Source organism: Rattus norvegicus, chromosome 15, assembly GCF_036323735.1.
Source record: "Rattus norvegicus strain BN/NHsdMcwi chromosome 15, GRCr8, whole genome shotgun sequence".
In the NCBI taxonomy this organism is placed as follows: domain Eukaryota; kingdom Metazoa; phylum Chordata; class Mammalia; order Rodentia; family Muridae; genus Rattus; species Rattus norvegicus.
The window spans coordinates 61,902,255-61,974,343 of record NC_086033.1 but is presented as its reverse complement, the minus strand read 5'-3'; the positions used below and the strand labels follow the sequence as shown (position 1 = coordinate 61,974,343).

The window sequence follows — 72,089 nt, the reverse complement described above, 5'->3', positions numbered from 1 at the left end:
CATGGATGCCACCTGCTGTTGTTCTTTTTCTGTCCCCATCATTAGCGCCTCTGGCTTCAAAACTAGGTCTGAAGAGCCCGTGGGCAAGTACAGCTGCTACCAGCTGTGCAGGCGGCTGTTCCCATCTCCGCACCACTCAGTTGGCGCCCTCTGGCACAAAGAAGGAATTTCTGTACTGAGTCCTTCACTGTCTAGACTTGCAGGTTTCACAGTTGATTTTTTTGTCCCTTTGCAACAATAACAACTCAGTAGGGCTGTAGTTAGGGGTTAATTGGGCATAAAGACAAAATGTGAAACGACCCAGCTGTTCCTCTCAGGGAGAATTCCAGAGAGTTATTATGATGAGAAGTACCTTTCAACAATGGCGCTCTGTCTGGCCATCACACCAAGACCCCAGATGTGACTCTAGTCATGGAGAGGAACGTAAGTAGGGGACACTAGAGAAAGGGGCTGTGAAAACGAGAAAGGATGGAAAAAAGCAATAACTACTAAGAAACATTGTTCAGATCTTTAGATATAAACAGAGTGGGGGATGTTTATTAAACAGAAGGTCATGAACAGTACACAAAACTGTAAGCTTTGGCTCAGGGTAATTCTCATTTTATAAATGAGAATCTATGGGCTCCAAAAAAAAATATGGTTGCATATTACTAGCCAACAAAACCCATAAACTTTGTTTTAAGCTCACATAACCCCCTGGGAAGCCTCTACTATCTCCTTCGGCTGCTCCCAGGAATCTTTCCCTAGAGTTCTGCTTCTTTGGACCAACTGTCTAGCAGAATGACTTTAAACAGGTCACTGAACTTCAGAATCCAGCTCTGCAAACAAGAGTATCTAACCCGAGCATGGTAACAGCTTCCTGCCTCAAAATTACCTGTCAAATGCATTTAAAATGTGAATTTCTGGATCTCTTCATAAATTTAATACATCAAAATCTCTGTGGTAGGATGCCCGAGGTTCAATTATTAATTTATCTTAATAAGGCTGAAGGGCTGATGGAACAGCTGATTTCCAAAGCATCTTTTAGATGTGAAATCCTGTGGCTCTGCCTGTAGATGTGGTACCCAAGGAAGTCTCGGTATACTCAAGATTGATTCCTTAAAACAACACTCAAAACAGTGCTATGTGGTGAAAATTATTTTTATTCACAAGAAGTAATTTTGATGACTTTACTTTATTTCCAAGATCCAGTTCCTTCTTGAAGGATAAAGATTGATTTCTAAACAGTCAGTGAATAAAAACTTCAAATTTAGGACTATTCAGAAAAATGCCCTAGGCCACACATCATTTTTGAAATCAGACCTCTATTGGACTGATTTTAAAGAAGCCCATACTTTTTGGGAAAAATGAGTGATTTTTTAGTTTCGTGCCTAGCTTTTAACAGCTGAACCATCTCTCCAGCCCATGAATAATTTAAAAACACAAAAACAAAAACAAAACTTGATCATCTTGATTATACCCTCGAATGGTTGAACCAGATGAAATTGCTTTTTTACTTGCAAAAACAGTAATTCCCTGCAGTTCACCCTAACTTGTATGTATGTGTGTTTATGTGTGTGCTTACACTGGTTGGGGTTAGTTCTTATGACTCCAACATTTAAATGAAAACTTTCTTGATCCTCATAATGCAAGACTCTGTGTGTGTGTGTGTGTGTGTGTGTGTGTGTGTGTGTGTGTGTGTGTTTGTGTGTTTGTGTGTGTGTGTGTTCTCCATAGATGTTAAGGCATGGTGTTGATGGTAAATGAATTTTCCCATTTAACTGCTTGGCCTATGTCTAAAATTCTTAGATCTTACTAATAAACTCTAGGAGACCAAGGAACACTGTTCCCTAGAACAAGCTACTGAAACCTGTTCCTCCAACATACAGGTGCCTGTGTATTTCCCCTGGTAACTATGTATATGGTTGAACCATGTCTTTTCAAAGTCAGTTTCATAGTCTAGCAGATTTTTGTCAGCTGCATTTTTTTTTAACTCTTCGGGCCGTTTTCTTCAAACTAAGCAATCAGTCATTGTCACTAAACACATGAATAGGAGAAAGAAATCTAAAAGTTAACAATTGGGCAAAATGGCATAGATTTACAGGGATTGAATGCTCAGAGAAGACAAAAACAATTACACTCACTCAGTCAAATGAAGTACTCTGAGCCTTTTTTCCACCCTCTGCCATCTTCCTAAGCATTGCCCAACTTAGGGGTGCCAGCGGGATTATTGGGCAACCTCGGTTCTAACTAAAGCCCCCCAGAAGCCCCCATTCAGCAGTGAAATTGTTGTCTTCCTCTGATCCATAGATTATGGAGATGAGGAGATGAGCGTACAGCACTAAGATTCCCTGCCGAGATAGCTTTTCACTCTCTTCGGTAGGAAAAAGATCAAAAGGAAACGGGCTAATTAGCATACCAAAGAAGACAAAAACCCCTGGAGCCTTATCGTTGTTGCAATCCAATAATAAACACCCGAGTACAAAAAAGATTATTTGATAATGACACACAGAATTGAAAGCCTTTGAAATAGCAGCTTCTAGAAAAAAAATATTTTTGGAAGTGAAAAATATCCATAATTATACAGAATAATGCTTATACATTGGGGAGAGGCGCTCGGTTCCTGCGAGGGCTTGCAGACCCACTTTCTCTACTAAGATCCATGTGGATAGCCTTCATCCGACCAACTCAAAAAGCCTACAAAAGGTTTCAAATCCCTGCCCAAGCAAACACTCGGCTCTTTCATACCTACCCCTCTGAAATTAAATACAGAATTCTTGCTTTAAAACAAGTGTCCCCTTTTCCCAGACTAGGACCAGTCAGAGGCTTCAGCTCCAAAACCAAAGAAATTTGCAACTCTTTGAGATTCATTATCCTTCTCTGTTGCTGTTTGGGGCTTTAGACATTCTGGTAGTCTCTGCAAATATGGACTTTTTTCCAGGGAGGAGAAGGAAGCAGCTGTTTAATTATAAACAGGTTACTCTGCCAGAGAGAGCACTGGCTCCCACCAGGGAAAGACCTGCTTAAAGGAAGTCAATCCCTCACTCTGCGTGTTAATCTCAGAATTGTGGCACTTGTCTCCAGACACGAGCAGACCTGTATATGGTCTTCAGAGGTGATGCTTAGTCTTGCTGGATTTGATTAAGCTGCAAGTTTACCCTTTCATACGAGGCATGCAAAGGTAATAGTGGCCAATATTGGTCCATAGGTCAACAATGGACCTTCCCAGGCTAACCTTCAGTATCTCTACGAGGACAAATACGACGCTCCTCTGAGTTTGGGAGCTAGGGGACAGGTAACTACAATTTTTTTTTCACATGGAGAAACAAGGGTTACCCTTAAGCGAAAGGCCAGTTCCTATTTAAAATACTGCGCACACACACACACTACACACTACACACACACACACACACACACACACACACACACACACACACAGGGGGCAGGGGGAGGGAAAGGGGAAAGGGGAGGGGAGGAAGAGGGAGAAGGGGAGGAGGAGGGGAAAGGGGAAGGGGAAGGAGAAGGGGAAAGAGAGGGGGAGGGAAAGAGGGAGGGAGAGGGGGAGGGAGAGGGAGAGGGGGAGGGAGAGGATATTTTGCATGGATTTAACACAGGTAGTTGTAGTGCACTTACCAGAAACTCCTAGCCCAAGGACTTGCCTCACTTTCATACTATTTTAACATTTCTAACCAAATAAATCAGTTTTTAAAAGAGTCTCTCCTTACAAACTAGAGTTTAAATGAATGATCCTTCTCCTATTTTATAGATTTATGTTTTTTTAAACAAAATTTGGATGAGAAATGTTATCTTTGACTCTCCATCCAATAAAATACATTTCTCCTGGGGCCCTCTAGGTTCTCTGCAACTGGATAAAACACTTAAGAAAATTATTTTGTTAGCTTCATCCACAATTCTTTTTGTTGTCATTCTATTTTAGAAATTGTCCATTGGCAATGAAGCAAGCTTCAAAATCAGAATTTTACTTAGAAAATGTGTCTACAGACGTTAAAGAAATGTCATTTACCTACCACTCCAAAGTATTAATTAGACTTAGCTGTTCGCCAGCTAAGTACCAGAGGAGCCCACGGTGATTAGCTGCACTAATTGGAATTTCAAGTGGGTCTGATAACCACACAAAGATAATAGGATTATACCTCCCTGCCCTGGAAAAAGAAGTAGCTTTGTCATAACTGTTTAGATGGTGGTTTTAAGTCGTTTCACACCTAACTACTCCCAAAGAAAAAGAATGCTTTGAGATTCTATTTTTATTCCTTCAAAGAAATTAAATTTTAAAAGGAAAAGAAAAGTCTTCTGGGTTAGCTGTAAAAACAAAGAGAACAGCCTTCTTTGTCTCTGGGTGCTAACTTGTCTGGAGAAAACACAGAAAGACCTTTCCTGACTACCAGTGAGAGTTCCTATATGTCAAATAAGTTAGACCTGCCCCTTCCAAAAGGAACACATTTTGTTTGGATGTAAAGAAATTCAGACACTTATGAACACTGCTACCCCCGGGATGGCCCAGAACTATAAAATAAATATTACTCATCTTGTGAAAGTGTTTTGCAGACATTATTAGCCGCATTTTGTGAGAAAAGAAGCTGTCATTCAAGATGGGGTGACGCCCATCCATAATTCTAGCATCAACAAGGCTGAAACAGGAGGATCACCAGTTTTGAAGCCAGCCTTGACTATATGAAAATTTTCATTCTAAGAAGTTAAATGTGCCCCTCCCACCATATTCTTCCTTATGAGAATTTTCCATTTAGGGAATGGAAAATTTTCTAGCCATGTGCCCTAAAAGGCTAAGGAAGAGAGTTTACAAGTTTAGGATTGCAATACATTACCTGAAACGTATAAAGCACAGCCCTAAGAACTATTGGAAAGGCACACATGAAAGCATTCCTTCTATAACACACGGTCATGGTTCTGTAGAGAATCACAAATGGTACAGATGACACATGCAGTTGCCATAGCAACTTAAGGACATATGAAAGGCCAACTCACCACTCCAGATTTTCATCACAAGCCAAGCAATAGCTTTAGACATTCATTAGACTGGGATATTGCATATACAAGCCAGCTGTGGCATGTATGCACGTGTGCTTTCTCCTTCAGGGTATGGGTGCTTGGCCCTTCAGATTGATACCAAAGACCAGGTTGTGGTGCACATATCTTTATTTATGGGGTGCACTTCCTTAATTCCAGCATCAAGGATGCTGAAACAGGGGATCACAAGTTTTGAAGCCAACCTTGACTATACGAAAATTGTCATTTGAAGAAGCTAAATGTGCCCTCCCCCATTATCCTCCCTTCTCTGTGAACTTTATTTGGGGTGAACAAAGGCTATATATGAACATCCAAGAGTGAGGGGCGGTTCTTCTTAGGGTGAAGTGTCACTAGCTGGAGTTTAAAGTACTGAGAAAGCAGTCTGCATGCATTCCTACATCACATTGCTGAATATGTAGGGGAAGTTGGGGAAAAGAAAGGCCATGGAAAATCCAAATTATTTTTAAAAAGTCAAAATATATGTATTGATTCAATATGAAGAAAAATGAAGAAGTTGTAGCTATATCCTGAGACCTTTTCTAGTGGAATTTAAAGGAAAAAAACAAAACAAAACCCAAAAAACAAATATGTCCTATGAAAACTTACCATGACATGCTTCATAGATATAACTTCCAAAAATGGGAGGAACCAGTGAACCAGAGACGGATTTTGCTCACTTTAAAAGTTTCCCTTGGGACTAAGCCACTACCCAAAGACTATACATGGACTGACCCTGGGCTCCAACCTCATAGGTAGCAATGAATAGCCTAGTAAGAGCACCAGTGGAAGAGGAAGCCCTTGGTCCGGCCAAGACTGAACTCCCAGTGAATGTGATTGTTGGGGGGAGGGTGGTGATGGGGGAAGGATGGGGAGGGGAACACCCATAGAGAAGGGGAGGGGGAGGGGGGATGTTGGCCTAGAAACCAGAAAAGGGAATAACAATAGAAATGTAAATAAGAAATACTCAAGTTAATAAAGATAAAAAAAAAGTTTCCCTTGGGCAAACAAATCACCTAAACAGACTGAAGTGAAAAATTTCTGGTTTCTTGGAAACTCAGTTGTGTCTCCAAACTAAACCACCAAGCAAACAGTACACATGGAGGGACCCATGGCTCTAGCAGCATATGTAGCAGAGGATGGCATTGTCTGGCAACAATAGAAGGAGAAGCCCTTGGTCTTATGAAGGCTTGTTTCCCCAGTGTAGGGGAATGCCAGGGTGGTGAGGTGGGAGTAGATGGGTGAGGGGGAAGCATCTTCATAGAAGCAGGGGGAGGGTATATGGGAGAGGGGGGAACCTGGAAAGGGGATAACATTTGAAATGTAAATACATAAAATGTTCAATTAAAAAATCTGAAAACTAAAAAATAAGAGAGAATGTTTTGCTGAAGCAGACACATGAGAGGATGGTTGACTGAGAAAAGACATGTGGTGTTTTTCTAGAAGCTGCCTGGAAAAGAGACATGTGACATTTTGTTGGAGCAGACACTATAGAGAACACATATGTTTGGGAAGGGTATACGTATAACCCAATAGACGTGGACAACACTCTGGAATTGGTTCAACTTGCCACTCTTTGCTAGTCTTTGTGGGGCTTTGTGAATGCTGGTCTTCACCGATGACACTGGTATTGGTTCACCTTGCCACTCTTTGCTGACCATCACTTGCCATGACTTTGTAGAGAGAAAAGCATCAAAGAACTTCTCATAAGATTTTAAAGGCTTCTCGCCACTTTCACAGACTCAGACCAATTGGCAGAGCCTCGGGGTTTGGTCTAGATTGAGTTACCACTGCTGATTCATGTGAATTGAACTGCTGATATCCTGACAACAGAGATGGGAATTGCCCTAAAGAACTTTTTCTAAACAGGTTTACATTCCCCTTTGCCCTATTAACTTTTCCTTTCTACTACCTCTGATGAATGGTTGGCTAGAAGGGAGGTTATAGCATTTAGGAACCCTCATTAAAATAGGTTTTGAAAAATCTAAATCTATAATAGACTTTATGGTTTGTTTGATGTTTAAGAAGAAAAAAAAAGTTCCATACTCTAATGTAAGCTTCGCACATTAAAAGATTTGATCTTTTATTTCTATACCCTAATGTTAAATAGTATATACCAGAATTAAAAGAAATGATTAGTAAATGTTTTAGGGAGGGAGGTAAAGAGGGAGGAAGGAAGCAAGGAAAAGAGGGAAGGGAAGGAAGGAATCTGATTTCAATTTTCAAATATCATGATCAAATCTTTGACAATTAAGAACGTATGGTAACTGCCAGTAAAGCTTTGTGAATGTTGATATGTTGCCAAGTTTCTTAGGCTGTGGGGCACAGCTATGTATTGGGTCACATAACTGAATACAAGCTAATGAAAAATTTGGCAAAAGCAAAAGGCTTATTTCTGCATGTGCAAAACCAAATTCAAAATTAAACATGACATGAACCTGAAGGGATCCTGGCAGTGTTCATCCATGTCACTTCCGACAGCTCCACCACAGCCTTGGCTCAGAACATTCGCCAGGAACACGTCCACTGTGCATGCTGTGACACCACGCAACGCCTTGCAGTGCAATGCACAAACCCTGCCTGAAACTCAACTCACACTCGAGACTTTTATGGTGCAAATTTTAGTGTAGGATAGATTAGGATAGAACTTCCAATAATTTCTGAAATTATCCTAAACATGCTTCTCTGTTTTGTATTACATATTTATGCAAAGGGGCATTCTTAGCACTGATGGCTACAAAATCAAAACATCAACATATTTCAATGTTCCACGGGATCACATAGCCAAAATGTAATCCTTTGTGTTAAAAAAAACAAGCACATTTATCTAATTAGTGGACAAGTATGCTTGAATCTTTAACATATTAGGAAATTATAGAAATACTAAACAATAAATTTTATGATGTATTGCCAGGAAATACTTGGTTTATGTCTATTTTATATGCCTAGATCCTAGGAGTGACATAACAATATCTCAGACAGAAAGAGTAACAAGTGGGAGAATTTTAAGAAAACTTGATATCAGATATGTAAGAGACTAAATGAAGAGTATGTGTACTGTTCTTTAGGTGTAACTTGAAAGAGATTTTATTTGAGCTTTGCTGCAAATAGGAGTGGGAGGACCTATTAGAAAGCGAAGAAAAGGGGGTCTAAGTTATATACTAGGAAAACAGGAAGTAAACATGTCACTTGAGGCAATGGGAAAATTAGAAATTAATACCTCAAAGCAGAGTCAGCTACAACAAGAACTTAAAACATGTAGAACTTGAAATTATACATGGGTAGAGACCTGATGAGCATCAATAAGACACTTAGTGGAAGGGAAAGTGGTAGTGAGGAGTTGGCTCCTGGACGCTGGAGAAATGACAACCTGTTATGTTTGAGCAGATTAATTTGCAAAACTATCACATGGAAAATAGAAAGTTACCCAATTAATTTGTGGGTTCTGCTCTAGAGATATTCATGCCGAATGTTTAAGGAAACACCTGGCATCCTTTAGTTGCCTAAGATATATTATGACAGTAAAATGAGCTAAAAATTAACTTTTGTTTTCCAGTACAAAAATTTTTAAAAGTGCAAAGAAAGCAGGCATGGTACAGGAGGAGCTGAGAGTTCTACATCTTCATCTGGAGACCTCTAGAAGAAAATGGATCTCACGTGGTTAGGACGAGGGTCTGAAAGCACACATCCACAGTGACACACCTCCTCCAGCAAGGTCACAACTCCAAGTAGTGCCACTCCCTAGGCCAAGCATATGCAAACTATCACACCGAGTAAGAATTTGCCTGAAGGAAAACAACAAATCCAGGACACTGCCATGTAAAACAGGACCTAAAAGCCAAATGCCAAAGTAAAAATACTGGTTTGGATACTTCAGAAAGAGTAATAGCATTGCCTTATAGCTCTCAGATAAGCAAAAGAACTGCTACTCTTCATGGCTTTCCTCATAGACTTTCAACATGGGTAGGGGTAGGGCACAAGAAGGGAAAAACGTTTCAAAAACATGAGTGGATTATTCATGGTGCCTGGCTATGGGTCTTCCTGTTCTTTGGATCATCGACCAACTCAATCCACAAGGTCAGAAGGAGCAGAGATGATGAGTTGGGGGAGTTCAGAAGCCTTGTGAATATGTAAAGTGGATGACCCACACCAGAACCAGCTACCAAAAGACAGATCAACTTTACATCAGGTGATTCAAGGCTTATAAAGTTTTGGGGGGTTGGGGGCAGGAACATCCAGGATGGGGCAAAGTTCATTGCCTGAGGGCTTAGGGTACCTGGAATGCCTTATTAGCATGGGGAACGATTTCAGGAACCTCAGGTGCTAGACGAACAGGTTTTATCAGGAGAAAAGAAAATAATCCTGTAATCTAATTGAGGCTGTGTGACATTCCTCAGGTAGAGAGGCATGTGTGAGCTCTCTGGTCCTTCGTGAATGGGAGCTGTCACTACCATCACTGTCCTACAGTTGTATGTTAGTAATGATGAAAAAGGGGACATACAACCTGTTGTTTCACATCACAAGTACTGAGGCTGAAGCTACCAGACTGAAAGAGCACCATTCTCACTTGTCCTAATAAAGATGACAACATTCTAAACTCCTGAGACCTGCTGCTATTGTAGAATCAATCTTTAAGGGGCTCTCAGTGAGAGCAGGGTGAATTGCCTGAGAAGGAGTAATGGAGACTGTTAGGGGCCATCCAATTGTAGTAATAAGAGGTTTTACTAGCTCCTAGTGAACCCCGACTCTCATCTTACTCCCAGGGGCGTTAGCCATGTGAGTAGCTTTGGTCTGTGGGATACCAGCACATAGGATGCAAGCAAAGAGCTCATAAGCACCCTATACTTTGGACCGATGTTTTGGGAATGTTCCTGAAACCCACCGGACTTACTGTGTGAAAGCTTAGCTAGGCATTTTCAGAGATTCATGGAAAGCTTCAACAATTCTAGTCATGTAGCGATATAGACAGCCCAATATTAGAAAAGACACCTTGGATATTCCAGTCAAATAAACGTGGGCCACAGATGAATTTCCCCACACAAAGCCATGCTCAAATCTCAGAATCAGTAGTGCATGTGTGCCGGTGGTGATTTAGTATAAATAATGAAGTAATGAAAATATCATGTGTGTTTCCATTTTAAATTATCTTATCTTTTGATATTATGATGTGTGAACTAATTTTCTCATGGCTTGACCTTAAAAGCCAAGATTGCATATTGTAAGGCTCCAAATTATTTAAATGTTCTGTTCAATTAATTTCTAGGTTATATCAAATAAAGAGTGATAATACTGCGTTTTTAATTACACGAGAAAGCAAGAGTGAGCACCAATTTTGCAATACAAAATTAAGATTCTTAGAACAATTGTCCCTGAGTCCACGAGGAAGCTATTCTTCACCGTTGTTCTTTCTTTATTGCATCAATTCTAGGCACAACTATCTCGTGTGTTTGATCACTGTAAATACTCTTGCCTCACATGTGGATCTAGTGTCTTACCTGTCTTTTCTGGCTAGGTCTGGGATCTGAAGGATTCTCTGACATACAAAAAATGCTCAGTAAGTGCTAAGACCAATGCATACTCTTAAGATTAAGGTACAAATTGCCTCAGATGGACATTTCTACATTTCCAGTAGCGTCACTAGTCCTCTTTCTCTTCCTGGAACATAGATGATGTTTCTTACCCTACTTTGCAGTTGAGGAGAGTATGTGAGTACTCTGGCCAACAGACAGGGAGCAGAGTAACTCCATCACATGACCCTTTCACTTAGGTAAAACACTGAAGACCCAGGGAAGTTGCTTCTTGCTCTTCTCCCTTACCAGGCAAAACCCCAACATCTAATCATAAGATTGAGTTGCCCAGGATCCTTTGCTCCCACATAGGGTACGACCACTTTAGGTAGCATCAAGACCTGCCAAATAACGATCCCTCACTGTATGAAGTCAGTTTGGAACTGTTTGACCTTGCATCACAGCCCTGCCTTTCTGTGATTGACATAATATAATAAGTAACAACAAGCCTTTTAAACTCTGTAACTGCAGAGACTGGATGGATTTCACATCTCCTATATACAACATTGTGTGCTAGGCCAAGAAATGGAGACAAAGATGGAGTAGTTACTATTTGCAAGCAATTTATAGCTTTATGAGTGATAAATTATGTATGTCAGATGCTGTAGTACAAGGAAAAATGTGTGTCATAGTATAGGTATAAGTAAGATGATGCATAAACCAACCTGAGATAGATATGATGATGACTTCTTAGCTAGAGCCTTAGTGGGACAAGTTATGCAAATGAAAACAGCTTAGCTTCCCAGTCACATGAGCCACAGTGCAAAATGCCCAGCAGTTAGGTCATCCCTCGATCTCATGTTTTGGTGCATTGAACTGTGTCTCACAAAATTTATGTTAAAGTGCTTGTCCTCAGGACCTCAAGATGTGACATTATTGAAAAAAATAGTACTTTACAGAAATCATCAAATTAAAATAATAGCGTTACAATGGACATTAATCCAATAGACTAGTGTCCAAATAAATGCAAAAATATTGGAAACACAGAGAGCAAGGAATGTGTTTTCAATTCAAGGAATACCAAAGATCTCCCACAAACCACCAGCAGTTATGGAGAAAATGAAACAAAGGCCTATAACCCTCAGAAACACCAACCTTCCTGGAACCTTGATCTTGAATGCTTGGCCTCTAGCATTAGGAAACAAGGTATTTATGTTAATTAAACCACCTGGGTGTGGGACACAGTGACAGAAGCCTCAGAAAACCAATGCAGTTATATTGACACAAGTTACAAAGAAAGGAAGGAAAGCCTGGCAGAAGGGAAATATACCTGGGGCTTGGAGAAATAAATCAATAACTGCATAGCTGGCTTTTTTAAAAATAAAGAAAAGGTTGAACTGGACACAATGTGGAGATCAATGGATCATGGGGAGCCTACACCCAGTGGATACATCTGCACCACAGTTCCTGCATCTATAGTTCAGGAACATTCCAAAAGAGAAGGGAGAAAGATTGTTATGGACAGAATACAGAGAGGTCTGCTGTGAAAGAGTCTCTCCTAGAAACAGCTGCATAAACATACAGGAACAATGGAAATATCAATACACATACTAATGTGGAAGGAGGGAAAATCTCACAAGTTTCCAACCATAGACAAAGAACTACAGACAACTAATGACTACTGAGTGAGGAAGAATTAGCCTCTCCAAGGGATAAGCCCCTGACAGCTAATCCAATACAAAGTGATCAGCCCTGAAAGCATATACACATAAACAACAAGAACAGCCTCAGCAGGTTTAATTTATATATTTGTGCATACATATACATATACCTGTGGCAACAATAATCAAACAAAAAGAGGTTATCAGTTTGAGAATGAGGGTGGTTATAGAAAAAGTTGGAAGGGGAAGACTTGGGAAAGGTTGAAGGGAAGAAACAGAAAGGGGGAAAGTTTTACACACACACACACACACACAGGGGAGAGGGGGAGAGGGGGAGAGGAAAGGGATACAGGGGGAGGGGAGGGGAGGAGGGGGGAGGGGGAGCAAGAGGAGGAGGGGGAGGGAGAGACAAACTGTAGACCACAGGCTTCAGGGAGTAGAGGCAGTTCTGTGTTGCAACTGCTCATTATCTAGTTCTCCCCCCTCCTCTTTGCTGGCAACAAATCATATTGATTAGAAAAAAGTGGAAAAGCAACAAATATTTCTGGCTCATGTTGCCTGTGGTGGGAAAGAGGAAGAAACAACTGATGGGGGTGGGTGGAGGTTGAATTTGTTTTCAGGGTTTGAATAGGCTCCCAAAACAAAGAGCAGAGAATAAAATGTGCATGCACTCTTATTTTTCCCATTTGCTTTTCATTCCTCCAGTGATTGTCTTTCAAATATATCGTTTACTTTTTCCAGATCAATACAATATATTAAAAATATATTGAAAAGGTTCCAAGACTGCCCAGTGTTTCCCAAGTGATATGGGTGTCATAGCATTAAACTGATTGTTCTTGTGTTATCATAAAAACACTCATTGGCTCTCTGAGCCTCACACAAACCAACACAAAAAGCTCTGTATAGATATCGCTCCCACTTTTTTCTTACACTCTTTCCTTTGTAAAGGATATGACATGAAGTAATGACACCAACTCTTAATATGGCCTGTTCAAGTACTTCTGAAAGCAATTTCAAGTGATGAGGACCAAAATATTTTGGATAATGTCAGGTAATATTTCTGGTACAATAGATTTTACAATTTCCCATAGAAGCCATTTTATAATGCTAATCTCTTTAGTTAGCTGATTGTTGTTGCTGTTGTTGCTGCTGCTGCTGTTCTCTTCCTCCTCCCTCCTCCTTCTCCTTCTACTTCCTTTTTATTTATTTTTTAAAGATTTATTTATTTATTTATTCATTTATTTATTTATTATATATAAGTATGCTGTAGTTGTCTCCAGACACACCAGAAGAGGGCATCAGATCCCATTACGGATGGTTGTGAGCCACCATGTTGTTGATGGGGTTTGAACTCAGGACCTCTGGAAGAGCAGTCAGTGCTCTTAACCACTGAGCCATCTCTCCAGCTCTCTTCATCCTTTTTAAAAAAATCTTAGAAATTTGGAGTCTTGCCAAGGATTTTAAACATGTTTTTTGTCTCCTAAAGGCAAGCCAACCCTTGCCAACATCCTTAGGAAGTTGTGCATTGTTTTTTTAGACACCTTACAGAATAAATAGATGGCACATCTCTCCCCTCTAGGGAGGATAAAAAGAAACTTGAAAGAGGTTATTTTCACAAACACACATTTATTAAGATTTTACTTTATTAAAATTTTTCATATAAAGAACAATAATTTCCCCCGAAGTTAAGATATTTTATCATTGCTATAACAGTAAAGAGAAAAGTAAAAAGGTCATAGGGCCAATAATAACAATTAACACTTATGCGGGCATCTCTATTTTCAAAGCGTTTTATGAAAGATTAACTTATTATTCTTCCCAATGTTCTTGTCACATTTTAAAGCATTAGAACATTTTGACATCCTTTCTGTGCAGTTCCATACAATCCGTGATCACCCATGTTGTGCTTTGCCTATAAATGCATACAACTGAAGTTCTGATCAGCCTGCTCATGAACAGATAAACCAACAAACTCACAGATTTTGATAGGAAAAACAAATGGGACTTAATCTCTCCTTGGTTCAAAGATTCACTCAAAATCAAAGGAGCTGCATAGACAGTGGGTTCTTACTGTAAACACCTAACCAAATTTTGTCAAAATGAGATCTTTGGGCATTTTTTGTTCATTTAAGTCATGTTTACTTGAAGAACAACAGCTGTGTTGTGAACTTGAACTTAGGCCAATTCACAGAGATACTTAAGAAATTTTTTGAAAATTAATACATGAAAGGTCATTGTTGATAAATTGCCATTAGGTTATGAACATTACAATATCTGACCTGTCCTCTAGAAAATCAGTGCAGAAGAAATCAGTGTTATATGCGGAAAGCAACTAGATATAAAAATATGAATTTCAACTGGATATGAAATACAAGCCCCAGCACGCTCATTGTTGAATGCTTGGTCCCAAGCTGGTGGTTGTATTATGGGAAGAGAAACTTCTGGAGAAAGTAGGCAATTGGGATAACCCTTGAGATCTGTATCTTGTCATGGAACCTTGGTCTCTTTTTCTCTTTGCTTCCTGTTTGTCATGATGTGAACAGCTTCTACCACATGCTCCCACCACCAGCAGGTTCTGTCTCATTATAGATTTGAGGAGCCATGGTCTCTGGGCTTAAACCATGAGAACAAAGTAAAGAATTATTTTTTTGAAAGTTGTTTGTCAGTTAATCTGTCACAGTGATGAAAATCTGACTGACATATGTGTGTGTGTGTGTGTGTGTGTGCGTGCAACACAGAAATGAGTCCTAAAGGAAGGTTTCTTTGTTTTTCATTTGTTTGTTTTCTGAATTTCCAGACTATTACCCATACTGTCTTCCTTTTCATTTCTATTTATCAATCAGCCTGCAATAGAATGGTACAACATATAAAATAACATGCTTCTTTTTATGTTTAACAGAAAACTCTATTTGGTTGGAAACTACATACATATAAAAACATTTCTCTCTGTGCAGAGCAACAATGATCAAAACCATACGCAGCATAAACTAAATGTTAACAATGGTCTTTCATTTCATTGAACTGTGCATGTGTGTGTGTGTGTGTGTGTGTGTGTGTGTGTGTGTGTGTGAGAGAGAGAGAGAGAGAGAGAGAGAGAGAGAGAGAGAGAGAGAGAGACTGTATCTTTTCTCAATTTCTTTCCCCTTTTGTTTTATGAAACAAGGTCTCTCAGCTCATCAGTTTGGCTCAGCTGACTGAATAAAGAGCTTCAAGACTCTGTCTCCATGCACACACTTTTCCCAAGAGCTAGGGTTGCAGGAACACAACATCACCCTTGGGTTTTTACTTGGGCTGGGGGCATTTGAACTCAGATCCTCTTACACATCAGACACTTTATCAACTGATCCCTATTTAAGTTTTTCTAAGCTTCAGCTCCAGGTTTTAGCTGCTTTTTAACATTTTTTTAAATTTGAGATTACTGAGGATTGAACCTAGGACCTCATATGTGGTAGACATCCACCTTCCATTGAGCCATATCCCTCACAATTTCTTACATTTTAATGGATGTGGAGAAAATTTCTTAATATCTATCTATCTATCTATCTATCTATCTATCTATCTATCTATCTATCTATTTATGTTTTTATTTTAATGCACAATTTCTCAGTGTAGCCCTGACTCTCTTGGAACTCACTATGTAGACTAGGTTGTCCTTGAACCGAGAGATCCTCCTGCTTCTGTCCAGCAAATTCTTTAAACATTTTTTTCTTAATGTAGAGTTTTGATTCTTTTTTTTTTCAGTATGTGCATTTTTCTAGAAATGTGTGGCCCAGGTACACAGTTTATGTACCTGGTTTTATCAAGGCCATTTTATTTTGTCAGGATATTCCATGGGCATCATGAACTCATATCAGTTTTCTAAGCAGAATGTGTCACTTCCTCCAAACACCAAGACTATCGTTTCTTTTAACTGTGATGAACACCAAATTTCCCAACAATCACCTTCTCTTCTTCCTTTTATACTCCTCAGCCATATTTCTCTGACTCCACTTCTTCCCCGAAGCTGAGTCCTTTCAGAACCATGGTCAGCGCACCGCTCTGAGATCGATCACTCCGATCGATCACTCCATCTCTATTTTTCCTTAGATGCCGCAGGTTTGCTTTGTTAATGAGAGATAGAAAGGAAGTGGATCTAGATGGGGGGAAAGGAACTGGGATGGGTAAAGAGGGGGTAAACCATAGTCAGAATATACTGTATAAAAAAAGTCTATTTTCAATACAAGAAAAAGTTTTTAAAAATAAAAAATGCAGTATAGAAAAAGAAGAAAGTTACCTTTCTCAAGCCAACCTTTTTTTTCCCCATTTGTACTAGCTACTAACTTCTTTCACTAAGTCTCACATATACAGTTTTTTTGTTTGTGATCCTGCAGCTCAATCAAAATGCAAGCATTGTGTGAGCAAGTACAATGTTAGACTCATCATTAAAGGGCACTGGAAAGAAAAATCAAAAGAGGGAAAGGCACTTTTGATTCCAGCACTTTCTCTCCTATTAAATGTTGAGTATCTTCAATGACGATAGGCAGCCCCCTTCTATTATTATACAGGATCCTCAGTGACACAACCCCTGCTGTGGCTTCACCCTAACAGGTGGCTTCCTGCTGAAGCCTGCATTGCTGCATTAAATTCTCTGCTGTCCATTGGTTGTGCCACAATGCAGGCATTGGCAGGGACTTAATAAGATTTGGTCCTTCTTTGTATATTCTACTTCAACCTTCTAACTAGTATCTGCTCCTGTATTTTTATACCTACTTAAGGGTCTCTTCATATTTCCAAGTGATAAATTCATAATGAAGTGATAAATACCACTTAATTAGTTCATAATTTTAAAATAGTATTATATTTTCACATGTTCAAATTACTCTTGTGTCTCTTGTTCCCCAATTCTTTATTGTTTCATTGCTTTTATTATTTCTAAACATCAATCAAACCACACCAATTAGCTACCCTATTGCTATTGGGGTAAAGAGGCTATGGTGGAGGACAGGGTTCTGAGATAACTAAGAAAGAGCTCATAACATCAGCTTCCTCGCAGAACCACATAGAACACAGTGGCTACAAAGATCAGTTTCTCCCTCCCAATCCTGACTCCTACCCCAACGTCAAGTGGAGTCTGAGAGAGCCAGAGGGATCTGAGAGCTTCACCTTTAACTCCACTCAGCTGTGCCCAGCAATTGACACAGTAATATTCCTTTAATTCTTTATTTTATACTATCTTCATTCTGGAACAAGTTTTGTGATGTTTTTGCTTTTGTTAGTATATTTCTGAGTCAAGTTTTAGGGTTACTGTGTGTTTCCTCATCCAGCCTAATAGAAAGAATTCTTTACTCTAGTGTCTGCCCATATTTCATCCACTCCTCCTCTCATTCTTGTCTTTCTCTCATCTTTGAACTCTCCACATTTTACTTCTTAATTATTACTTTCTATAGGTTTAATGATCTTTAAGTCTGTGGACTGTAATGTTCGCTCAACTTTGACCTCTGCATTACTTTACTCATTTATATATTTTCCTTTTCAAAGTGGATCTTATCCCTATCCTTACCCATCCTACTTATGATCCAACAGATCAATCATAATCTTAGTAACTAAAAGCTGAACCCACTTATACTATCTTTGTTTGTTTATTCAGTTATTGAACCAACAACAGTTATTGGAGTCAAGAGGAGATATTGTTATTAATCAGCTAGCACAAAATTTGCATAGTGGTAATATCCAACAACAGTGGTAGTTCTCAGTATTTTTCTCAAGGAATAATATAGAGCCCATACTATGCACCCTAAACTCATGTCCTGGGGAACTGTTACCTGAACCACATACCTAACTCTACTACATCCAAGTCCTACTTGAGCATTGCAAATACTTCAACTAAAATATATGGCATTTGAAAAGAATGCTTAGTAATAACTCCAAATGCATAGATCCCAATGCAGCGACATAAGAAACAAGAAAAAGCAGGCTACAGAACTGCTCTGGAAATTACTAATGCTGAAGTAACAACATCTAATGTTTCGATGAAAACATGAAGAGCTCAGAAGAATAATTCAATTCACTGAAAATAACTAAAAGAAAGTCCCCACTGAGAACTCAATCAACTAAATAAAGTAATAAGGGTGATATAAGATATGGAAGAATAATTCAAAAAAGACAAGTACTGAAGTACAACCAATCTGAAATGCTGGGTGTAAAAACTATAATAGGTCTAGTAAAAAAGCTATATGGAAAGTCTTTCCAACAGAGTATATCAAGGAGAGGCTAGAACATGAGAGCCTAAAGACAAAATGGGAGAACTGGAGTCAACAACAAGGATAGGATGAAATCAATAAAGTTCCATTGGGACTTCCAAGATATAAATGATATAAATGATAAATGAGATCAGATCTATGAGTTATAGGCACAGAAGAGTTGAAGTTTCATTCTTAAGTCACAGAAAACATTTTCAAAAGGATCACAATAGGAAAATTCCTCAGACTTAGGAAAAGAAATGCCAATCCAAATACAGGAGGCATTTAGAACGCTAAATAGACAAGACCAAGAATCATTCCTGTCACGTTATAATTAAAATAGCAGTGCTGGTGATATAGTTCAATTCGGAAGGGAGCTTACCACCAAACCTGGCAACCTTAATCCAGGGATCTACATGTTAGAAGACAAGAAGAGACTTCTACTTCCACACACACTATAGCACACATTCATGTGCACATGTGTTTGCACACATCATACCACATGTGCACACACATGCGTACATGCACATATCCACACTAAAAAAGCAAATTACTAACTATCTAGCTAACTAAATAAAAAAAAACAGATAAAGTTTACTGAAGTGGCAATAAACTCCAAATCACATATAAAGGTAAACCCATCAGAATAAGAGCAAATTATCCAACTGAAATCTCAAAAGCCATAAGCACTTGGAGTGATGTAGTTCAAGTTCTGAAACACAAACACAGAATATTATACCCAACAAAAATACTTGAAGTATGTAAGATATGAGAGAAAATTATAGTAAAGAATGATTTGTATCAGGATAAACACACAATCAAACTTGAAGGTAGTTGGAGGAATCATTCTGACTGGAGAGAAAAACAAACCCATCAACAAAGCCTTAGGGAAGAAGAACCACATGAGGATAGTAGTTAAGCAAGAAAGGAAGAGGAAAGAAACCCAAACACTACAAAGTGACAGGAATCAATACAGAACTTTCAGTAATAACTTCCAGTGTTAATAGTCTCAATTCCTCAGTCAAAATAGACAGAGTAGTGAGTTACATCAAACCCCAGAAAACGTCTATTTTATTTATCCTAGAAATGTCCCTCACCACAAAAGACAGATACAACTTTAGACAAACCGGGTAGGAGAAGGTGTTCCAGCAAACAGACTTAGAAAACAAGCAGGTGCCACTGTTTGAATATTTGGCAAAACAGACTTCAATGCAATCCCAGTGAGAAATAATAAAGATGGTCACTTCATGTGAATTCAGGAAACAATCCTTCAGGAGAACATTAGGAATCTAAATATATGCTTGCCAAACACAGGTGCACCCAACTTCACGAAACAAATTCTATTAGACAAAACAGCTCAGATTAACCCCAGCATGATTGCAGTGAGGGACTTCAATACCTTTCTCTGTCTAACTGACAGGTCTTCCTAACAGAAAATAAGCATATATATACATATTAACTAATGACAGTACAGATCATCTATAAAATGTCCCATCCAAATCCTGCAGAATGCATATCCTTTTCAATAGACCACAGAACCTTGCATAAAATAAACTATATATTAGGAAACAATGAAGGTCTCAACAAATACAGGAAAATTGAAATCATTCTTTTTTTTTTAATCTGATCACGTGGAATAAGACAGCCAATCAACAGCAGGAGAAAACCTGTAACATACAAATTCATGGAACCTAAGCAACATACTATTGAATGATGAATGAATCCTTGAAGACATACAGAAGGAAATTAAACAGTTTCTAGAACCAAATGAAAATGAAAACACAGCATACCAAAATCTTCGCGATATAATGAAAGCAATCTTAAGGTGGAGTTTATAGCTCCATATGTCTGCATTGAGAAATAGGAGTCACGGAAAGAGCTTTCAAGAAAAATCGAACATCCCTTCATGTTAAAAGTCCTGAAAGAACTCAGAACATAAGGAACAGATCTCAACAAAATAGAGGCTGTTTATGAAAGCCCCACAACCAGTATTATATTAAATGGAGCAAAGCTCAAAGTATCTCCTCTAAATTCAGGAACGAGCTGAGAGTTTCCACTTTCTCCACTCTTATACACTATAGTACTGCAAGACTTAGTGGAAGCAATTAGACAAGAACCTCTACTTGTAGATGATATACATCTATACACGAGACCCTAAAGACTCACCAGAAAACACTTAGAACCGATAAACATTTTCAGCAAAATGACAAGATGAGAAGTTAACACACAAGAACAGCAACCATTCTATACGCCGACGGCAAACACACTGAAAGAGAAATCAGGGAAATTACTTCATTCACAGTAGCCCCTAAAACTAAAGACATAGAGACAAGTATTATGGAAACCACAGCTTTTCACACTAATTAAAAAATGTAATTCTTTACAAAGAACAGAGGTGTGTGGGACTGTGAAAGGCAGCCTGGTTGGGTTGAGCTAAGGCTATAAACCCGGGGCCCCTGAAGAGACGGTAGGTGCCTGGCCGGTTCCCTGAGCACCAGGACCCTGTCACTAGCTGCAGTTCCCCATAGATTTGTAGCCATCAGTCACTTAAGGGCAATGTCCCAAGCCCCTCCATAGGTAGAAGATGTAACCTGTGCTCACATAGGCTCAAGACAGATCTCCATTTTAATGAGGTACCTAAAAGCCTAGAAGACTTAGCCAATAAACCCTCCTTCCCAGACACACCTTCCTGCAAAAGGTATTTAATCTCAGGCCCACCCTGAGAAGTGGGGTATGGTTTTACTCATCCACTTTCCGCCATGACAATAAATGCCTTAAAACCATGGACTGCCTCCTTTCATCAGGATCTGCTGTGGAGAGGCAAGAAGAAGGCCTTAGCCTACAGAGCCTCCATCTAATCTCCAGTAGAAGCCTCTCTGAGCTCCCAGCCACAGCCACCACCAAGCTAAGTGAAGCCCAAGCCCTTAAGCCTTCAAGCCAAGCATTCTCTCCCTGTTGCACCAGTCAGAACTTCCCCCACCCACTACCCCCACCAGCCCCAGGCTACATCCAGTCTGTCAGCCCCCTCCTCAGCTCTTCCATGGCTCCCAGCAGCACCTGGGTGTCCGAGAGCCTGAGAACCATACCTCCCCAGGCTCCTTTCAGGCCTGGGGATCCCGAGCCAGTCTCGACTGTCCCGAAGACCTCAGGCTAGGTACCCCATCCAGAGGTGTTCTGGGCTTCCCTAGAGCAGGACAGTCACCAGGCAACTGCGACTGTGTGGGGTAGGCGCAATCAACTCCTGCGTCCCTTCCCATAGTAGCCCTGCCCTATGGCGGAATGGACTTGGGGCCCCATAACCCTACACAGAGGTACATTCATTGGTAGATAAATGTTTTCCCCAGAAAACATGGATTATTAAACGAAAATCATGATGCCAGGCATCTCTCTACATGCTATTGGTCAGAGTCCCCAGAAGGCCCACGAAACAACAAGACTGTTGACCTGCTCTTGGTTGTCCATTATAGTGAAATGATAAGACCCTATCGCTGACAACAAAGCGTACTTTGATTTCAGGACAAAGAGAAACAGAGCTACAACCGATGTGGGAACATCCTCTTTGTGGCTAGCTTTCACAGCGCTGGACTGTACTATTCAGGCTGCTGAGGAAGAAAGGCCATCAGTGAACGTACCCAGCACTGGACTGTGTGCTACAATAACAACCTTCCAAGAAGGGTGTGCTTATTGATGCAATTGTGGCAAGATTATTACGGTGATAACCAATCACTTTATGATTGGACTTGCCCCTGGCTCTGTTGAAAGTAATTCTTGCTTCATGCTGTAAATTTGATCATAAGTCTAAGGAAGCTATAAGCCTGGGGAGGTCATAGGCCATAGAGAGAAACATTTTATTCTTTTACTAAATGGACAGACTATCCATTACCTTCCAAATATTTGTGTTTATTATGACAGACTACTGCTGCTAGATCTTTTGGTGTGTGTGTGTGTGTGTGTGTGTGTGTGTGTGTGTGTGTGTGTGTGTGTGTAATATGTATGAGTATCTTGCCTGCCTGTATGTCTGTGTACCACATGCAGGACATATGCCCACAGAGACCAGAAGAGGGTATTAAATCAGACTGTTGTAAGCTACCATTTGGGTACTGAGAATCAAACCTGGATCCACTCTTGAAGAGCAGCCAGTACCCTTAACAACTGACTCATCCTGAATGTGGGAGCTACTAAGAATATCCCTGGGTCCCAGACTGAATGAAACCGAGGAAAGGAACTAAATACCAGCATCCTTTTGTTTTTGCTTCCTGGTTTTGGATGCACTATGACTGTTGCTGCAAGCTCTTACCTCCATTCCTTCTCTTCCATGATGGACTGTGACCCCTAAACTGTGAGCCAATAAGCCCATCCTTCCTTAGGTTCCTTTTGTCAGTAATTTTGCTACAGCTAAAAGAAGAGTAGTTACTACAGTGGCCATGCTATTTGGCCACATGATTTCAAGGGTGACTCAGGACTGCCCTGCTCTGCCTATCTTACTTCCAAGGGCTTACATTGATGTGGCGAGGAATGTAGTTCCCGGATGTTCCTGCAAACACCACCAGGAGCTCAATTTGTCCCATTTCTAACAGCCGTCCTTAGAGTTATCTGTCAGGGCAAAGGATCCTGATTAAAAATGAAACAACCATTTCACTTGCTTGACAAGAAAAGACCTGGTCTGCCAAATTTCCATCCCTATCACCAGAGAACAGGACGTTAAGAAATAAATAATAAATGTGTTCTGACCTAGGGCCACCTAGCCTGGAATACTTATGGGGCTCTTATCTTAGTGGAACAATTATTCCAGTTAATGGGTTAAGGGATATATATATAAGATTACCAGTAATCCTTTCACACTGCTGTTCAGTGCTTCCTTGAGATGCAGGGCACATGTATTTCAGGATTAGCTCCGTCTCGACTTACTTATACCCTTAGAGAGATACCACTTCCTGCTATCTTCTCTCGTGGAATAGAAATGAAGAATGGTTACACTAGAGGAGTTATTACAATCAGGCTCTTTTATATCTTTAAGGCAATTACAGGCAAAGACAAGAGTGCCTAATGCACAGCATTTCCAGAATTTGTCATTTCGGCATCTCATCTTGCCAGGCAGTGATAACATCCAGATGTTGCCCTATTGAAAGGTGTTAAATAGGATAAACCTCCACCCAAGAGTATTTCCATGGAATATTTTGGGAACTTCCACAATGTAAAGGATTTTTTTCCTTTAATGTATCAGAAATTCGATGGCTTAAGAACTAGTCTGCATGTTGTCTTAGGATCTAATAAGACTAATACTGGCAGTATTATTTAGTGTCTTCATTTGGCAAGAACTTATGTAGTGTTGATTGTGTGCTTCTCAAATATTAACTCATTTAATCCCTTCTGATCATCCTGGTATAACAACCTTCACTGTAAAATTCTCTGAACTGATTGTTGGGTAATTCTGGTTGGGCAGTGTAAAATGTCACTTTACCGAGGTTGTTTGTTTCAAATCAAAGGGGAAATGACATTTATTGAAGACTTTGCTTTGCCAGGAGCTTAGAAAACTCTTAGGAAGAACCACACATAAGTTAACCTCCAAAATCAATACACCCCACTCACATTCTGTGTACATGTCACCCGGGAGACATTCAGAGGTGGCAAGTTTTTCCACAATAGACTACTACCCATGGGCAAAGGGGCTGCCTACTCTGTTCATTCAGCATTTCATTATTGAAAGTGTGTGAAGTCTCTGGGAGAGGTACCAGGGATATGCAGGACTTACCAGGGATATGCCCTAAACTTGCATTCCTCTCAGCTCTGATGCCTATGGTATAGCAGGCATGGACAGACATATTGACACCGAGTGTTTCTGTTTGCTATAAGACACAAAATCCAGCCTTTGAGCATTATAGGGTCTTTCTCAGGAAAGAAGGGGAGATCTGTACACAGCTCGTGATGTGAAAAAAAGCAGTAGAGCTAGCTTTGCCTAATAACCTTCTGTGATGGTTTTAATAGGGATGGCCCCAATAGGCTCATATATTTGAATGTTTGGTCATTAGGGAGTGACCCTTCATAAAGGGATTAGAAGGTGTAGCCTTGTTGGAGGAAGTACGCCTCTCCGTGTAGACTTTGGTGTTTCAAATGCTCAAGCCAGTCCGGGTATAGCTCTCTTCCCCACAAACCCTGCCTGTGGATTCAGCTGTAGAACCCTTGGCTCCTCCTTTAACACCACGTCTGCCTCTGTCCTGTCACGCAGATAATAGACTAAACTTGCGAAACTGTAAGCAAGCCCCAACTAAACGCTTTCTTTTCTGAGTGTTGCTGTGAACACGGTGTCTCTCCACAGCAATAGAATAATGACTAAGACACTCTCCCAAACCTGATTTGTTTTCTCTTTTCTTTTTCTTGTGTTGAGTGTCCAGGGATGGTGGGATTCCTTTAAAACTCCAATGTCTAAAATCAGAAATGAAAAGGGAGACATAACTACAGATTCAGAGGAAATTCAAAAAATCATCAGATCTTACTATAAAAACCTATATTCAACAAAACTTGAAAATCTTCAGGAAATGGACAATTTCCTAGACAGATACCAGGTATCGAAGTTAAATCAGGAACAGATAAACCAGTTAAAGAACCCCATAACTCCTAAGGAAATAGAAGCAGTCATTAAAGGTCTCCCAACCAAAAAGAGCCCAGGTCCAGACGGGTTTAGTGCAGAATTCTATCAAACCTTCATAGAAGACCTCATACCAATATTATCCAAACTATTCCACAAAATTGAAACAGATGGAGCCCTACCGAATTCCTTCTACGAAGCCACAATTACTCTTATACCTAAACCACACAAAGACCCAACAAAGAAAGAGAACTTCAGACCAATTTCCCTTATGAATATCGACGCAAAAATACTCAATAAAATTCTGGCAAACCGAATTCAAGAGCACATCAAAACAATCATCCACCATGACCAAGTAGGCTTCATCCCAGGCATGCAGGGATGGTTTAATATACGGAAAACCATTAACGTGATCCATTATATAAACAAACTGAAAGAACAAAACCACATGATCATTTCATTAGATGCTGAGAAAGCTTTTGACAAAATTCAACACCCCTTCATGATAAAAGTCCTGGAAAGAATAGGAATTCAAGGCCCGTACCTAAACATAGTAAAAGCCATATACAGCAAACCAGTTGCTAACATTAAACTAAATGGAGAGAAACTTGAAGCAATCCCACTAAAATCAGGGACTAGACAAGGCTGCCCACTCTCTCCCTACTTATTCAATATAGTTCTTGAAGTTCTAGCCAGAGCAATCAGACAACAAAAAGAGATCAAGGGGATACAGATCGGAAAAGAAGAGGTCAAAATATCACTATTTGCAGATGACATGATAGTATATTTAAGTGATCCCAAAAGTTCCACCAGAGAACTACTAAAGCTGATAAACAACTTCAGCAAAGTGGCTGGGTATAAAATTAACTCAAATAAATCAGTTGCCTTCCTCTATACAAAAGAGAAACAAGCCGAGAAAGAAATTAGGGAAATGACACCCTTCATAATAGACCCAAATAATATAAAGTACCTCGGTGTGACTTTAACCAAGCAAGTAAAAGATCTGTACAATAAGAACTTCAAGACACTGAGGAAAGAAATTGAAGAAGACCTCAGAAGATGGAAAGATCTCCCATGCTCATGGATTGGCAGGATTAATATAGTAAAAATGGCCATTTTACCAAAAGCAATCTACAGATTCAATGCAATCCCCATCAAAATACCAATCCAATTCTTCAAAGAGTTAGACAGAACAATTTGCAAATTCATCTGGAATAACAAAAAACCCAGGATAGCGAAAGCTATCCTCAACAATAAAAGGACTTCAGGGGGAATCACTATCCCTGAACTCAAGCAGTATTACAGAGGAATAGTGATAAAAAATGCATGGTATTGGTACAGAGACAGACAGAGAGACCAATGGAATAGAATTGAAGACCCAGAAATGAACCCACACACCTATGGTCACTTGATTTTTGACAAAGGAGCCAAAACCATCCAATGGAAAAAAGATAGCATTTTCAGCAAATGGTGCTGGTTCAACTGGAGGTCAACATGTAGAAGAATGCAGATCGATCCATCCTTATCACCCTGTACAAAGCTTAAGTCCAAGTGGATCAAGGACCTCCACATCAAACCAGACATACTCAAACTAATAGAAGAAAAACTAGGGAAGAATCTGGAACACATGGGCACTGGAAAAAATTTCCTGAACAAAACACCAATGGCTTATGCTCTAAGATCAAGAATCGACAAATGGGATCTCATAAAACTGCAAAGCTTCTGTAAGGCAAAGGACACTGTGGTTAGGACAAAATGGCAACCAACAGATTGGGAAAAGATCTTTACCAATCCTACAACAGATAGAGGCCTTATATCCAAAATATACAAAGAACTCAAGAAGTTAGACCGCAGGGAAACAAATAACCCTATTAAAAAATGGGGTTCAGAGCTAAACAAAGAATTCACAGCTGAGGAATGCCGAATGGCTGAGAAACACCTAAAGAAATGTTCAACATCTTTAGTCATAAGGGAAATGCAAATCAAAACAACCCTGAGATTTCACCTCACACCAGTGAGAATGGCTAAGATCAAAAACTCAGGTGAGAGCAGATGCTGGCGAGGATGTGGAGAAAGAGGAACACTCCTCCATTGTTGGTGGGATTGCAGACTGGTAAAACCATTCTGGAAATCAGTCTGGAGGTTCCTCAGAAAATTGGACATTGAACTGCCTGAGGATCCAGCTATACCTCTCTTGGGCATATACCCAAAAGATGCCTCAACATATAAAAGAGACACGTGCTCCACTATGTTCATAGCAGCCTTATTTATAATAGCCAGAACCTGGAAAGAACCCAGATGCCCTTCAACAGAGGAATGGATACAGAAAATGTGGTACATCTACACAATGGAATATTACTCAGCTATCAAAAACAACGAGTTTATGAAATTCGTAGGCAAATGGTTGGAACTGGAAAATATCATCCTGAGTGAGCTAACCCAATCACAGAAAGACATACATGGTATGCGCTCATTGATAAGTGGCTATTAGCCCAAATGCTTGAATTACCCTAGATCCCTAGAACAAACGAAACTCAAGACGGATGATCAAAATGTGAATGCTTCACTCCTTCTTTAAATGAGGAAAAAGAATACCCTTGGCAGGGAAGGGAGAGGCAAAGATTAAAACAGAGACTGAAGGAACACCCATTCAGAGCCTGCCCCACATGTGGCCCATACATATACAGCCACCCAATTAGACAAGATGGATGAAGCAAAGAAGTGCAGACCGACAGGAGCCGGATGTAGATCGCTCCTGAGAGACACAGCCAGAATACAGCAAATACAGAGGCGAATGCCAGCAGCAAACCACTGAACTGAGAATAGGTCCCCCGTTGAAGGAATCAGCGACAGAACTGGAAGAGCTTGAAGGGGCTTGAGACCCCATAGGTACAACAATGCCAAGCAACCAGAGCTTCCAGGGACTAAGCCACTACCTAAAGACTATACATGGACTGACCCTGGACTCTGACCCCATAGGTAGCAATGAATATCCTAGTAAGAGCACCAGTGGAAGGGGAAGCCCTGGCTCCTGCTAAGACTGAACCCCCAGTGAACTAGACTATGGGGGGAGGGCGGCAATGGGGGGAGGGTTGGGAGGGGAACACCCATAAGGAAGGGGAAGGGGGAGGGGGATGTTTGCCCGGAAACCGGGAAAGGGAATAACACTTGAAATGTATATAAGAAATACTCAAGTTAATAAATAAAAAAAAAAAAACTCCAATGTCTAATGCATCTCTTCATATCTGCGGAAGTACAGAGTGTTTTGCTTGTTTTGCTTTGTTTTTAGGGAGTAGGTGAGAATTCTCACTAGTGTCTTATCCCTGGCAAGTTCTTTATAGCATCTGCGAGCCCCCTGTGGGATCCAGCATGGAAACTTTCCGGTTGTCTTTTTAGCACTAAGCTGTAAATCATACCTGTTTCCCTGTTTATCTGGATGAATGTAGGGCTAACTATGTACTCTACACATGGGGCAGGGAGAGTGTAAGGAACAGGTCTGGGTGGAAATGCACCTCTTCCCCCACCTCCAACTGGAAGAGATGGAGTCCATTTAAACGGCAGCTCACCTTACTAGAATTGCACCCTTCCTTCTCTGGGGGTATAGCACAAGGTCAGACTATTGCATTCCATGGAGCAAAGAGGAGAGTACAAGATGAGATTCTAGTGGGAAAAACATGGGCTGCTCACAGCAGTCCCATCCTAAGAGCACCAGAATCAGGCCACTGCCTTTAAATCTAGTTAGGGAGAGTGCTAGGGAGCCTGTACAAACCTTAAGGAGTTTAAATGAGGGGAGGGGACAGATTTTTAGCAGAAAAGATAAAACTAACTAGCCAACCTGTCACAGAGAATTTGTATACAGTCTGCAGCATGAGCTCCAGCCCAGAGCTATAGTGAGACATTACCTTGAAAGACAGACAGAAAGAAAGACAGAAAGACAGAAAGAAAGACAGAAAGACAAAAAGATAGAAAGAAAGACAGAAGCCATAGATGAATGTCAATAACCCCACTGCCGGAGAGATAGAGTGACAAGGGGCCCTGGAACTGACTGGCTAGCCAGTCTAGGTGAATTCCTTAATGACTGAGGAACATATCAAGGTGTGGACCCTGCATATTCACATGCATTCTTACTCTCATGAATGTAGCAAAGGCATATAGGGATCACACACACACACACAGACACACACACATACAGACACACACAGACACCCAGACACACACACACAGACACACACACACAGATACACACACACATACAGACTCACACAGACACACACACAGAAACACAGACACACACACACAGACACACACACACAGACAAACACACACACACACACACACACACACATAAGGTAAATAAAAATTTTAGATGGCCTGCATTCCTGAGGGTCCTTAGGTGACTACATCCCAAGTCCCACCCACCCTGGTTACATGACCCTCTGCCCCCAGGATCACCTGTTGAAGAGAAGTTGCTGCTCCTGGCAGGTCTCTGGATGTTGAAGACACCAGGTGTTATTTCAGAGGAACAGGCACTAAAATGTTTGAGTGAAGTCAGAAAGTAGTCAAACTCTTCCTGTCGCAGCTGACAGGAAAAGAGAAAACTATTGCTCACTTTCTGCTGCAAAGAATTAGCATCAAAGACTTTTCAGAACAGACCATCTAGACCAGAAACATTCTTACTCATGGATGCGTCACGACTGCCAACACATCCTCACCGCTTTCTAAGCTTCTCTGATACACTGGGATCTGCACTTTATAAGGCCTCTGAGTAATCCTACATACAATATGACAGAAATGAGGGTTAAAAAGAAAAGTCCACTGACTTCTGGATATTTATGGGTGGTTGGTTCTAGCACCATCGGCATGGTTTTCAAAATCCAAGGATGCTCATTATAGAAAGCAGCAGTACTTGAACAAAGTGCAGTGTAAGTGCTGTACACATGCTCTACTCTGCTGTTTAGAGAACAATAACAGGAGATTCAGGCTATCTGTGCTCACGTAATTCTTCAAGTACCTTTAGCATGCAGGTGGTTGAATCCAATAGTGTTTCCTTTCTAGCAAAAGGAAAAAGAGTTATAGAATTTATTTTAACTCTAGAAAAGTTTTATGAGCGTGTATTATTGGGACAAAAACAAGAGGAAGAGTTTATAGAATTCAGCATAAAATACAAATGTATAAAAATAATTTAAAAATAACCCATGACCTGGTTTATTCTACAAACGTCTCTTGGTCACTGTTGTAAAATCCATGCAGAGTAAAGGGATACAAAGACAGCAATACTCCGCTGAGAATGTCAACACAGGGAGAGACTGAACTAGATTAGCTAGGAAAGGACTGTAATGAGCCTACCCACCCTGCCTACACAATCCTTGTATGGAGGGGAAGGTTGGAGTTGAAATGTGGAAAATAAGTTGGGGTGGGGGTTGGGCATACATTTAGCGCTTTTTTCCCCTAAGATCTCTGAGAGGTTCGTGGAAGTTATAAGCTGAGGCCATGTCCCACTCACCAGGGTCCCCAGCTTCTCAGCAGCAGCTAGGTTTATAATCTTTGTCTATAAAGCAAGATGTGTGTGGTTGCACAGGGAGGTTGGGAAGTCAGTCAGGAGGCAGTGCTGAGGTCCTTCCGGTTTGATGGACATTGCTCCTTGACATTCTCAAAGTGTTCATTAAAGAAACATAAAGGAGCCAAGTCCCTTACCTTGGTGTCATACTTTATCACTTCCTATCTTAGAAAGATTTGACTGCTCAGTTTCTTGAGTCTACATTGCCCCAAAACAGGTGTGTCTTAACCCATTAGCTCTTGATCAGAAAGCTATCCTTCTCCTCTGGAAAGCAGAAAGCTGCAAGCCGCTTCCTTCCAAAGTGGGGGAATTTAAAAGGAATACTTCTTTGAATCTCAGAACAACAAAGAAGGCTTAAGTCTTGTCACCAATATCTTCAGGCCTGTCTTGCTCACTGGCTCAGGCAGCTGCTGGGGCTGACTGCAGGCTACAGAGGGAGCAAAGGGCAACAGCAAAAGAAGCAACTTTTTAAGCATCACACCAATTCTGCTGTTGGCTTGGAAGCGCCTTTCTCCTCCAGCACTTGACTCCCCCACTGAATTTCCCAATGACAAAGACTATTTGAATGTGCTGCCCTAGTAACACTGGCTGACCCCCGGGGGAACTGCCTTTATTCATTAATAGCAGTTCCCGAGTCTTGCCAGTTAATATAAGACCCTCTCCAGAGATGTGCTCCATCACTCCTTATTTGGCTTCAAGGATCTTGATTGCAACTGAGAGACTTAGAATTTAGAGGACTAGTGAGTAGATGGAGGGCGGGGGTCTGGGGGGAGCTGGCAGAGGAAGGGGCTGGGGCTCAGGTAGTGGTTGGGAAGAGGAAATTGATGCACTGGCTGAGGAGGGATGTGGACACTCAGAAAATCACAGATGTGACGCATGACACAGGGAGACAGAACAACAAGGGGAAGGCATAATAGAGCAGGAGAGGAGGAAAGGCTGGCTGGAAAGGGGCCCTTTTCAAAGCAGAGCTCATTATCCCCTTTGCAGACATGCTAGTTATAAGGTCCTGATGCCCTGATGTGGCTTGCCTCATATTTTCAGAGCTGACAATGGTTATTTCCTGATAGCCCTGCTGGAGGGCCAGGCTAGCAAAGGAACTGGGGCGGGGGGGGGGGGACAAGAGCAGTATTGCAATTTGGGCGATGACTTCCAAGAAGGCTGTTACACAAAGAGAAAGATGTCCAGCCCTTCCTCAGCAAGGCAGCACACATTTAGAGCTGACTGCCAAGACAACGCCTTGTCTGACAAAAATGTTTGAAGAAAATAATTTGCAGGTAATGGAGAGAAAATAAAGGCTTTTATCCATATTATCATGCCTATGCTTGCTCATTAAGAACCCCTTCCTTCCATTTTCCTCATTCTTGTTTGTGCCTCTACTCTTCACATAGGGGGAAAACGAGGGCTCACCACATTTCTAGCAGAAGGGGTCGGGGAAGAGTGATTTCCATAATGTATTATTATTCAGGAAAATTTAAATTTAATGTTATGATTTTTTTTTTTAGGCTGTCAATTTGAAGAACAACGGTTTGGCTCTTCCTACTTTATCGAGCGTGAGTTTAATTAATCACAATGGAATCCTATTCGAACTATTTTCCAAACCAACAGGCAACTGTTTCCTATAGCATGCCATTTCCTTCTAACTAAGGATAGGACTAACTGGAGAAAACATTAAAACCCTGATGCGCATCGTAATGAACTCCCGTGCAAAGTACTTATATTAATGTAATGGAGTTGAGATCTTAATTGCACTCGTGTTTACATTTGCAACCTCCTTTTCTAAAGGCTTTTTATTTTACTAAATGATTTGAACAACGAGGTAGGAGAGGTTACATGGCCTGCTAAATAGAGATGGGTTTCTCACACTAAGGGAGGAAAAATGAATCTGGGAGGAAAGACTGGCTAATTTAATTTCGTAAAGTAGGTTTTATTCTCGGCAGATAATGGTGAAAATTGCTCTGTAAAGCAATCTTTGCAGAGCCCGAAAATGTTCCCTGGACGCTTACAAAGAAGCATGTCCAAGAGCCCTTTGTGTTCCTCCCTATGACAACCATTAGCTGCCTCTGAAAAACCTTCGGCTTGAGAGATGAACCTGGGCAAAGCAATTTAGGCAGCTATGTCCTCTGGCCTTTGGTGTGAAGGAGCTGATAGGCAGTGAGATCCTTTCCAGAGGAACTTAAAGATCGGAGCTATAGGTGATGGGTAGGACATCGCACATACAGTCTCATATGTTCCATTAGGGACTGTTACCTGATGTGTGAATGCATGAGTGAAGCTGCCACCACGTTGGGTCTGAGGATGGAGACTCCCCTTGCCATCAGACAATAGGCTGGGAGCCAATATCATGAGTCTATTTTCTAATTAAACTCTTTTAGGGAGACATTGGACAGAGATGACGGTCTTGCTCACAGGCAGCCAGGAATCACCCTGCTATGTGCTGGCTGTTATGAGAGAGGGGACAGTGGGGCTCCCCAGGTCACATAACATCCTTGTGAGATGCTTCCCTTGGCTCTTGGGGCTTAGTTACTGCCACTTCCAGGGGTGTGAGTTGGTTTGTTGTATGAATACAACAACAGCATGGACTGATCTTGTTCAGTGGAGGTGGGGGTTGGAGGAGGGCTTAGGAGCTCAGAGATACACTGTGGCCATTCTCTAGCATCTGCATTACCCAAGGCAAGTAGACTGTTCGCTCAGCCCACCCATGATATAATCCCGACCACCCTTTAAGAAAAAAAATGTTGATTATAATAATTATATATATTCATGAGACATAAGATTACTCTATATCTTATATAGAGAGAGGATATATAAGACCAAAACCCAAAATAGTTAGGAATTTTTTTTTCAGTCAAAAAGAACATTTACTCTTTGTGTAGCTTCCTCATGCTTTCTTGCCGGCTGCCTTTGGAGCGGGTGCCTTCTGGGCCGGGGTCTTCTGACCCTTCTGACCTTTAGCAGGGGTCGCTGCCTTCTGGCCTGCAGCCTTCTGTGCAGGAGTTTTCTGGCCTGCGGCCTTCTGGCCTGGTCCTGTCGCCTTCTTGGCTGGGACCTTGGCTTTAGCTGCTACTGCGGCCGCAATGGCAGCCTTAGCAACAGCGGCTTCTTTAGAAGCTTTCAGGAGAGCAGCTCTCTGGAGTTTCTTCACTTCAGTCTTGATTATTCTGTTCCTCGTTTTCTTTGCCTTCATGACTTTGAACTGATCAAAATTTGTCATCTTGCCTTTCCTTTCCCTGGCATCAATTTTCTTGGCCCATCGTGTGGCGGCCCATTTCGTATTGATGTCTGCCTTCTCCCAAGCCTTCTGTACATACTTCTGGCTTGCACTGTGTGGGAACTTGAGGATGAAGTCAGTGAGCTGCATGCATTTGAAAGGCATGGCCTGCCTCCTCACCCTAGTGCAGGGTCCATCCACTAAAGCCCTGTTTTGATCAATAACATCTACAATTGCGACCAGCTTTCCAGCATGGGGCCCAAAGGAGATGTAGGCCACTCGGTCAACCTCCATGAAACGCCTGAACACCACGTTGGCGGCGCTCAGCAAGAAGAATAGTTAGGAATTTTATCACCTTAAATATGTAACATTTCTTTGTGCTGCTTAACCTTGAATTCCTATGTATATTTTGGTCATTATTATCGTTGTATTAAGTTTGGTTTTTGCAGAGTTAGTGCCATGCCAGTGAACTACATCTCCAGTACGTGTGTGTGTGTATGTGTGTGTGTTAGTTATATCCTTACATAATATATGAATTATGTGTATGTATTACACACACACACACACACACACATTATTTGTTGATTATATCAGGAACTAGTCACTAAACAGAAAACTAATAGTCACCAACTCTGACTAAGGGAATTACTATCAATTCACCATGAACTTCACATTGCTGTAGATTATGAAAATAAGAAAAAATGTATGAGGTAAAAAGGTAAGAAAAGGCATCTAACCGAGAGAAACCACTGGCATGTGGAAATACAAAGGAGTGTTGTCTGAGACACAAAGAGAAATCATAACTAGTCAGGACTTTGGTATGCTTGGAGATAGGGGGAAAAGTTTGAAGAATGGGAGATAAGTCACAGATAGATTTAAGAAAGTCCAGAATTGAAACACATGGACTCCGGAGATTTATCTCAGGCAGGGAAGACAGCAGCAATTTCAAGGCAAGACAGTGATATGATGACCTTTAATTTTATTAAGAAGTCACTTTGGACTGAAATAAAAATAGATTGAAAAGAAATATCGGCTGACCATGCCGTGTTCCGTGAGAAATGTTAATGAGGCCAAGGATCATAAGGAAACAGATATAGGTGCATTTCAAGTTGGAATCTCAGAGTTTGTCAATCAATCTGGCAAAGAAGGGACACCCTCATTTGGATGATGGAGTGTGACTGATGTCAGTGACTAAAATCCAAAGTAGGAAAAGGGAGGAGGCACAAGGAAGGATGAGAGACAAAGCAAGAGTTATCTGTAGGACATCCAAGTGAATAGCAGGTAGCTAAAAATACAGATATGGAACTTGGGCAAGGCATCAAGACAAGGGAATTAGATTTGACATTTCCCAGTATATATTTAGCACATAAAGGGAGAGAAAGAAGAGGAGAATATGAACAAGAATAATGGAGGAAGAAGAAAATATGAAGCCTGAAGGTGTGGAATTCTTTTAATTCCACCAGGGGAATAACTCCACTTCTTTCTCTGGAAGTTAAATATAGGTTATGTGTCTCCCTTCATAGGGTAGACATTCCTTTAAGTAGAACTGTCAGCCAAGTGATCTGTTAAATGAGTTCAAATAGCTCTTGCCAGCCCGGCACTCAGATACTTAGAGAAACAGTTGGACATCTAGACTCCCTTTAGTCTTTGTTGAAAAAGCACAATACAGTAACCTTAGCAAAAGGGCATCTCTGAGTGCTTAGAAACAAGTATATGCTATCACCCAGGGGACCAGTCTTGTGCCTGGAAGGAGCAGTAGAGAGGGGGAACAAGGCTGTGTTCCCGTTCCAAATGGCATTTTAGGATCATTCAAAACACATTAGAGGCTATGAGACATATGAATCAGAAGCAGTAAGGAGCTATGTTAATGTCCCCAATATATATGAAGGAATGGAAAGTGAGTGCTCCATTCAGAAGTAGATGAGTGGCATTAGGGTCAGCATGCTGCACGTTTAAAAGATTATGAGAACAAAGGGAGAGGCACCAAAAATAGAGGGGGAGAGTAAAGTCACGGCAAGGCAACAGACAACACTTACAGGGAAGAAAGCACACAGTAGAAGTCCAAATTGCTGGTCTGAGGTGAAAGGAAGAGCCAAAGCCACTGAAGCAGCCAAAAAGAAATCTAGGGTGACCAGAGAACACTGAGAGAAAGAAGAGATCAAGGGCAGAGGAGTTTCCAGGGTCAAGGGTGGAGATGAAATAATAGAAGAGGAAATAAAAGCTATTGATGAATCAATACACTTTTGACCTGACAAACAGACTCTAAGTAAGAAGCTTTAAGTTAAATGCAACCCCCTTGCACGTCCTCTGTGAAGGAACGGGCAAGCTAACTCCTTAATGTGGTTACGTTTCTCTCTTGCAAACTGGGACCAAAACTGTGATTTCTAGGCTACTTGGAAGTTTGATAAAATCCCAAAGATAAAAGTACCACGCCAAACATGTTGAAAGGGCTAAATGATGAAATTTTGTGAACGAGAAACTTGAGAAGAACTCTGTTGTTCCCTTGGAATTCAGGTAAGGCTGAAAACACTGGTCAGAATCCTAAGGAGGAAGAAGTGAGACATTGTCTACACTGCTGACTGTTAAAGTCCTCAGCTCTAGTATCACAGGGAGTGACCGTCTCCAAAAACAGAGATTCTGTAAAGTCAACTAACTTCAGAGCAGGTGATTAGGATGGACTATAACCCATTATGACTAAAATCCTCATAATAAGGGGAAATTAACACACAGGTATACACAGGTATGTGTTTGCAGTCCATTTAAATCCAACATAACTCAAGCACAATGTTAACACAGATGACATTTATTGTAATCAAACTGCTACTAATCCATCAGGGCATCACAACAGATTTGGGAGCTGTACAGGACCCTGAAGGACTTTGCACAGTATATTTAAAGGGTGAAACCATAAAGAGAGGGGCATCTAGGTGGGCTGTTGCACTATCAAATCATATTTTGACATAAGGGGTTGAGTAAGGGAATTTCCATCAATCAACATAAGAGTTGGTTACTGGGTCTGGGAACGTGAACTTAGTTTAACCTGGCCAACGAGATGGAAAAGTTGTCCTCGACGTGTCTAGACTCAGATAACTGTCTCCTTATAAGTTGTCTGTGAGGTGTCTAGACTCAGACAACTGTTTCCTTACAACAGAAGCTATTTGCATATTGGGAAGTCCCCAGCTCCCCTAGAGCCTAGGACCTTGAATTTAACTTCTCCCTATGATAAAATGGAGTCTAAAATGGAAATGGTGATATGTAAAATAAGTTTCCTTTACACAGAGACAATATGCTATGAAGTTAGAGGCAGAGACTGAAGGTACACAGCCCTATGCAAGGAACACCAAGCGACAGTTGCAAGAAAACACTCTTGCATCTAGACTTCAGAATGATCATCTTGATTTTGGATATCTACTCTCCTCACCTATAAGATAATACATTTCCATTATTTTTAGTTAACCAGAAACAACACAGAGGGATCTAGAAAAATTCAGAATCCATGAAGCCTACTTAAATCTGCCATCCATAGTTTCAAGGGCATAGTTAGATCTTGGATTACACATATCGGCATGTCTCGGGACTTTCTCAATTGTAGTGTGTGTAGAGCCTGGGTTCTCAGAGTTGTGTGGATAGTGTGGTGGTGGTGGTGATGGTGGTGGGAGGGAGGGTAAAATGACAAAACAAGGCCCAGGCAAGATAGAGACTGGGGAGCCAGGGAGCAATTAGCTATAAGCAAGACCCAACCTATTTGTCCATCTGACAGAGAAAAGCAGCGTATGTCAATAAAGAAATATGACACATGTAGAATATGGTGTTGTGGTGTCTTTTTAAAATCACAACAGTCATTATTATAGTGAGAAACTCAAAACAGAAGTATGTATGTCACATTTACTTACCAAGTTACCAAGGCAGGTTGGAGGATGGGCTTATCTACTGGGAGAGATGAGAGGAGAAAACCTCATGCATGGCATGTGCTTGATGACGGACCATTGCTAAGCACAGGGTCAGTCAGTTTGCCCCACAGTTCTGTTCTATAGATGAGAACGCTGAGGCTCAAGAAAGCTGGAGAAAACATGCCTAAGCTGGTGAGATGCACATTCTCTAAGAGCTCCAATTAAACTCCAATATGCTTAACTCTAAAGACACGCTTTCTCCCATACCCTGTAGACCAATGAGGAACAAATTAGCATTAAATTTCTCAGGGACCTAAAAAGCCCCAACCAGAAATAGAGCATGACAGGTTAAAAATGAGAGCTAAGGGGATGATTCAGACAGTAAGTGCTTGCACACTGTGAGGATCTGAAATTCATCTGCACCATCATGTAAAGGCTGGGCGTGGCTTTCCACGTCTGCACACCCAGGTCTGTGGAAACAGAAACAAGACGATCCTCAGAGATTTGCTGGCCTACCATTCTATCTGAATAAGCTCCACACTCCATGGGAGGCTCTCTCTCAAAAACTAAAATAGAAGTGATTGATGCCAAAATTGATCTCTTGCCTTCACATGCATGTGCACACAGACACAGATACAGGCACATATTCTCTCTCTCTCTCTCTCTCTCTCTCTCTCTCTCTCTCTCTCTCTCTCTCTCTCCCTTCTTCCCTCCCTCCCTCTCCCCTTCATACACACTCATACACACACACTCTTTCTCTCACACACGGGGTGGAGAGGAGGAGAGAGGCAGGGACAGGGGAGGGAGAAGGATACCAAGCACCTTTTTTAGCTTGGAGCATCGAATTCAGCTTGGACAATCACTCAGTTACACTGGTTTCTCCTACAAAAGCATCTCTTTCTATCTCTGTTCCCTCTCTTGGACTCTGCCCTCACATACCATATCTCTACTGGAACAGCGTACGGCTGAGTAGCTTTCAGGGGCATCTGGACACAGTTGAAAGTGTCCTCTTTCAGAAAAACAAAAGCCCAAGGACTCAGCTTCACTCTCTGGAGGCCTCTAGCACTCCCCCAGCCAGGTGTAGGCTCCCCACATCCTGAAGTAGCTCATTACAATCAAGGGCTGAAGAGTAAAACAGAAATTAAATTGACACTTTGAGGCATTAATCTAAGCACAAATTAATATTCATCAACATCTGCTATTTGTTCAGGTGAATGTTTGACTTAAACAAAAAATATCATTCTTTTCTACCTGAAGACAGCATCTATTTAAAAAAGAAATGGCCTGGGTAGGTCCTCTGTGCACATCCAGCTAAAAAGCCTGGCTCTCTGAGGAGAGACAGCTTTGATGCACACCTCCCAAAGGTATCCTGGATATTTCTCAATGAATTGTTTGTATCTGGTGACCATTTTCTTCCTGACTCTCAAGCCATTACTGTTGTTCCTTTTCAGCTGGGAAGGAAGGGGAAGCTGGTTGTCTATCTAGCTCATACTTGGTGATTGATGTGGCGCTGTTCTCTACTGTTTTATCATTGTCTGGGCAGGAGACATTCCTCCCTGGAACATTTCCAACTCACTTCAAAAAAAAGGTGTCCCAACCTGTTGGCAAGTGACACTGGGACAGTGGAGCCAGGTCTGTATGTTTAGTTCCATGTGGAGAAGCGAATGGAGCAATTACATGGCGAACACCTGTCTGTCACAGCCAAGGAGGCATTGGGTATTGGAACGCAGGAAGTATCACCAAGTCAATAACATCTTCGGAGCAAGAGATTATTTTCAGATCATAATGAGAGTTGTTCTCCTCCTGCTGAAAACCCAGGACAACCTCTGAAAGCTATTCCAGCACTATAGTATGGGAGAGCTGAGATATTTACAAACGTTATCTGTTCCAGGGTAAAAGGGTAGCTTCAGAGGACATTCTGGAGACTGCTTTTCTACATTTCTATGCTTTCCTCGCCTTGTGAATGTCATGTTAGTATTAGCCACTGTTATAAACTTATTAACGGAACGTGCATTCAGAAGTCTCTGGTAACAGAGCCTGGTGTTGCTGAAGATACAGACTGAATGAGCAAAAACCAGAACCAAAGGAGCAACCAATTATACTGTGGGAGAGAAGAACAAAGAGGGAAAATTTAATAAACATACAGAGGTAAGAACACTATAAAAACTTAAGAGAAACTGCAAGTTGGACTTAGAGATCTCTGTCTGCCTCACTCATGGGGGCATGACTGGATGTGACCTTAAAGTGAAGAAAACTCAGAGAGATAAACCAAAGAGAAAGAGATGCATAGGGTGAAATATCTATGCAAAACCCAGCGATGAAATGCATGCGACAATGCAGTGAGCAGGAAGAGAAGCAAGTCATTGGAACAAAATGGAGGCAAGAAATTAACAACAACAACAACAATAATAATAATAATAATAATAATAATAATAATAATAATAATGTCAGAGGTAGGACAAAGCTCGACATGCAGGAGTCTGTAAATAACAAGAAATTGTATTTCATTCTAAAGAGCAGCAAAGGTCTTTAGGAGTTTTTAGAGAGGGGTAAGATGATGTGATATGATTTTGAAGACTTACTCTGTATCCGCGTCGTAGGTAACTTCAAACAGATTCCAACTTATGGTGCTTGTGGCCATGTGTAAGTTTTTCTCCTTGAGCATGACCCAGGCTTAGTGACTTGCTTCTAGATGCTAGAACATGGCAATGGTGGTGAAACTTAAGTCACAAAGTCAAGGTGTGTGCTCTCGTGGGCATGTGTGCTCTCGTGTGCATGTCCATGCCACGCCCATTCCCAGGTTCAGGTTCCATGGTTTGAGCCTCTATTTGGAAAGTAACACCTAATGAAGGATCCTGAGAGATGACATGAAGAGAGGGAGGCCCATTCAGCTAGACTTTAATGTGACCTTGAAAACTTGCTATGGCATGCTGTCATCTTGGGAGCAAAAGGTAGAAACAAAACTAGTAGAATTTTGACTTGAAAAATGGGATGTATGCAGAGATGAGGAAAAGGCAAGAAGAAGAGTTGAAGGTCAAGGCTTGCTGCCAAGACTTCTGGAACACATTAAATTTCAGATGTTGAAATTCTTGAATACATGAAAAGTTAATGTTGACACTTGGGTAATTGGATTTAAAAGTGGAGTCTGGAGGAAAAGATCAGGACTGGAAAGCAGACTTGGACCCATGAGCATTTACATGTGATACTCAATAGTATAGGACTAAATGAGGCCTCCTAAGGACATTATCACTTATACTGGTGTAGAACAAACCACCCCAAATCTAGTGACAGAAAATAAACATTTCATGTTCCTCATACATTCTGTAAGCTTATAGTTGACAAGCAAGCTCAGTATCACGGCACACTCTATAATTCCAGCACTAGAAAAGAGGAGACAGGAGAACCATCAGTTGAAAGACAGCCCTTGACTATTGTCTGGAGAAACCACATGCTTAGGCTATTAACACTGTATTTGCTTAATATGCACAAGATCCTGGGTTTGCTCACTAACACCACAAAATAAATAATGACAAGCAAAATGGTAAAAGCTCGTCTGTGTCCCACAATAAAGGGTCCTCGGCTATAGTACTGCTCATGGCTTCTCTAAATGCCTGGCTTCCTAACTGCTCTTGTCAATGCTGCCAGCCCAAGTTGTCAAAGACCCAAACCCCAAGAGAAGCAAATGGGAGCTTTGTGGTCTTTTTATTTATTTATTTTCCCTTCTATGTTAAATCAATTCTTTTGTTATGCCCTATCGATTATTAACAAATCCTTGTGTTCAATCCAAACTCCAGGGAATGAATGCCAAGGGATCTGTGGACAGACTTTAAAGCCATTGAATAGAATTAACTGAGGTAGAAACAATGAGGGACTCCTAAGCAGAGGCCTGAGGCATCCCAACATGTAGATACCGAAAAGAAATAGAATCGCTAAGTAACCGAAGAATAAAAATGTCAATAAGGTTGGAAGAAACAGACTGGGTATGTTGGATGCCATAGCAGTCAAGGGAAGATGCTAGTTCCAAAAAGTTATGTTACGCTTGATGTCTCTGAAGTGTGAAACGCCACAGGGACAGAGGTGATTGGAGTCTAGCAAAAGAGAGCTACCAGTGACTTTGATGGAAACCATCTCCACAGTGGAGCTTGGATGGAAGCCAGCTCACCCGGGATCAAATAGAGACAGAGAACATGGAAAAAGTGTCAACTGTAGCTATTAGCCGTGTATGTAGCTGTTCAAACAGGTCACTGGCAAGGCCCCCACTAAGCCAGACAACCACACAATCTTTGTTTTAGGTGGTCATCTGGTATATCATTTCATATTTCTAATAGTGTCTTTCACAGTACCACAGTTGATTACGATTTTAAGTTACTGGTTTAAAGAACTCATTTCTGATATCATTTGTGCTTTCTGCTTGCAGTGAGGGCAGGTCACCAGAATCACTGCCATGTCAGGTTCTTCTGTAAAGAATGCATGGTCGATGTGTCAAGAGTCTGAGTGATTCCTTCTCAGTGTCCATCATTCTCCTTTAAACATGATCAAATCTCTTCCTGTCTCCTTGCACCCTTTAGCAATTCCCAAACCAAACTCAACCCCCAGTGCAGTCACAGGATGCCACCCTCAAGTCCTTACCACCCCCGTGGCTGTCTCAGAGTTTGTCATGCTGCCTGACTCACAGAGGGGAAACCAAGAGCACCACCTGTCATCTGTATCGAGCTTTCTCACTGTTCCTGTTCTTTAAAATGTTCAATGATCAGTGATGCCATAATCTTAGCCAACTGTTTTTTCTACAGCAAAGCAGGTGCTGCTGAACCCAGACACACTGAAGAAGCTACAAAGAGGACGTCTTCAACACTACCTTACACCCTCGGTTGTTCTGGCTTTTTTTCCCCCACAAGATCAAACAGGTAGGAACAGGAAATGTTCAGAGCACACAGGATCCAGGTCAGACTATTATTCTGTGAAGAGGTTTTAGGGTCACGTAAAACTGGAACCGGGGAGGTCCTGGGAAAGTTCCTAGTCTGCCAGCCTGGATACTCTTAGAGGCTTAGAGGCTTTCCTTCTCTCGAGATGCACAAAATTCATGAGAAATCAAAGCAAGTTCTTTCTAAAATCAGCTCGATACCTTTGAGTTAGCTTTTTAAAGTTCACGTTCCTTCTGTTCTTTGTGTGAATATGAGACTGTTTTAAAGTATATCTAAGCTGTCAAAATCGATATCTGTGTCTCTAGACTTCCTCAACTTTAGGAAAAGGAGGAAAGGCTTGCCTGAGTCTAGAGAGGTAAAAATTTGAGAATGAGGTATGAAAACCGGGCTTATGCTAGCAGTGACTACCATGAAGTAGGACATCTGTGCCCTTACCCCGGCAGCAGCATGAGAAAAATGATGAGTCCACAAAAGGTAGCCTTCCATTCCTCACTGATGCCTGTCAGCATGGAGAGCCCAAAAGGACAGGTGGCTAAAATGTACTGACCATGCTGGACTCGAACCTTCATTTCTCCAGCTGCCCCCCTATCCCCACCATGACTTCCCCTTCTTTCTCCCACTTCCTCGAGAGTGTGATGGCATGTATTTGGCAAACAAGAAATGAGACATATAAGCTTACCAGTGAAGTGTTTGGATGCAGCTGTTCTGGTCCAGAGCCTAGCACACCAATTTAGGTTTAAGTGACATGCTGTAGTGCCTTCTCTAAACCCATCAAACTGGGTCCAGACTTAGAAGGTTGAAGCTCTGGGGGTGGAAGCACTAATAAATTACATACCTTCCCTTTCGTAGTGTTCAGCATCTTTGGTATCAGCTCCTCATTGTAAGCTCTCCACATGCCTGTCTCTCCTCTCTTCATGATATGAGCAAGGGGAGGGAATAAAGCCACCTGCTTTGTTTTTCCTGAGTCACACAGTGAGGGAAACTGTTGCAAATGTTTCCTCAAGTTATAGTGGGAACTCGAGACAAGTTTTACAAACTTTTGAGTCTCAGTTTCCTTTGCCTTCAAATGCAAACAAATCTAACTTTTGTTGGCGTGTTCTGGAAGAGTGATGTGGGACTACTTCACACAGGTTCTTTTAAAAACTGCTTAGAATGCTATCCTCAACAACATAAAATGGTTATTAGTGATTAATAATGACAGGCGCCTTTTAAAATACAACCAATTCAGTATGTGGTAGATTCTGCACAAAAGCTAAGTGATTTAGTTCCAGTACTAGTTCTAGAAGCATCCCCCAACTTGAACCATAAGAGATAAACATGGCAAAGAATTAAACAAATGAGAAACACATGGGAAATGGTCCAGAACTTCTTATATTTATGTGTAGTAAGAATTCCAAAAATGAGAGATTAGAGCATCTCAAAACTAACCAAATAAAAGGTCACTTGTAAAGTAAAAAGGGTTCAAGTCTCTTTAGTCAGAAAGGATTCTCCAGCTATGGGATAATGGATAAATGGGCACACATCAAGACATAAAGCATTTGCAATTTTTAAATTTAAGTTTTAGCAGGTAAAGCTCATAAATATTCTGATGCCTTTTCTTAAGTTCACAGAGATCCATATATAAAAGGTAGCCATAAGTCTCAGCTCCTCTTCATTTCTCCCATTTTAATCTATCCAGCTCAAGGATAATATAATCCAATAAAACCTTCACTTTGATCCTAGCAGTCCTTGTTGAAACCCAAAGCATATTCTCTCTGGACAAAGGATGCATCCCAAACCCAGCACTGCAGTTCTCATGGTAAGCAAGGTTTTCTTTTCTTTTCTTTTCTTTTCTTTTCTTTTCTTTTATCAGATATTTTCTTTATTTACATTTCAAACGTTATCCCCTTTCCTGGTTTCCCCTTCAGATACCCCCATCCCCACCCACCCACCTACTCCCTCCCATCTCTCTGCCCTGGCATTCCCCCTGGCATCACCCCTACACTGGGGAATTGAGCCTTCACAGGACCAAGGGACTCTCCTCCCACTGATGCCTGATAAGGCCCATCCTCTGCTACATATGCAGCTAGAAACATGGATTCCCCCATGTGTACTCTGGTTGGTGGTTTAGTGCCTGGGAGCTCTAGGATGTCTGGTTGGTTAATATTGTTGTTCTTCCTATGGAGTCCCAAACAACCCTCAGTTACCTCAGTCCTTTTTCTAACTCCTTCATTGGGGACCCTACTCTCAGCCAGGTTTCCAGCTAAGAATGAAACCAGAGTCTCCAGCAGCATGAACTTCAGTGCTGATTTCACTCCTGCTTTGTTCATCTCTGTATTCTGGCCTATTTGAAGCCATACCTTTTCTTGAGAGTCCACTTTCTCACACATCCTCTCAGTAAAAACCTATAAATCCATTTAAAAACCAGCCCAAATACTTTCTTACAGGCACCCATTATCAGTATTTGCTTCCCAAACATGCAGTAGGTCTGGCTGCACTTCTCATAAGCTGGTTGATATACGTTGTGTCATGTGCAGAGCAGAGGTGTATGTTATCTGGTGTTACTCCTATCTGAGGAGTTTTGATGGTCTCCACCCAGTTGGGAACATCTTAGGAATGGAGGCACCTCTCTTTGTCTATATATCTCCAGCATCTGACACGAGGCCACTACCTACTGCACATTCCAAAAATAGTCACCCAAAAGGTTGACTCAACAGCCCTTTGATTAAGAAGTAATTACCCACTCAAATCTTGCAGGTGCTGGGGCTTACCGCATAAGTGCTGACATAGGCTAAGTCAAGGAAAATCAAGGAGTGTAAGAACTGTAACCTTCTATAAGAGGGCAGATGCTTCTAGATCGTGTAAGAAAACTGGTCAGATCACTTAAAGACAACTCAGAAACCCATATCTGTAAAATTCTTCAACATTGGAGAATAGGACCATTATTTCTTTGGTAGGGTGCTGAGCAGACCCACCATAGTGGCCAACCCCAACGCTACTGCAAGACTTTTTTGAAACCATGACAGTCCTCAAAATTACCATGGAACAGCCTGTGGAGGTCCAAATTAACTTTCAGAATGACAGAAGATAGAGCCCAGGCAGGGAGGACGTCTCATCCTACCTAGTAAGATAGGGCAGCAGATGGCAAACTCAGTGATCATGGGTGGGGAGAGGGAGGCGGTGAGTCAGATTTCAACAGGATGAATTCGTGACATGTGGGACACTGAGTGTCAGCTGCTGCTCGAACACTGAGCCAAATGGGGATCCTCCCGTCCTGCCCACATATTATAACTGACTGATGTTTGCTCAAACTCAGTTACCAATACCACTCAGGGCCTACCTAGGATAAGTATTAATCAGTAATCTTAAAAGTTTAGGATAGCACAAAATTAAGAAAAGAATACAGACACAAAGCAAATCTCACTCAAGAAATTATGCCTCGGCACTAGACACCTCATAAAAAACTGTAAGTCTTAGAAAATAAAATTTACGTGTTGAAAGCCACAGCAGGGGGAAAAAAATGTAATATTAGCATGACTTAAAAAATGAGACTAAGGACAGAAGACTAACTCACACAAAATAAAACAGACAATAACAAGGCTGTAAAATATAGAGAGGATGATAGATATAGAAGGCACTCCCCAGAGATGCAACACACAGGTACCCAGCATTCAGAAAAGGAACTACAACAACTGTAACCCTCTCCCCCCAAAATATATGAAGAGAAAAACCCAAAGAGAATCTCGCCGTTCAGAAACAAATTACATATGGTGGTGAGTTATTGCACTTTGAACAGCAAGGGAAATGTAAAGTGGCCATTCAAGCCAAAATCATAAGACATATATAAAGGGAAAAACACAGGCTGGCCTCAGCTACGGTCAGCTACAGATGTGAGTGAAAAATCTGTGGAATTCTAAGGGAGAAAAAAATTAACAAAAATCGATAGCTGTTATTTTGGAGCTGAGAGATACATAATAGCATTTATTAAAGACATCCATCCCTGATGAGGTAGATCAGTCAGTGATGAGACTAGAGCGTCCATGAACAAGAGCTGCTGGGGGCGGGGGCTGGTCTACACCTAGAGTAAGATGAAGGGGCCTATACCGACAGCTGTTATACCCAGGGTATAGACAGCACATAGAGGTGAATGATATAAAACAGTATGCTAGAGGGGTAAGGCAGGAGTGGGTGGGTAGGTGGGTTGGGAGTATGCTCTCAGATGCAAAGGGGATGAGGGATGGGATGGGGGATTTGCAGAGGGGACAATACCGAGAAGGGGAACAATATTTGAAATGTAAATAAATAAAATAACAAAAAAGCCCAATAACACCATTTATATCTTTTTATTAAACCATTTATTAAACTTTTTAGATTTATGTTTGTTTTGTGTGGGGGCATGCCTGTGGAAGTCGGAGGACAACTTGCAGGTTTGTCTGGTCTCTCCTCTCACCGTGTGGATCCTGAAGACTAAAGTCCAAGTTATCTGTCTTTACAGCAAGCACTAGTATCTTCTCAGGTGTGTGTGTGTGTGTGTGTGTGTGTGTGTGTGTGTGTGCGAGAGAGAGAGAGAGCACGCGTGTGTGTGTGTGTGTGTGTGTGTGTGTGTGTGTGTGCATTTAGTCAACACTGCCCATATTTGACACTCAAAGTCCCAAACTTAATGAAACTCCATTGTTTTGAAATTAAGTATTTTTCTCAACTTAGCACTTCAGAAAAAAATTTGTCCCCTAGTTAACATGCATCAGAGGGATGGGAAGATGGCTAGTCAATAAAATGCTTGCTACACAAACACAAAGACCTGAATTTGGATCCCCAGTATCCACGTTAAAAAGTTGGGGGTACAGTGATGTCTACTTGAAATCTTAGTGCCGGAGATGTAGAGACAGGAGGATCCCTAGTGCTTGCTACCAGCTAGCCTGGCCTCATCAGAGAGCACCAACTTCAGTGAGAAAGCCAGTATTCAAAAAAATGAAGCGGAGAGTGTTTGCAGAACACAGTGATGTAGGTCTTTGTGGCCCTGCACATACAGGTGAACGACATATGCATATGCAGACACGCACTTGCATTTGTTAGTCTACCAACCATTTTCTTCATCTCCCTTTTATAGGACTTTAAAGTTAAAACACTATGCTTAATATAGTGCCTAGGTTAAACAGTGTTTTTGAATATTCCAAATAACCATTCCCTGTATTTTCCCTATATCTCTACACAGAGAGATTAATAAAATGGTAGCACAAATGCTAATGGTGGCTACATTATATGGTGGGATGTAGACTCCCTGTCTTCTTTGCAGTTTTCCTCATAGCTTGATTTATTTATAAGTGGTATTGTTTTTATAAGCACAGTAGAGTTCAATTCTTTTTGAAAAATATAGAAAGTGTGACTGAAGCTTAATATTTGGCACCTCGAACTGTTAAAACACAACACGCACCACTTTGTATCCCTGTTGCACGCTGCCTACTGATTTCCAAGCTTAATGACTCTAGAGCAAGGGTCGTTGCCTGAAATGCAAACAAAACTGTATTTTGCTATTATAAATCTACAGGATGGGGCTGGTGAGACGGCTCAGCAAGTGAAGGCATTCTCAGCCAAACCCAGTTACCTGGATTCCATCTCTTATAGTCCTCACAGTAGAAGGAGAGATTCATACAAGTCGTCCTCTGATCACCACACACACAGACATCATTTATTCATGCCCAGGTACACACGCTAAATAAATAATGTGATTTTATAAAAAAAATGTAATCTTCAGGACATCCCTTCCAAGTCATCTGCCTGCCTGAAGTTTTGCCCCAGGAACTGATTAATCTGTCCTCAGGAAGGTTGTATGTATTAGAGACCACTAGGTTTCCATCGTAGAGTGAGGTCTTTCCATAATGCTGAGGTGCAATGTATACACTTCCAATACTAAATATCTTCACATCACTTAGGTTGCTAACAGTTGTAGCAAGTGAGAAGCCATTTTGCTATATAGCTTCTCTGTGTGTTGGAAAACCTTTGAGACCCCGACATACCCCTATTGTCTCCAGAAAGTAATATGACAATTATTTTCTATTCAGTGTTTACCAAAGCCAAAGTTAAGTAGCCAGACCTTCAATATCGATCCCCAGATGACTATGTTTGTGACTCACAGCCATTATTAGTGCCTTGGAGACTAACACAAGGTTTACAAGCAAATCCTATCTGAAAGCAAAATAAGGAGAAGCCAAAGAGGCCAAAATGAGCTTCCTCAAGGAGGAATATTTCTAAAAGTATATGTTGAAACTAAAAGTCTTTAAGTCGAAAGCTAAAATCTTTGAAATCACAACATATACACAAAACTACTCTGGAAGCTAGTACCAACAACCAACAAAAACACAATTTAAGATAAAGTCAATTCTGAAGTTGGGATCAAGAAACTAAATCTATGAGTTATCTGGGGAAGAACCATCAACTGGGTAACTACCTTTATTGGACTGGACTGTAAGAAAGCCTGTGGGAGCATTTTCTTGGTTAATGATTGATGTGGAAGGGCTCAGACTACTGTGAGCAGTACCACCCCTGGGGATGTAGTTCAGGGAACTATGAAACAGGTAGCTGAATGTGAGTCTGGGAACAAGCCGGTAAGGAGTATCCCTTAGTGATCTCTGCTTCAGTTCCTGCCTCTACTTTCCTGCCTTGAGTTCCTGTATTAAATCCCTTAATGACAAACTGTCATTTTGAAGCCAAGCAAACCCTTTCCTCCCTCGGTTGTTTTTGGCCATCATTTTATCACAGCAACAGATAGCAAACTAGAATATGTGGTGCTCTTCCTCCATCTTTCTTCTTCACTATCATCAGTCAGTCAGCTTGTCACCAAGTCTCCTGTTCTCATGGTCACAAGATGGCTGCCACATGTGCAGTCATGCGACAGAATAATGGGGCTTCTTTTGTACAGATCCTCAATATATGTACCTCTCCTTACTGCCTTTAGCCAGAATTTTAGCATGATGGCATTCACCAAACAAGTCACTGGTCAGAGAAACAAGATAAAAGGAACCCTAGTACTTGAAAAGAGGACCACTCTCACAAAATCACCAGTTATGAAGATACCAAACAGTGACTGTTATAAATGCCCCCTTCCCCCTAGTTATCTCTCTTCCACTTCACACCCCATGTCCTAACCACATCTGTGGCTCTTTAGATATCCAACCAGATCATTCCTCATCTCTGCTTTCTCAATATACTATCACGTCTGCCAGAAATGTTCTTCCCTCCAGCTGTCAAACACCTACCCAAGCTCCCATCTTCCACTGCAACAACGCTGCATCCCCGAAGGCTTTCTTGGCCTCATATTGTTAGGGTTGCGTGAGCGCCCCCTCTCTATGCCTGCCATTTTGGTTACAGCATCCCTCCCGCTGACAGATGCCCCTTTGTCCTTTCACGTTTCCCGTTAGACTAAGAGGCTCAGTGAGCAAGACTGGGTCTTATTCATCTTTGTATCTCCAACTTCCTAATGCACTGCCATGCATTTATAGGAACTCTGTGAAAGCAGCTTGATCAATTGACTGAGGCTGAATGAGCTGGACTGAATCTGGCCATAGGTAATATTTCCAACAGCTTCTATAATGTAGCTGTCTGCTGTAAGGGGATCTTTAAAAGAATAAGCATTGGAAGACCCAGCAGGAATTATGCCCTAAGCTGCCCTCCATAGATGATTCTAGGGGTGGGTGGAATCAGAAGCATCATAGAACTCACCTGGAGGACTGCTCATGTCCCTGCTAGGATCGTTCAGGCTTTACATCGAAAATCTTGCCTCCTAGGAAACTCAGCAGTAGCAAGAAAAATAGGACAAATGTCATTGAACCCTCAGGGTCCTGTCGTGGCTTATTTCCTCACTGCCATCACAACTGGACCTCCTTTAAGAAGAGGGTCAGTCCCCACCATGTGCTTAATGTCTGTGGAAATGAGAAAGGATGCTGGTTATCCCTCACGGGGGTGGGGGGGATCAAGATTTCTCACCTGGGGTTAAAGGGTTAGAAACTGTGGATAGAAGAGAGCAAATTAGAGACCCTAAATGGTTGTCCAGGAAAGAGAATTACAAAACATTTCTTGTTTCTAAGGCAACAACCGCTCAGATTTATGCCAGAGCTCGGGAACCATTTGCCCCCAGAGCAGATGATTATATGGTCATTCATCTCCAGAGAAGCCCTTAAAACCCCCTCTTTCTCAGAAAACCTATTTGGAAAAAAACAAAAACAAAAACAAAAATAAAATAAAAACTACAGTGTTTAAGATGGAGGGTTACTCCGAACATTCCTGGCTCCCCAGAGAAATGCTCGTGGAGACTGCAATGCCATCCTAGCACTTGGCTAGTCTCCCGTGTGGCTTCAGTTCAGTGGCTTCTCAGCAGTCACATGAACTATTGTTTTGAGAAGAAATTCTAAGGAAAAATCCAAAATGGTCATCTCCTCAGGGTGCTTCTCATGAGGTAGTGGGACAATACCACCGAACAGCACTGTGCAATTAGTTTTTCTGGTGAACATAAGGTGAGTTTGTAAGAATAAAGCCATGCTCCATAGACAGCAAGCATCCTGGTCACTTCTGATGAACAGGGCCCAATAATCCCCTCTGTGGGAGTCCTTACAGTTTAACAGAGGGCCCAGCTCAGCCCGTGGTGAGAATGGACTCTCCTCCTGGTGCCTGCTGAGAAACCAGCATCTAGCCACTGGCCTCAGCTGTGACTTCATGCAATAATGCTCTAACCTGAAATTCGCAGATTCCTGTTGCTGGTTACGCTCATTTCTAGGGAATGTACCTATTCCCACTGTAGTTAAATCCCTCAGATTGTAAATATTTGAAAGCTAAGAGATTACGTCTTACTTTTCTTTGAGTCACACTGCCTTTGTTTAAATCCCAGCTCTGTCACTTACAGCTTGTATAACCTTGGTAGGTTGCTTGAATTCACAGTGCTCCCACAAGATAAACAGAGATAATAACGGTGCCAACCTTATCACATTGTCTCAAGGATTAAATGAATAATAACTGCCAAGAGCTTAGACCATCTTCTGATACCTCGTAAGTATCATAAAATGTTTAGCTATTGTCATTCTTTACATTTCTTGTGTCCAACAGGATCTTTTTGCATATATCAAACACTGAAAAATAAAATAAGATTTCCTAGTGGCCCAAGGCATAAATGTTCATCAGTTTCCTCCCATTTCTGATGGGCTGTTTCTGTTTTACGGGCTAACTGGAGACAAGTCTCCTCTCTCTTTCGATGGCTAGATACATGGCCATAATCTTCAAAGACGTTTAGGAAGAAAAAGAAAAAGAAAGACAAATGAGACTAGCTCTGATCTTGCCTGAAGCACTAATCCTGGTGGGTACATTAAATGCTAGCACTTTGAAAGTTCAGAAGAGAAGCAAACAGACCTAAATGGGCACCTAGAAAAGTCACACTAAGGAATTGCCATCTGAACTGAACCTTAAATTCTAGGGAACAAAGAAAATGAAGAACACTTCTAAAAGACGAAGCTGAGAAGCCAAAAAGAATGTTCCAGAAGTCCTGAGCAATCCCCATGGGAGTGGGCCATAAGAGAAATCTTGGTTCGCTCCCTTCCTGCTCATTTAGAGTTCCAAAGTTAGCAGGATGGCTCAGATTGATCACAAGGTCATGTCAAGAAAGAACTGGCTTTTCCTTTCCAGTTCCTACAGTATCCTGTGGATTCACAACCCACACTATCAGTTGAGTAGCTTTTAAGAACACTAGAGTTTGCCTAATTTTTGGTAGAATGCATACACTTTCCAGGGGCAGCACTATGCCTCCATTCTTAAGCAGAACCTTAGTGGGAATCTGAAGAAGGTTAAAAATCCATTGGTGTGTTATTAACAAGGCCCAGCCAGCCACAATGCTGGTGAGATAGCACAGTGGTTACACACAGGCAGATGGAAATGGGGCTTATAGATCCCAGGGCTCATAGACCAAAGTTTTGTTATGTTCTTTAACAAAGCCAAACCAGACTTGATTAATAAGGCCATTCACAGAATAGCTGTCCTTATAGAAGTTTGTTTCCCTGAATCCACTTTCTATAACCTATGATTAAAATGTTCTTTCTTGACCTGTCAATCAGCTCCCAGTCATTTGGGCCCACCACTATGACATTATTAATGTGATAATAGAAATATTAATAATGTGATGTTCTACATGGCCTCTCACTTAGCAAAATAAAGAGGAAATCTTACAGATTAAAAAAAATATATATCCCTCCAAAGCCAGCATGAATTTCTAAGGAGAAATAATACTGTTTCTTTAAAAATTAAATGACATAAAGGCAGGCCTATCATTCCAGATGCTTCAGAGGCAAAAAGATATGAGATCAACTCTAGTCTGAGAAAGTTAATGAGAGATACTATCTCAAAATAAGAGATAAGAAGGGACTAGGCTATAGGTCAGTACTAGAGTGCTTATCTGACACATAGGACCCAGGCCACCCCCCACCCCACCCCTGCCATAGAACAGATTGATTGATTGGAACTAAATGGCAATAGAGAACTATTACTTTAAAGTATTTTTGAAACAAAGAACACTTCGAATAGGATTTAATTGAATTCTAATAGGAAAAAAATATTTTTTTAGACAGTCAAGAACATTTGAACTTGAAATAAGTACTAGATAACCTCAAAGAATTCCTGCTAATTTTGCTTCATATCAATGATACCATGGTTATGGGGATATTGTCTTTTTAGAATTTCCTATTGAAGCAGTCACAGGATCACTCAGATTTACTTTAGAAGACAATGGCAGCAGAAGAAGAAAGGAACGAATGTACCAAGGTGGGAACTGAAACAAAATTGGCAAATGTTGGGATTCTGTGGTAGTTTTATGGGTTCATTTAGACTGTTCTCTCTGAAGTTGTATGTTACCATCCCGAGCCCATTTATGTTGACCAACTAAAGGGTGTGTTCCAGTAACCATTGTAACCATGCATGTGTATAAGGAATGCCTTCCATTTACAGGGAGCAGCAACCCAAGGGGGAAAAAAAACAACAGAGTGCTGACCACCTAGTCAGTGTCTATCATCCCACTATAAAAACCCAAGCGAGTGCAGTCTTAGCCCAGCATTTGCTAGGTGGAAGTCTGTCTGTGATCGATACGCTTCTACGACCACTGAGATGATCAATGATGTCAGTTGCTTAGCAGACACCTCCACTGGCTCACTGAGGAAAACTGTAAGAGTCTAGACAAGGAAAACATGATCCAAGACCGCCCTTTCTCGTGACAAGGCTCATATGTCTTCTTTCTCCTCTCCTCCAAAACTCTTGAAACAACAGTAGAAATAGGAGTGTTCTTAGCTCAGTCTTTCAACTCTCCCCTTGAGAAATGAGACCTTGATTGTGAAGGATTTAACACTCTAGTTCAAGTAAACAGACACCCATAGGGTTGGGGAAATAGCTTCATTTGTATGGTGTTTGTCTTACAAATGATCTGAGTTCAATCCATATCTACAAAATTCCAGGCATTGGGGGCACTCACTTGTAATACTAGCGCAGGGTAGGCAGAATCAGGTAGGTACTTCATGGGGATCACCATCCAGTAAGGTCCAAACCAATGAGAAACCCTGTCTGAGAAAAGCATAATGGATTGCTCCTGTCCTACTTACTTTTCTATTACTGTGACAAAGCGCCATGACCAAGGCAACTTATAAAGGAAAGTGTTGTGGTCTTACGGTGTCAGAGAGTGAGTCCATGCCCATCATTATGAGAGCATGGCAGAAGGCAGGCAGCATGGTACTGAATCAGAAGCTGAGAGCTTACATCTTGAGACACAACCACCAGACAAAGAGAGTTGATTGGGAAGGATACAAGGATACAGGCTTTTGAAGCATCAAAACTCACTCCCAGCGATAAATTTCCTCCAACAAGGACACACTTCCTAATTCTTCCCAAATAGTTCCACCAACTGGGGACCTCTGGGTGAGGCATTCTTATTCAAACTGCCATAGTTCCTGAGGAAAGAGGACCAAGGTTAACCTCTGGCAAACAAGCACGCAGACGCGCTCACACACACACACACACACACACACACACACACACACGACTCCTGTAGGATTTAAAAAGGGAGTAAATAGTCTCCAGGTCTAATTGGTATTTCTCAGAAGTGGGATTATTATATAAATTCTTCATTTCCAGGCTTCGTAAATTTTTTTATTCACACGAATCACTTTGGAAAAAAAGCATTTAAATTTTTAAAAAATACTCAGAGGGGAGCTAAAATTCCAAACACTCCACCTGCGTTTCCACCAATTCTGTGTCCTCTGTGAACGTGTAAAGCTGCTGGCGAGTATTACTCAGAGAGAGCAAGGCCCACAGGACTGGAGCCAACCTGCAGAAGGGCTGTCACTCTGATGCTTAGGGCAAAAGAACAACATCCCAGGAGCAGGAAAACGATCAGTCTCGGATCTGCTCAACTGCCATCTCCCTCCTGCGATTCCTCAGCCTGTGAATTATTCTGGTGCTTGTATATTTATTTGTTAAACACACAACAGAGGAGTTATTCTCCAAGTCTCTATCAGCTGAAGTATTAACAGCTTCCAGCTGAGAAAATATCTTTTCACTTTGCTTAAGCCTAATCATTATTTTCTCCCTCCTACATGAGTTTCAGTATCATATAAAAGATCCCAATACAAAAGGCCATGTGGATGATTCTTTGTGAAGTTGCTGGTAGACTTACAGTGTATAATTTGGGTATAAATCTATTTAAAGATGTCAGTAGTTTGAATTTTCTTTCGAGAAGGAAAATCATTGCCCCCTCATTCTTTGAGAGCTGAAATATAAATACACCCAAATGAAGAAGCAGGAAAGAATAAGAGAAGGCTTCTTTTTAGAATTTTCATTTTATTTCTTGAAACCGTCTTTTCAAAATGAAAATTATAGACACGGAGAACTGAGTATTCAAAACCTGTAACTGTCTAAGCAGTTGAGTTGCCTGGCCTCCCATTAGGGATATTCAGAGCAACACCTCCTCCCAATTCAGGATTTATCTAAGAAATGAGCCAAAATGCACAGAACAACCAATCACGGAGTGCCCACCCCTGGGGATACAGCACAGCTTCTGCATCTTAGACTCAAGGAACATGGTAGGAGAGAGGGCAAAATGACTGTAAGTCAGATGACCAGGTAGTCTGCAGTGAGGTGGCGGTGTCTTCTAGCCATGAACAAGTACAACAGCAATAGACACGTTAGTGTGGAAAGGATATGTCTTCGTCAATGTCCTATTGGTGGGTAGAGAGACACCATTACCATGGCAACTTTTGTAAAAGAAATCATTTAATTGGGGCTAGCTCATAGTTTAGAGGCTTAGTATATTATCAGCATGGAGAGAAACATGGCGGGAGTCATGGTGGCACACAGGCAAACATGTTGCCGGGGAAGGAGCCTACAGCCCTATATCCTGACCCAAAGGCAGCAGGAAGAGACACACTGGGCCCACCCCGAGGGACCTACTTCCTCCAATAAGACCATACATCCTAATAGTGTCAAACCCTATGGGGGCCTATCGGGACCTATGAGGGACATTGTCATCCATAGACATTTGACATTCCACATGGCCACATCAATAGACAATTGTAGGTAGCTAAATGATGCTGAGGGAGAGTGAAAAGGTTCCCCAGGGATGCACTACATGACTGGTTGTTCAATACCAAGTGGTTAGCCCCCAGAATCATATACATATAAGCAACACTAAGGGAGGTGTGTGTGTGTGTGTGTGTCTGTGTGTGTCTGTGTGTCTGTATGTGCAAAACAACAATTAAAGGAAAAGAGGCTATGAATTTGAGAAGGGAACAAAAAGTGGGCAACATGGGATGGACTGGAGAGAGGAAAAGAACAAGGGAAAGTAACATTTCAAATTAGATTTAAAAATAACGTTTTTAAGTAAAATAAAATATTAAAAAATTAAGAGATAAATAAGCAGATCCACCCAGTGTTGGTTTTCTTCTGCCAGTTTCCCACACTCACAAGTCTGTACTAGCAAGCTGACTGGGTTAGAACTTCTCAGTAATGAAGTTAAGTTAGAAATATATTTCCTTCCTAAACCAATATACTTTGCTCCAAGGTACAGTGAAGCCCAGACCAACCATCCTGCAAATGCCTCCCTTTGTCTTCCACAAGGTTAAAAGGAAAAGTGTTCCATGTACCCACCAAAAGCAATAGTTAATGTGTAAAGCACAGCTTCCCTCCAGCCCTGCTCCCACTTCTTCATTCTCCTTTTCTACCCTGGTGGCTTTCCTTTCTACCCTTCTTGCTCATGTCTAGTTCATCCCTTATTTTAAAATGTAAAAAAAGAAAAAATGTTTCCCAGAATGTAATATCACTTTATTTCCCTGGAAATTAATAATATCCCAAATGTTTTTACTGCCCAACCCCCTTTCCTATTCCCTGTTTATGGAACTACATCCTTTATAACATGTGCAGTTATACACTAAAAAGGAAAGTCTAGCCATACGGCACATACCTTTAATCCAAGCACTCAGGAGAGAAATGCAGGTAAATCTCTATGAACTTCATAGTTGTTCCAGGACAAGCAGAGCTACACAAAGGGGCCAACATAATGAGGTCTTAAGAGGATGAGGAGGGGCAAGAGAAGGAGTAGGAGAAAGAGGAGAAGGTGAAGGAGAAAGAAAGGAGGAGATGTCTTGAATTGTAGAATTTTATGAATCAGTTATACCAAAAGAAGATTCTGGGGCCAAGAGGGACTCCGTGCTCCTGACTATAGTAAACCAGTGACTGTGTAAGGTCAGTACCTATAGGACAGACAAAAAGCCATCCAAGTCTCTGGTGTGGATTCAATTTCCTTTCCTGTAAAGTGGTAGTAGTAATAATAATAGGGGTCTCAGAGTTGCCATGAGAATTAAATGAGAGAATGAATGGGAGGCCTCTGGCACATAGTAAATAATCAATACATGTTAGCTTGTTAGCTCTCTTCCTTGCCTTGCCTTCATTTATTCACCCATTCAATTAATATTCAATGAGCCAGCTTCTTCCCAGATTTGAATCACTTCCCAGGGTGATGAGTTAGTGCTTCGGGACATGCCTGCTCTCCTCCAGGCTAGTAGGATACAATTTAGTGCCCCTTAGCAGGGTGCACTAATTGGTCCCTTAGTGACCTGAAAGAGTTAATGCATTACTGCAGGGTTTAATCTACCACTTCCTGACAAAATGAGTTTTAGCATTTTTATGCATAAGTTCCCTACACAAGATCTCAATCCCCTACTACCCACCACACACACACACACACACACACACACACACACACACACACACAACTCTCCACATAAACCAACTCTTTAAGAGCAGTAATATAGGCTCAATCATATCATTATGCAGCCCACTTACAGTTTATTTCTTTACGAACACAAAAGCAGGATTTCCCATGTCCCTTTCCTCAAACACAGTTTTCAGGAAATATTATTTGCATGCTGTCTCAGTCAGGGTTTCTATTCCTGCAAAAAACATCACGACCAAGAAGCAGGTTGGGGAGGAAAGGATTTATTCAGCTTACACTTCCACATTGCTGTTCATCAGGAATGTGGAAATCAGGATCTGGAACTCACACAGGTCAGGAAGCAGGAGCTGATGCAGAGGCCACAGAAGGATGTTACTTACTGACTGCCCCCGCCTCCCCCCTGGCTTGCTCAGCTTGCTTTTTTATAGAAACCAGGACTACTAGCCCAGGGATGGTACCACCCACAATGGGCTAGGCCCTCACCCCTTGATCACTAATAGAGAAAATGCCTTACAGCTGAATCTCATGGCAGCATTTCCTTAAGGGAGGCTCCTTTCTCTGTGATAACTCCAGCTTTATCAAGTTGACACACAAAATAGCCAGTATGCATGTTGTTATACCTTCACACTTTCGGTATAATATATATTCCTTTAATCAAATGTAATGCATATTCCATATTTTAAATGGTTTACCATGTATTTCATGCACTGTAAGTTGCTTTATAATAAAAAATGTATTATGAACATTTTTTAAGCCACTGAAACTCATTAAACTCAAATGACAGCACATGCTGGCAAGGATATGGAGCAAGGGAAACACTCCTCCATTGCTGGTGGGAGTGCAAGCCTGTACAACCACTTTAGAAGTCAATCTGGCAGTTTCTCAGAAAATTGGGAATAGTTCTACTCAACTATACCACTCCTAGGCATATACCCAAAAGATGTTCCGCCATCCCACAAGGATACTTGTTGCAGGATATTTGATCACACTGTGAACCCTGATATCATGTTGTTTAATGTTGTTAGTTGTGGTGGGGCTCAGGGCGAGGGATCAGCCTTGGCTTGGAGAGGAAGAGGTGTTTGAGAATGACAAACACATGACTCAAAGTCAAATCGTGGGTCCAAGCTGATGACCTATGTTCTGCTTAAGACAGCTTTGAAGATTGTCTTTTCTCTGTTCTGCTTTCTCTGGAAAGTTCCAGACAGCTCTCTCTCTCTCTCTCTCTCTCTCTCTCTCTCTCTCTCTCTCTCTCTCTCTCTCTCTCTTTTCTGCTCCAGACAGTCCTCCAAGCAGTTCTCTCCTGTTATGCTGAAAGAAAATTCTATTTTACATATCAACCCAGTCATTTACTCCAGGTTCCCTTTTGATTAGCCTATAGATCAGCATTCCAGGATCCCAGCTCCTTGATTCTTAGACAGCAAGCACAGACATTAAAAAAAAAATTGCAAAAGAATTTAGAAATCTATCTGCCTTTGTTAAGCACAGAGGACAGGGTAGGACTCTAACCTGAAATGACCATTTCTACCACACCTGGGCCTGGACCTAAATTCCCTCTGTGTCAGGCTGACCTTGAACTCAGGAATCAAGCATAAAACAAAACAAACAAACAAACAAACAAACAAAAAACCCTTATCTGGGTAGGATCTCCTGTGATCACCACTCCCTAAATCTCTTCACCTCCTCCCTTAGCATCTTTCTGACAAGCTCAGAGTGCAGCTGCTTCTGTTCCTTTAGATTCATGAAGCACCTCGTATAATTCATATTGCATCCTTATATTTTGCATAGCTGAGAAATTATATATATCTTAATTCATATTTTTAGAGTTCTTTTCCACAGCCTTAAGGGCTGCCCTGAAGATCCCAGCATTTGCCATTTTGCTGGGACACTAGCCATATCTTCACCTCCCAGACTCTGCTGTCTCTTATTATTATGGAGTCATTAATGTTAACAGGGAGGACATTTCTTGAAGGAGGAACATGAAAATATGTACATTATTATACAAACAAGCCTTATGCTCACAGCAGCTATAAACACTCCTGGAGGCCCATACCTACTGGCCCTGTCCCAGGGGCAGGGACCTTGTCATCCCTTCCCTATCAAGGCCATGCAACCTTAGCACTCACCTTTAATCTCTCTGGCTGAAATACACCCTTAGTATACACCTTTAATACCTGACAATGAAGGTAAAGTTAATTTATTGAAGGAAGCACCCATGTTTGAAAGTGATATCACTTTTTGTGAGTGGCAGACAAAGTGATAAATCAGAAAAAGATTTGACGGAATAGGTTATGCCCAACCCTCATGAGAACAGAGAGGAAAGAGAGATGACTTAAGAGAGAGTAGCACAGAAACAATGGCAGGAAGTAGTTTTACTAGGAGAATTTTACAGAGACAGGCTGCAGAGAGAACAAACTAAACATGGGTGAAGACAGAATGAACCATAGAATGAGAAGGAGCTAGAAGATGAGAACATATTGCCAAAGTTAGTATGAAGCCAAGTAGAGTAATTCTGGAGAAGCTGAGAGAAGACAGATTGAATCAGTCATCTTGGAGAGGAGTTTGAGTCAGAATAGCTGAGTTGACTAGGCAGCCAGAGTTCAGAAAGAACTAGAAAGGGTGAATTTATTCAGTAATAAGTCTCAGAGGCCCAAAACATTCTAATCCTTGATTAGATTGTATGAAGGCTAGAAGCTTCCAGGTCTAGGCCTGGGTTAGCAGACAGAGGCAGTAAGCCTCGGAAATGACAATGACATCAGGTGAATGAAGGTCACGTTTACAGACATTTGTTCAACCGTATTTATAGCAGATTTGTTCATGATAATCAAAAACTGGAAACAGTCTAGTTGTCCCTGCACAGAAAAATGGATAAAGAAAATGTGGTATATTTATACAGGAGTATATGTACATATACACAGTACGCTCATCTACTAAAACAAAGACACCATATAATTTGCAGGCAAATGGATGAACTAGAAAATATCCTGAGTGAAGTAACCCAGGCCCAGAAAGGCAATCATGGTATATACACTTATAAGTAGACATTAGTCATAAAGCACAGAGTAACCATGCTACAATCCCTAGACTTAAAGAAGCTAAGTAAAAAGGAGGACCCAAGAAAGGATGCTTGAGTCGCTCAGAAGGAGAAATAAAAAAGATATCAGAAGTGGATGGAGAGGGGGAACTAGGTGGGAGAAAGGGATTGGGAGGGGAAAATGGGGCTAGGATTAGGCATAGGAAGAGCAGAGGTGGGGAGTGAGAGGGGCTGGGAAAGAGAGGGGAAATTGGTAGAGGGGAGCTTCTCTGGGACAAGCTGGTGACTTGGGACTGGGGAAAGCTCCTGGAAGGATATGGGGTGACCCTAGCTGAGATTGCTAGCAACAGGGAACAGAGACTCAAGTGGCTATCTCCTGTAGCCAGGTGGGTAGGACTTCCAGTGTGGGAAGGGTGACACTAACCCATTGACAAAACATTTCGCCCAAAATTTGTCCTGCCTACAAGATGCAAACAGATAAAGACAGAACCGTGACTGAGGAAACAACCAACTAATGACTGGTCCAACTTGAGAGGCCATGGGAAAGAGCCAACCCGACACTATTAATGATACTCTGCTATGCTTGCAGTCAGGAGCGTAGCATAACTGTCTCCTGAGAGGCTTCATCCAGCAGCTGATGGAAACAGATGCAGAGACCACAGCCAAACATTAGGTGAAGCCCCAGGAGTCCTGTAGAAGAGTGGGGAGTGGGGGCTAGGATTGAGGAAGCTGCAGGGGTCACGGATGCCACAGAATCAACTAACCTGGGCTCATGGTGGCTCACAAAGACTGAAACACCAACCAAAGAGCATGCATGGGCTGGACCTAAGTCACCCACACATTTGTAACAGGTGTGCAACTTGACCAGGGCTGGAGGTGGATGATCCTGGAGCTAAATTGGGCAGAACAAAATTGCAGCCTGGGTCCTGGGTAAAGGAGATAGCATTTTTTTAAAACTACACAGAACACATGTTCTTGTCAGTATGAGCTGTGACTTGTTATATTGATCTTAGGCATTCTGATAGGTGTGAAGATGAAATCTCAAAGTAACTTCGATTCACATTTCGCTGATGACTAAGGGTGCTGAACATTTCTTTAAGTAATTCTCAGCCATTTGAATTTCCTCTTTTGAGAATTCTCTGTACCCATTTTTTTTGTTGGGTATTTTTTTCTCGATATCCAGGTGTTTCTTTTTCTTTTCGTTTTTTCTTTTCTTTTCTTTTCTTTTCTTCCTTTCTTTCTTTTTTCTTTTTGAGTTTTTTTTATAGATTTTGAAGGTTAGATCTCTAGCAAATGTGTAGTTGGTAAAATTCTTTTCTCGTATTGTAAGTTGCCACTTTGTACAAACGATTATTTCCTTTGCTGCATAGCAATTTTCCACTTTCAGGAGGTCCATTTATTAATTGTTGATCTTATTGCCAGCTCTAACAGTATTCTCTTCAGAAAGATTTTTTCCATGAGTTCAAAGATATTCCCTTCTTTCTCTTCTATCCAGTTCAGTGTTTCAAATTTTATATTAATATCTTCGATCCACTTGAAATTGAGTTTAGAGCTTTGTTCAGATGACAAATATGGATCTGTTTGGATTCTTCTGCCTGCTGCTATCAAATTTGACCAGCATCATTTATTGAAGCTGCTTTTTCTTTTCTTTTTACAGTGTTTCTCGATTTTTTTTTTTATTTAAAAAAATCAGGTGAATGGATTTATGTATGGGTCTTCAATTTGATTCAGTTGATCAACCTGTCTATTTTTGTGTCAAAACTATTCGTTTTTATCATCATCATCACCACCACCTCCACAATAATAATAATAATAATAGTAATAATAATAATAATAATAGATAGTAATACCTCCAGTAGTTCTTGTATTCTTAAAGATTGCTTTGGCTATTCTCATTTTTTTTTGGCATTTCCATATGAAGCTGAAAATTGCCTTTTAAGATCTGTGGAGAAATGTATTTAAAATTTGAGGGGGTTGCATTCAATCTATAGACAGCTTTTGGTAGGACGACCATTTTCACTATATTAATACCATGAGCATGGGCGATCTTTCCATCTTCTGATCATTTCCTCAATTTCTTTCTTCAGTGTCTTAAAATTTTTATCATACAAGTCTTTCACTTGTTGTTTAATCATTCCAAGTTATTTTGTATTATTCAAGGTTGTGAAAGATAATGTTTCCCTGATAATGTTTCAGTCTGCTTATCATTTGTGTATAGGAGGGTGACTGATTTTTATGTGTTAATTTTATATCCAGTTACTTTGCTGAAAAATGTTTTCTAGTAGAATTTTTAGGGACACTTATGTGTACTATCATATCATCTGCAAATAAAGACATTTTGGCTTATTTCTTTTCAAGCTGATGTATCTACCCCTTTGATCACATTCGGTCATCTTATTGCTCTAATTAAGACTTCAAGTACTATATTGAATAGAGATGGGGAGAAAGGAAAGCCTTGTCTTGTCCATTATTTCAGTGGAATGCCTTTGAGTTTCTCTCAATTTAAGCTGATGACGACTATGAACCTTGTTATAAACTGTTTATATTATGTTGAGGTATGTCTCTTTTATCCCCTAATTTTTTCAGGACTTTTATCATCAAAGGGTGTTGGATTTTATTAGAGGTCATTTCTGCAAGTAATGAAATGATCATGTGGTTTTGTCCTTTGGTTTGTATATATGGTAGATGCGGTGGTTTAAATATGCTTGGCCCAGGGAGTAGTACTATTTGGAGGTGTGGCCTTGTGGGAGGAAGCGTATTATTGTGGGCATGGGCTTTAACACCCTCCACCTATCTGCCTGGAAGTCAGTCTTCTCCTGTTTGCCTTTGGAACAAGGTATTGAACTCTCAGCTCCTCCTACATGTGTCTGGCTGCACGCTACCATGCTCACACCTTGATAATAATGGACTGAACCTCTGAACCTGTGAGCTTGCCCCAATTAAATGTTGTCCTTATCAAAGTTGCTTTGGCATCAGAAATGGTGACTGGGTTTTGTGGCAGTGGGTGGGTGGGTGGGAGTGGGAGCATTCTCATAGAAGCAAGGAGAAGGAGGACAGAGGTATGGGAGAGGAGGGAAAGGGGGTAAATACATAAATTATCCAAGAAAATAAAATTTAAAAAAAAAATTTTAAGACGTTGCCTTGGTCATGGTATCTGTTCACAGAAGTAAAGCCCTAAGACAGAAGTTGGTGCCAGGAGTGTGGCTATTGCTGTAAAGGCCTGCCCATGCTTTTGTTTGTAAGAATATAGATTTTGGCACTTGGATTTGGAATGTAGGAACATGCTTTAAGTTGATTTTTTTTCCTTTGCCTTTAACCTAGTTCTCATCTTCCTCCTTTGTACTTTATCTATTCCTATTTAGTTTTTAATTTAGTCTTTTTATGGTGTCCCATATTTCCTGGAATTTTTGTTTTTTGTTTTGTGTTTTGTCTTGTTTCAGATTTAACATTCTTTGACTAAAGTGTCGATTTCCTTTATCAGTCTTCAATGCCTGAGATTCCCTCTTCCATGTCTTGTATTCTCTTGGTAAGGCTTGCCTCTGACATTCCTGCTTGAGTTCCTAAAGTTTGTATTTCTGGATTTACCTCATTCTGGGTTTTCTTTATTGATTTCATTTCCATTTTCAGGTCTTGAACTGCTTTATTCATTTCATGTTTTTATAGTTTCTTCCAGGTATTTATTCATTTATTCTTTAAGGACCTCTATCATATTCATAAAGGCTGTTTGAAGGTATTTGTTTTGTGATTCAGCTACCTTGCAATACTCAGAGCCTGCTGTGACAGGATTGCTGGGCTCTGGTAGAGATATATTGTCCTGACTGCTATTGAATTTGTTTTTATAATGGCATTTAGGCATCTGGGATTTTAGAAGATTGTAATTCTAGATATCTAGTCTTGTCTTTGTTGGTAACTGTATTACTCCTTAGTTTCTGTTTCCTTCTCTGCTTCTTAGGGCAATGTCGTGACTGTGTGCTGCCCGGTAGGGAAAGTTTCTGAGATCTTTCCAGGTATAGGCACTTGGGATTCCGAGCAAAATGTGTTCCTATGCACTGGGATCTGATATTGGGAATGAAGGTGGGCTAGGAGGAAGGTCAGAAAGTGTCCACAGGAGGAAGAAAAGCAGGGTGTTTCACATGGATCTGTTTAGACCCCTGAGAATGGAGGCAGAGGATGAAGAGAGGCTATAGCAGGGAGTCTGCTATATACCTGGAGATGAAAGTGGAGGATTGTGTTTGGAGGAAAAGAGGGGAAAAGAAGGCCTAAAGCTAGAGTACCTACTTGGCTGGCCTACTTGCTTCTCTGGCAGGCTTGGCAGGAGCCTCAGGAAGTGCCTGTTGGAGGTGGGGTCTGGGATAAAAGGAAGAGTGGCAGGTGGCGGAGATTAAAGGAGAAGACCTAAGTGACCCACTGGAGATGGAGGCAGAGGGGAAAGTGAGGTCACAGCAGGTCATCTACTACAGAGCTGGGGATGAGACAGGGGGACTGGACTTGGAGAAATGGAGGGAGAGGTGATGATTTGCAGTTAGCCTACCTGTTTTGCTGGCTGAGGTAGCCTATGGGTTCTTAGGGAATGCCTGAGGGCTGAGGGCTGAGGGCTCAGGGAATGTCCAGGACTGGAGTAAAGCATTGAGTAAGGAGAAGGCAGTTTGGAGGGGTTGATAAGTGTAATCCACTGGAGATGGGGACAAGGAAGAAGGAAGTACAGCAGGTGGTCTGCTACAGAGGAGGTCACAAGACTGGGGGATTTGTTTTGGAGGAGCAAAGGGTGGAGATTTAGAATTAACCTACTTACTGACTGGACTACCTTAGAGGTTCACAGGGAGTACCTGCTGGAGAAGGGCAATGGGATAAAGCAGTGAGTAGAGGGGAGGAAAGTCAGGGGAGGAAAATCTGTAGATCCACCAGAGGCTGGGGCAGAGGAGCGCAGCAGGGCTGCCATGGGTAGTTTGCTACAGAGCTGGGGAAAAGACTGAGGGATTGGTTTTGGAGGCACTGAAGTGAAGACCATCAGTCAGTCTATCTGCTTCCCTGGCCAGAGTCAGGGATAGACAGCTTTGTAGCACAATCTGGCCAGTCCTGGTGTATTTACTCCGAGCAATCTGCATTAATCTTATAGACAAATCATTAAATTTTATTTCTGTTTTTATTTCCACCAGAATGATTACTAATGAAGTTGAGCTTTTATTCCTGCTTATTGGCGATGTGTTCTATCTGTTCTGTGAATTTTAGGTTTATGTTTTTGCTTACTTTATTGAGAACATAGAAGTTTTATTATCAGTTATATTAACTCATTACATATTAATGTTTTCCCACTGTTTTATTTTAATTTCTGAAATATCTACTTGATAGAAAAGAGCCATAGACCTCAAGCAAGGCTGCAGTATCTTTCTTGTTAATAAACATATTCCATCAAATATCAATAATGCATAATCTCCTCATTTGCTTTTAAATTTTTATGGTGTTTTTGACATAGAGTGTTTAATTTTAAATATTAAAATTAATCTTTTCCCTTGCTATTTAGTCTGTTGTCTGTAAACCTACACAGTCATTCCCATTTGGGATCAGGTAAATATTTACCTAAAATGTCTCCCAATTTCTTAACGTGACTTCACTTTTCATGCTTTGCCTTCTAGTTCACCTAGAATTTGACTAGGTTACATAGCACAAAAATAGGTGTATCTTTTTCAAACATGTTTTCTAGCACTGTCTACAATAAAACATCCCTTTGAGTATTAATTTCTTATGAATTAAGATTTGTGTCTTTAGTATGTGCTGTTCAACATTCACTTCTGGTGTATTAGTTCATTGTTGCTGAAAATATTTAATCTCAATTGGGGGCTTCTACCCCACTTTTGGTTATTCAGTTTCTGGATAAAAGACACTGTCAACCTTTGCTATTTACATCAAGTCTTAATCAGCACTGAGGCTGGGTCTATATCTACCTTCTTTGCTATTAGAATCTATTTCCTTTAAATAGCCCTGTTAGTACTTACTATGCTTCATCTGGACTGTTCTTGGCGGTAAGCATCTTTATTCACCCATCAGAAATAGCTTGAGGTGGGGGTGGGGCAAGGTCACCTTGGTCACTCTCACTCTCTCATCTCTGGAGCAACCAGGCCTTGGGGACCACACTTCACATTACAATAAATAGCAAAAGACCAAACCTGAAGAGTTCATCTTGTGTTTCCAAGTCTAATAGTTCCTGTCACTCTCTTATTAATCTTCAAAAAGCATTATTCAAAAGGCAACAACTGTATCTAAACTGTTTGTTCCTTCAGATAAACTCCAGAATAATTTGGCAATTCTGCTACCCGCAAAGCACTGAGCTGGCTGGCTTTTCATCCTTCCCTCTTCCAGCTAGGATAGCCCCTGTTTTGCTCAAGGAAAGAATGAGAACAGTCTCTAACAGTCAGTGTGTTTGCCAGGCTTCATTACAATTCCACAGAACAAGTAAATCCAGATTGGTCAAGGAAACTAGAGTGGTTTAGAAACATGTCCAGGGGTGTGGAGATGGTTCAATGAGTAAAACAACTTGTGACACAGTGTGATGGCTAGGTTTGAATTCTGAGAAAATATGTAAAAACAGGTCTTGTTAGTACATGCATGTAATCCCAGCATCGCTATCATTTGATGGGAGACAGGAGAATCCCTCTGGGAGCTTGAGAGCCAGATAGCATGGGAAACATAGCACAGTGGCAAACTACAAGGGAGATCCTCCTCATGAGAGGTGGAAGATGAAGACCAATACCTGAGATTGCTCTCTGACCATCTCATGAACACACACACACACATATACACACACACTCATATAACCATATATATACATATTTAAAGTAAAATAAAAAATATGTTCACAATTGGTCTTCTTCCTTCCAGAAGATCTGAGTCACTACTTTAGTCTATTTTGTGCCACTATGACAAAATACCCAAGACTGGGATTATCAACAAAACAGACAATTATTGCCTAGTTCTCAGAGTCCGGAAGTCCAAGATCAAGGCACTAGCATTTGAGTGTTCTTGGTATATTTCCACAGAGTGAAAGAAGCGTAGGCTACAAGCTGATGATAATTAAAGCTGCTTTCCTAAGTGTACTAACACTAGTCATAGAGGAGAAGCCCTCATGGACTAGTAACCTCTTAACTACTACCACATGGGGAACATCTGAGTTTTAGAGAGAACATTTTTAAACTACAATGTTAGCCTTGGTGATGGTCTCATAAAATGGTTACTTCTGCCTTGCTGTCCCTCAGGTCACTTGCTGCAGAAAGCAAACTGCCATGTTATGAAAAGGCATCAGAGACCTGGAAAGGTCCAAGTGGTTAGGTGGGAGGACTCCTGACAACTTCCATCATGGAGAGGAATCATCCCAGGAATGGATTCTCTAGCCCTAGTCATGGTTGGTTGGTTGGTTGGTTGGTTGGTTGGTTGGTTGGTTGGTTAGTGGGTTGGTTGGTTGGTTGTTGTTTTAAAGACCAAGAAGATAGCATTTACTTGAGATTAATCAGACCTAAAGTGTAGGAAAGTAAATCCAACCAGCCTTAAACCAGACTCTCAAGTTTTGTGAAATGGTAGCTATATTTTGCTTATTCATGCTTTGAAATGAGTGCAGCCACTGCCACCATCCTAATCAAAATATTACAAGAGCAAAAGGCTAAGGAAGTGATAAGAAAGGGCGGCAGAGGGTATGATCAAAGTACATTATATGCCTGAATGAAAATGTCACTTTAAACCCACCTGTACAATTAACTATGAGAAGCTCTGAACTGTATCTCCTCAGCTAAGCGTCTGTAGAATTCCTGACCTTAGACACCATAAGATAATTGTTTGGTTTGTTATTAATCTATTTTATCCCCTACTGTATTGCTGTTTTATGACTTATTTTGAAAAGTTGTTGTCCCACAGGACAGATAACTAAAACAATGATACAGGCAGGAGCTTTCTACAGCCCTATGCATTGCACAGTGTAAATGATACAGCTATGCTTACTCCTCCCCCCTTCCCCCTTATACCTTTGCATGATGCCTGAAGTATACCAACCATCTTGCAAGCATCAGGCTGCAGAATAAGTATTAAAGTTGGCACATTGAGAATGACAGAGCAGAATGATGAGCGGAAGATGTCTGAAGATGTTACTGTGAAACTGAAACAGTACCATAAATTTACTGGTAAATACGTCTCATAAGGTAAGGATAACTCAGAGGTATTTAGCTAGTCTGTGTGCCATCTCATCAAAAGTTTCCTAGGTGGCATTTGGGAGCCAAAGTTGCTGGTGGTCAGCGTAGAGACAGGCTCTCTGTAAATATGCCAATTTGATTTTAGAACAATGAATGACAATGAATTTAACAGCAGAAACAGAAAAAGTAATACATATCTGCATCCTTTCCAAACTCAGCTTGTAGAAATAAGGGAAGTCAAATTAATAAATGATAGCAGAATTTAGATTTCCTCAGGGAAAAATGCTTCCGAGTATTAGCATGTGAATGGACTCCCTAGCACAGCACTTTTTTGTGCTGATGTAGATTAAGCAGTGGTCCAATTGCCTGCAATCAGGTATTGATCTGAATTCTTAAAGATGCTCAAGAAACAAGGTAGGAATCAAATAGGGTAGGAAATACATCGTTCTTATTTAAAGTCTAGGATGCTGAGCCTTAAAGCAACCCTGCAGCCTTCCCTAGAGTAAAGACTATCCACATTCAGAACACTGTTCATGCATGAGGAGCCTGTCACCAGTCACTCCCAGTGAGGTCCTCTGTATTTCTTTTATATAATCTGTGGAGCACCCAATTACTTTTAACAGACTTTTAACGCCGACTTTTAGCATAACACTCGTGTTTGACGATGTGTATATTTTTAAGAACATGGTGTTATTCATGCAGCTATCAAAAGGGCTAAACTGTCAAATGCACCTCAAGCAGTGGTGGGAAGACAGAGAAACCTCAAGTCAGAGTAGTAACTGTGGCAACTGCATTGGGAAAACGGTTTAGCATTTACTAATCATGGGCCAGATGGGTACTCTTTGGCCCATCAATTTGCTCCTAACTGCATAACCAACAGTAACGGTACACATTCTTAGCAAAAGATACATGATTGTATACAGCGGCACTGCTTCCGGGAGGCAAAAATGCCAGGCAACCCAACTTCCATCCCCAAAGTGAAACCAGATGCAGAGTGTTGATGCCAGATGAAGAGCAATGGGAGTGAATGGATTCCCACTACGGCAGCAACCCATCAGCTCACACCCTCTTCCCAGGCAGGTTACAGGATGAAAGACTTCAGACAGGAATAGATGCATGCTATATGATCGCACTTACTTAAAGTGGATATTTAAACACTTGATCTACTGTGTGAAATGTCAACACAGTGATTATCCCAGTCAGGGTAGGAGTTAGGAGGGCATAAAGCGGTATCCTGAGTTCTTGTAATGTTATATGTCTGCCTGTGTAAGGATTAGCTGGGAAGTTAGTAAAAACCCACCAGGTGCATGCCTTTCTCACAATCCCTTGGGATGCTGCCCTCTCTTCCTCCACATTCCTGTAGCATGACTTTTAAACATGTAATGTATATAAGTGTTCGCAAAAGTATGTAAAAGACTCTGACATACAGGTCTTACTTCAATAAAAAAGGTCTTCAAGAACTACTTGCTTGAAAACCAACCAAAGGAGACAGGAGAGGGGAAGAGAAGAGTTTGGTCATCAGGTTGCACCATGAAAGTCTGTCTCAGGGAGTAACTTGGTAGAAAACAAAACAAATAGCATTAGCAGTTCCTCTCATCTTTTTTAATCAAATGGAAAGGCAAAACAATAGAAGAGGAAAGAGGGCTCACCCATAACCTCTCCTCAGACTTCAGATTTCAAGTAAAATTGAGAAAGGCCTGGGACAGCAGACTGGCAGATAGCTAAGTCCACATTTACTATCTCTGAATCTACTGTTGGCCTGCCTTGCTCTGCTAGCATATCAGTCCCTTGTGCTGTCAGCTGTCCAATAGAAGCCTAGGTGATGATATAAAAGTGAAGACCATCACTTGCTTTTAATGTCTATCAGAGTTCATTTGCACACTTGAGACTCTATCAGGAAAAAGGAACTAAGCTTCTGTGCAATTCTATTCTTCCCTCACGGAAGCCTGTGGTTTATTTCATTTTAGTAGAAAGAATGTGCACTAGAGATGACTTCTGTGCCCTTAGGACACTTTGAAGGATTAATCTGGAGGTTGATACCCAAGATGGTAAACTTCTATCATCAAAGTTTAACCAGAAAACTAGATTCTCTCCCCTCACCTTCCTGAATCCAGGAGTTCTGCCTCACATGAGATCGCTTTTAATTAAAAATATACATCCAGAATTTCGTCAGAAAAAAAAAGAGTAACTTAAATAGTTTTCCAATAAAAATGTACTGCAGCCCAGGGAACTTCACAGACTATCTGTATATAGTAAGGTCGAAATAGCTGAAAGACAGAAAAAACATAGGCACCTTAACTTCTTCAGGTGCCCTGAATTTGGAGGTTTAAAATAGTTCTTTGTAGCGCCTCCTTGGGATTTTGACAGATGCTCCGGGCTATTGGTAAACTTTGAAGCGATTTTACAAGAAACTGCATTGCACCATTTTCTTTTAATCTGTGTACATAGTTGTCTAGCTACGGCTGGCTTTAAAGTACCCGAAAGCTGGAAGCATTCTAAATCCTATTTGTTCCGTGAGTGGACTGTTCATTAATGAGCTTATCTGCTTGGTTGCTTCTGAAGCTAAATCTTATTTCTACATCTACTTCCTCTAATGACATTTTTTTTTTGCTTTGATTTGTTCAGCACAATTTGATTGTTGGCTTGTTGATTGCATCCTTCACAGACCTTAGGGTTTGTTTTAAAAATATGTTTTAAATGTCTAAGGTTCAAGATAGCCTTAACTTGCTTCTTTTTCAAGGGATAGACACTTCAATAAAAACCATGTAAGGGAGCAAAGGGACTAGTGGGAGGTAGGGTGAAGAGGGAGGGTATTTGGAGTGTTCAAGGTACGATGTATACAAGTATGAATGTGTCCTTCTACAATGAATATATATAAGAAAAAAAGACGTTCCCTGTTCATATTTTCCTTCTGTTGTTATGATAAAATACTATAACCAAATGCAACTTAAATGAGGAAAGGGTTTATTGCACCTTACAGTCCATCATGGAGGGAAGTCAGGGCAGGAACTCAAGTCAAGATTGCTTGGTATTTCACAGAACATTACCTCCAACCAGGGAACCCACAAAATAAAGAAGTACAGCAGAAAC

General features: G+C 41.1%; 1 pseudogene across 1 annotated transcript; it reads right to left on the bottom strand.

Annotated features, from left to right (window-relative positions):
- Positions 1–33,392: 33,392 nt before the first annotated feature.
- On the bottom strand, positions 33,393–44,940 carry Rpl14l1 (ribosomal protein L14 like 1; annotated as a pseudogene). Its single transcript, NR_178220.1, has 2 exons — positions 44,507–44,940; positions 33,393–34,060 (listed from the first exon to the last, which is right to left on the bottom strand). The product of NR_178220.1 is annotated as a ribosomal protein L14 like 1 (transcript).
- Positions 44,941–72,089: the final 27,149 nt, after the last annotated feature.